Source organism: Oryzias latipes, chromosome 1 (assembly GCF_053564925.1).
Source record: "Oryzias latipes strain Hd-rR chromosome 1, Olatipes_Hd-rR_3.1".
Taxonomy (NCBI): Eukaryota; Metazoa; Chordata; class Actinopteri; order Beloniformes; family Adrianichthyidae; genus Oryzias; species Oryzias latipes.
The window spans coordinates 19025940-19096269 of record NC_136237.1 but is presented as its reverse complement, the minus strand read 5'-3'; the positions used below and the strand labels follow the sequence as shown (position 1 = coordinate 19096269).

Below are 70330 nucleotides of genomic sequence, written 5' to 3'. Positions count from 1 at the left end.
GTGGAAACAGGTCTTTAGAGGTTCTGTTGGCCAGTAACAGCCTAACAAGAACAAAAATCTCTGGCTGAATTTTAAAAACCAATAAAGCACCTTCATGTTTAAATCTATAGGACAACATCATTAGGAGCGCTGGGGCAGCAATTTGTCCTGTCCTGCTTTGCTGTCTGTGATTTAACCCTTGAGCTATCTTAGATGACCCCACCCTTACGTTGACATGTTCTCCCTACCATGACAAAGGTGGATAAAGGTGGAAAGATTTCATGTAATCCATGGACACCAGTCAGGTTCACAAATTATTGAAGAAGAAAGGTTCAGCGCACTGTCTATTGGGTCTGGATGACCCCACACCCAATGTTAAAGTGCCTAGGATAGCACAAGGGTTTCACGTGAGCGCACGCCAGTGGACATTGTGGTATCACTGCTTGGATATCACTGCCAGTAAGCAGAAGGTGTCTTCTCAGTGACCTACCTGGCCATTTTAACAGCAACTTTTATCACACACATCCCTTACCCCATCACACCATACACTCAAACACACACACATTACACAAGGAAGAGGGGGTGGGGGGCACTGATCTTCTGTTCCCTACCTCATCCCTAGTGGGGGAACCCAACCATCAGCAATTATGACCAGGGGCCTCATTTATAAAACTTTGCGTAGGATTTGCGTCAGAAGTGGCGTACGGATCAAACATAGGAGGTGCGTACGCACAGAAATATTCGGATTTATAAAACCGTGCGCACGCACATCCTACGCATCTTTCCCTTAATAAATCACAACCAATTCTAAATGCAGCGCAGCTTTTGCGGCTACATGACACGCCCTTAGTTGCCCATAAATAGTCCGTGAAACGCCCACAAATGAATATTCATGGCTTGCTAAATCATGGCAAACACAGAGGGGAAATCAAAAAAACGTAACTTCACTCAATGTGAAGTAGAAGTTATCGTTGGCGAGGTGGAAAAGAGGAGAAAAATGTTGTTTGGAGGGCACAGTGTGGGCATTACTAATGCCAAAAAGGCACGTGAGCGGCAAACGGTGGCAGACGCATAAATGCTGTAGCCTCACAACCTCGGACCGTGGCCGAAATAAAAAAGAAATGAAAGAAATGATCGGACATCAAAGTTGAGGCAAAAAACGTCTAGCGCTGCATCGGCAGAGTGTGTCTGCCACGGGTGGGGGACAGGGGACACCGGAGCTGACCCCTCTTGATGAGAGACTGGCGGCTATTATTGGGGAATCCCTATTAAGTCCCCCTTATCGGCGTCCCCCTCCGCCTCAGTCACCTGACTGAGACGGAGGGGACGCCGACGCGCCAGGGTCAGGGTGACACAGGTAAGAGAAATAATTAAAATGAATGCAGTCAAGTCACATGTATGCAGTCCACACAATTACAGATTATTAATATAGAACAATTTTATTTTAGTTGCTGGGTGTTCCAGCGGGGCCAGTGGTTACGATGCTGCAGCTGAGCAGCCGTCTGGCCCCAGCGTCTCCACGGCACGCGGCTCTCAACCCTCCAGCAGTGGGCGCGTCCTCACCGATGCAGTCCTTGAAATGCAGAGGGAAGTCAGTAGTTCAATCAGAGAGGTGGCCAAGGAGTTGGGCGAAATCAAGACCGCCCTGACTGAAATAAACTGCACGATGAGGGAATTCTTAAATAAATAATTTTTTCCACACCTCTTTTTCTTTACAAGCGACGCATCACTTCCAAACGCTGGCACACAGCAGCAGCATTTGGCTCAAATGCGTGGGGATGGGGTTCAGGGTCGGGGCCAACACAGCAATCGGCGCCAGGGGGTAGAGGCACGTTTTTAAGCTGTGCCACATTGTGTAGCACAGCACATGCCAGCACGATTTGGCACACACTGTCACTTTCACGTGTTTCTTCCATCTGCCGACGGTGTCGCCGTTTCTCATTTCACCCGTTTTTGTGCGTACGCCTGGGTCAGAGCTTGCGTGGAGGACCGCACATTTTCCCGTCAAGTTTGCTTTTTATAAATCTCAACTATTGCGTAGAGAGTGGCGTACGCCTTCTTTTGTGCGTACGCAACGTTTATAAATGAGGCCCCAGGGGCCTCATTTATAAAACTTTGCGTAGGATTTGCGTCAGAAGTGGCGTACGGATCAAACATAGGACGTGCGTACGCACAGAAATATTCGGATTTATAAAACCGTGCGCACGCACATCTTACGCATCTTTCCCTTTATAAATCACAACCGATTCTAAATGCAGCGCAGCTTTTGCGGCTACATGACACGCCCATAGTTGCCCATAAATAGTCCGTGAAACGCCCACAAATTAATATTCATGGCTTGCTAAATCATGGCAAACACAGAGGGGAAATCAAAAAAACGTAACTTCACTCAATGTGAAGTAGAATTTATCGTTGGCGAGGTGGAAAAGAGGAGAAAAGTGTTGTTTGGAGGGCACAGTGTGGGCATTACTAATGCCAAAAAGGCACGTGAGCGGCAAACGGTGGCAGACGCCGAAAATGCTGTAGCCTCACAACCTCGGACGTGGCCGAAATAAAAAAGAAATGAAAGAAATGATCGGACATCAAAGTCGAGGCAAAAAAAACGTCTAGCACTGCATCGGCAGAGTGTGTCCGCCACGTGGGGGGGTGGGGGGGGGACCGGAGCTGACCCCTCTTGATGAGAAACTGGCCGCTATTATTGGGGAATCCCTATTAAGTCCCCCTTATCGGCGTCCTCCTCCGCCTCAGTCACCTGACTGAGACGGATGGGACGCCGACGCGCCAGGGTCAGGGTGACACAGGTAAGAGAAATAATTAAAATGAATGCAGTCAAGTCACATGTATGCAGGCTACACAATTACAGATTATTAATATAGAACAATTTTATTTTAGTTGCTGGGTGTTCCAGCGGGCCCAGTGGCTACGATGCTGCAGCTGAGCAGCCGTCTGGCCCCAGCGTCTCCACGGCACGCGGCTCTCAACCCTCCAGCAGTGGACGCGTCCTCACCGATGCAGTCCTTGAAATGCAGAGGGAAGTCAGTAGTTCAATCAGAGAGGTGGCCAAGGAGTTGGGCGAAATCAAGATCGCCCTGACTGAAATAAACTGCACGATGAGGGAATTCTTAAATAAATAATATTTTCAACACCTCTTTTTCTTTACAAGCGACGCATCACTTCCAAACGCTGGCGCACAGCAGCAGCAAATGGCTCAAATGCGTGGGGATGGGGTTCAGGGTCGGGGCCAACACAGCAATCAGCGCCAGGGGGTAGAGGCACGTTTTTAAGCTGTGCCACATTGTGTAGCACAGCACATGCCAGCACGATTTGGCACACACTGTCACTTTCACGTGTTTCTTCCATCTGCTGACGGTGTCGCCATTTCTCATTTCACCCGTTTTTGTGCGTACGCCTGGGTCAGAGCTTGCGTGGAGGACCGCACATTTTCCCGTCAAGTTTGCTTTTTATAAATCTCAACTATTGCGTAGAGAGTGGCGTACGCCTTCTTTTGTGCATACGCAACGTTTATAAATGAGGCCCCAGGTCCTCTCTCTACGAAGGGAATTGGTTCACTGAGCTCCTTGGCTAAACCATTTAACTCTTGTTTAATACATGTGGGATGTTAAATGTTTAACAGGATTGTAAACATTAAATTTATCCAACTGCAATGAAATCCAAAAAACTCAAAACAACAACAAAGTTGTCATTCAATACACTGACAAGGAAAAAACTCTCAAAGATTATGTCATGATGGTTGTAATGAGTGGGTTGGTCCAGAACTTTATTAGCAAGTTGAAAGCAGCAGAAAAATGAACAGGATACAAATAAAAACATCAGTTGAAGCTCAAATTCATATATGGATGAGAGCAGTTTATTCTCTTAGTGCTCATCAGTGATTCAAACACTGTGAATAGTCAAGATTATTGATGGAATATCCTTGTCATGTAAAAGTAAAAAAAAAAGCATTTACATGCATCACAAAAAGCAAAATTCCTCACTGCCACCACTGAGTGAGTCCACACACTCATCCAGCATCAATGTCCGTCATCTGAGATACTTTGAGGATGTGACGGCAGCTGTGTCAGAGCTCAGAGACAAACTACAGGACATTCTGAGAGAGGAACAGACAAACATCTCACTGACAGCCACTCATGTGGATGTTTGATCCTCTTTTCAGAAAGTCCTGTTTTCAGGCAGTGGGCCTTTGAATTCATGAGATGACAGCAGCTGCAGAAAACAAAGGAACGCTGCTTTGCTGCCATCTACTGGGGAAGAGAATGAACCAGGATTCTAATATTTTTTCTACCAATGGGCCAGAAGGTGAACTAAGGAAACGTGTTTAGAAAATGATTATCATTCCCACGTCTGGGAACAACATTTTGAATACATAACAATTTTTAATAAGTTGAAAGTTCACAATATATCTTGCAGTTTCTTTGTCACAAGCCAAAAATGCTAAATGTAATATAAAGAAAAGAAAATCCAGTGGTGCTGGTTTCATTTGTTTTATCAAAATTCACTTCAGCAACTTCAGCAATCACAAATCTCTCACCAATTGACACTTACACATACAACATCCTAAAAATCCTAAAGTATTAGTACCCTGACATTTGATACAAAACACTTTTTCTTTGTAATCCATGGTCTACGTCGTAACAGAATTGCTTCTAATTTTTTCACAGAGTTAACAGTTGCAGGGTTTCTGTTCCTTCATTTGTAGATGATGTTGCATGGTTTTTTCAGATGTTTATTCATCCCCATCACTGTCAGAAATAACAATCCCTTGTATAGAGCCATTTTAAAAGTATTTACCCCATTGGATGTTTGTCCCTTTTGTTGCTTTCATAAATCCTTCATCTTCTGAACCAGCTTTGTCCCTTTCAGGGTCACAGGGCTGCTGGAGCCTATCCCAGCCACTTATGGTTGCCAGGCCACACAAATCACTCACTTAGGGTTCAATTTAGAGTAACCAATTAACCTATAAAGCATGTTTTTGGACGGTGGGAGGAAGTCTGAGTCCCTGGAGAAAACCCATGCACACAGAAAGGTCCCCCCATGGTGTTCTGTTAAAGTACCTGGTGGGGCCTTCTTGCTGTGAGGCAAGAACACTTGACCTACCACCCTGTAACTCGATTCATAAATCACTCGTGGTCAATAAAATTTGTCTTTCCTCGTACAAAAAATTACTGGAAAAAAAACTTCAATGTCAGTGTAAAAACAGGATTCTACAAAGTAATGTCAATTAAACAAAAATATAAAATAAAATATAATTGTTTGCATAATTATTCACCCCCCTTCAAGTCAGTATTTTGTAAAAGCACCTTTGGCTACAATCACAGCACTGAGTCTGTGTGGTTAAGTCTCAACCGGGCAGCAGTTGCTACATACACAGTCTCTCCCGTCTCAGCTGCTTAAAAGTAGTCGAAGGGGGACTTAGTTGCTTCTCTCACAAATCTCCTGCTAGCACCGTTACTCAGTTTATGAGTGTGGCCTGATCAGATTCACACATGTGCCTTATTCCTTTCCACTTACTGATGATTAATTTCACTGAACTCCGAGGGATGTTCAACGCAGTGGAATTCTCTTTTGTATCCATCCCCTGACTTGTTCCTTTCATCAACCCTTTCTCTGAGTTTCTTGAATGTTCTTCATGGTGAAATGGTAGCCAGGAATGCCGCTCCACCAGTGTCCGGACCTTATAAAACACCATAGACTGGTGTTGGTATGGTTGCCCTCTTGTGTTGTTTTTTGGTTTTGTTTTTGACAGGTTAGCCGTGGTCTCTGCCTGATTGATCACAGCTGCCTGCAATTATCCTGCTTCCTATTTAAATTCTGTTCTTTCTGTGTTTTGTGTTGGAGTGTCCTCTATGCTGGATCATTTGTTTGGACTCTCAAGTAAATCCTTAAAACTTGATGAACATGTTTGAGTCTTCCTGCTCCTGGGTTTATCTTCTCTGACCAACTGGACCAGGTGTTTTAAACTTTGACACTTGGGACACACCCACACCACTCAGGCAATCTTCATTTCACTAATTGTGAGACTATTGGCACTAATTTGATGGACTTCTATTGAATTAGAACATGTAATTTAAAATTGGGTGAACAATTATGCAAATAATTATATTTCACATTTTATTTTTGTTTAATTGACATTACTTTGTAGAATTCTGTTTTTACATTGACATTGAAGATTTTTTTTCTAGTAAATTTTTGTGTGATGAAAGACCATTTTTACTGATCATGAGTGATTTATGAAAGCAACAAAAGGGACAAACATCCAAGGGGGTGAATACTTTTGCAAGGCACTGGACCCCTTGAAGATTCACACAGTGTTGGCACTTATTACACAAGTGGTTCTAGAACAGTTGTCTACATCACATTTGCCTTGCTTGGATCTGCAGTGATTCAAACCAGTTTGAGGAGCAGGAGTGTTAGTCATCCAGATCACTTCTAATTCTCCATCCTCAAAGTGCCATCCACTACAAATGGATGAGAGAGCACACATGATAGATTTCAGACAATTTCTCATTACTGCTGCTTTCCTCATTGCTGCTTGGTCATTTGTGTTGGTGTAATCATACGTATGTTGGAGGGAATGATAGTTCTGGCAGAGCAGAAGATGTTTGGCAGAATGTTGCATGGCTTTCGTCATTTAACGCGTCCTGCAGATGATTGGCCATACACGTGGCAAGCATATTTGCTAAGAATTTTAAAGATGAACTGATCCAGCTTAAAACTTTTACCCAAATTTGCAAATGCAGTGCGATTTTTCTCATTTTCACAAGCAACAGTGAAAAACTTTTTTTCATCCTTGCAATGAAAAGCACTTGTAGTCACAACCTGAAAATGTATGAAGCCCAATAAGGGCTAAACATAGACTGATACTAAGAGCTGGGGTCACCTTGGATAAATCTATGATCCTTATTCTGTTGGCAACTCTTGTGTGAAGTACAACCTACAGGGTAGATCTTTCTCCAGACTTAAAGCAATGACTGCCACATCAGTATCAGGGTAGGAGAGTCATATACTGTAAGCCTCTTCAGCCATAATTGCTACATTATTAAAAGTCCTTGTGTCCTCAGGGGTTTGCCAATCAGCTTTCTCTCCTGTCTGCTTTCAGTGTCACTTTCTGCTGTTGTTTCTGTGCCTGATGGTTGAGGTAGCCTGTGCATGAGCTTATCTGCTGTAAGTGTCTCCACAAAATCCCTCGCTCAGGGAGCGAAACACTAGCTGAGGGAAATCAAGGGTAATAAATGTAATTGACCTCCCAATGACAACAAAGTCTATTCTATTCTATTCTATTCTATTCTATTATTGTGTATTAGTGATTTAGCTGAAGCAAGGACATTTTGGTTATTTCACTACCTGTAGTTTGCAGCATCACCATTCTCATTCTTTTTCACGAAACTGATGGAGTTTCTTTTCAGCTGATTCATCCTCAGCACCAGCTCAGTGGCCTTATGGAGGAGTGTCGGTCCTGGGTCGTAAGTTTAAATCCAGGTCGAGTCATACCAAAGACTCTAAAAAATGCCTCCCTGCTTGACACTCAGCATTAAGGGGTTGGATACTTAAACCACCAAATAGTTTCCAGAGTGTGGCCGTGTCTGCAGCTCACTGCTCCCCCAGGGGATGGGTGAAATGCGGGGAACAAATTTCACACACCTAGGTGTGTGACAGATAATGGGATTTGGACTTTGATTTACAGCTATTCTTTGGCTGATAAACTGCTCACAGAAGATCTTGACATCAAAGACTGATTCATTTCTGGAACTCGGATATAACCCATGACCAGAGGCGGTCCTAGTTAGTTTGACGCCCTGACCGAAACGCTGGACGGCTTCCCACCCCCCATCCTCCCATCCCCCCGCCCACACCAACACCTCCCCCCTTCCAGCCCTGCCCCAACAACTCAAAGGCTGCATACATAAGAACAAAATAACAAAAAACAAAATACATTGTGTATTTTACTTAATTAATCTTAAAAGTATGATATACATTTTATATTTATATTATATATACTGTTAAAATTGAATTCACAATTGAGATATAGTATGTAAGTTAGTTCACACTTAACACGCATCAGTTTGTGTTTTCTTTTTGAAGGCTGGATGGTTCTGGTTACATTTGCCACTTTTTTTTTTCTTAAGCTGAATACAACCCTGACACAAGTTATGAATGAATGAATTCCAGTCACGTACCTTGGGTTCATGAATGAACATCAATGGAAAATAAAGGACATATTTTTCTGCTTTATGTGCTTAAGTGTCACATAAAACTTAAAAAAAAAGACAACTAATTGTGTACATTGCATCTGAATCATTAAATGTATATGATTACAGCACAAGAGCTAAAAATGAAATCTACCAATAAGTCAATTAACAAGACTGGTCTAATTAAACTTTCATTAGCCATGTGGCAAAATGAGCCACTTTGACTCCTTAAACAGTAAATTCGGTCTTATTTGGTGTCTAGCAAGTGTTAATTTTGGACAGTGCCTGCATTCCTTTTTCCTTGGAGTGTTTTTTCTTTCTCCTCTCTTCTCTTCTTTTCTTTCTAAACTGGGCACCTGATGTTTCCTTTGATCTTTTTCCATTTTCCACAACCCTGAATAGACTTTTCGGTCTGTCAAACATCTGAAATTTATATGTTTTAAAAAGAAATCCCTTACAGATACATTTTCAATTTGATAACAACAAAAATCCATAACTTCAAGGATTATGGTGTGTATGTGTATTTAGGATGAGTGTTTACCTCAAGTCTTTTGTTAAATCTTGAACCGTTCACAGACCAGGCAGCAATAAAAAAGCTGTTCACTGTCAGAGAATCCTTTTTTAGTTCATTAAAAAACGTACTTGTGTTTGTTCGGAACTAAATGAGTTGACAACATTTCAGTGGAGTGAAAAGAGTTTGGTTTTCTTTTATTATTCTTTACTTTTAGATCACATGTAAACGTGTCATTGCAATGTATTGTCTAAATGCATTGAGCCATTTTAAAGATGTAAAAAAGAGAAGTCAAGCTTGCTGTAGATCTGCAATGATGGGAAGGATCGACCCATGTTTCTACAGGAAAAAACATTAACTTTAGCTTTTATTTTAGGCTCATGTCCACCAATGTGAGTATAAAACTCAGGTGACTGCTGGACAGGTGCTTCAAGATAAGTCAGGAAGCTGTCACTCAGGTCTAAACAGTCCCTTTCCTTAAAGTCAGCTTGCTCCTGTCTTCCTGTGTAGAAAAGGAAAACTTCTGTCTGTTTTACAGTCATATCCTCGGGGCCCTGAAATACAGAAATGGGAGCAACATGGGAGTTGGGCAGAACTTAGCCCCCGTTTTCCTGAGACATCCAACATCTCCTCCACACACCTCAGGCTCATATGCATGTAGCACCACAGCCTTCACCTTCTCATAGTCCAGACTTGCAGTGGTTGGCAAGGATGCCAGTGCGTCCTGTGCCCTCCCAGTAAGGACTCTCTGCAGCAAAAGTGGCCAAACGGTTTTAGGCTACTGCAACACCTCAGCAGCATGCCCAAACAAAGCAACTGAACACGCTAATATGTAGGGGCTTAACCAATAAACAAGAGAGGGAGATAAAAAATTGAGAAAGGAAGTAGTAAACAACAAGAAACCAAGAAAAATCATGTCTAAAGATGTGCAAACAAATTCACACAAATGAGCAAAAAGGCTCAAACAAAGTGTCAGTACGAGGCCCAAAGAAAAACACCCCCAAACAATGTACTGACACAAAAATGCTCATACCAGCAACCAAAAACCCCAAGACAGGAGACAAGGGCAACTCAAGCTGCATAAAGACAGACATCCAAATAAGTACCAGCATTGCCAAAATCACATATGAGCCCCTAAATATGCTACGACCCCAACAGGCAACCCTGTCTCGAGTCTTGGGGAAACACGAAAAGGGGGGCATAACATATGAAAACTGGAGACCAAAAAGATGAGGAACACAGTTTATTGAAGAAAAAAAGAGAGAGAAATTTTGTGCTGTAAAGCAAAAAGAAACAATTTGCATAATCAAACAAACCATTAAATAATGGTAAATAAGAAAATAAAATTTGTGTAAAGAGCAGCAGTAGTTGAGTTGGGCCCATCAAAAAATTCTAAATTTATTCTGCTAATGCATATCTACTACGAAGAATGGTACAACAATGAAATAATATACCAAACTCGGATCCCTACTAATTTGTGGTGTGTCTTTTCTTTTCAGATCCTAATGTAATATAGCTAGGAGAAAGCTCCACTTCTCTCACCACAAGTGTAATTAATGGTGGTTAAGCACAATTCATAAAAAAGAAAATGCAGAAAATGTTTACTATACCTATTTGTCCGTAAGTCCAACACCACTTACTCATTTTTTTATATTTTTCTCTACCATAAATATTGATCATTTCATTCTAAATAGATTCAAATAAACAATGCACAAGCCTCAATAATGAACCTTAGTCTGAAGATCTCTGTGACAGCAATTATTTATTAAATGCATATTATGACCAGCATAAGCTTTGTGAAAGGATTCCAGATTTTCATTGGCAGGAATATAAAATAACTACTTTAAGCATTAAGCTTAGACTGAGCTGTGCCTGTGCTAATGCAGCAGAATAAGTACCATTCGTCAATCTGAGGCCAGCCCCTTGTTACAGAGCCTTGTCATGAACAGACAATAAGATGGAAAAACACTGTTTCATTTGTATGTTTTAAAAAAGGGGACACATTTGATTAAAAAAACAGCCAAGAAGCTTTGTTGCAGCAGATTTCATAACACAGAAATATATTGCCTTTGATCGGGTAGATACGAAGCAGCTCAGACGATCTTCAAGTCCTTCATAGCCGACTCCAGAGTCTGAAAAGATTATGATGAGTGTATGAAGTCAGATATTTAAAAACCAAACTAAATGCTGGTGTTTATGCTTGTGGTACCTTGACATCCCAGATGCTCATTCCTCCATCCATGCCGGTGGTGCAGAACTTGGTGCACTGGCTTCTTCCTCCTTCCAGCAAAGAGATTTGACTGAAAACAAATCATTGGATAGAAGTCAAAATCAGTGGATTAACAAGCCAAAGAATCCCGAAATGTGTGTTAAGAAAATATTTAAGTAATTACACCCCCCCCCCCCAAATTTCATGTTATATCAAAAAATAAACTTCCTAAATGTATCAGATAATTGGTCTAAATGTATAATTTCTTGTCTTGTTTTTGTGATCAGTTAAAGCAAATTAAAAAAAATATTTATGAAATTTAAAAGCCAGCAACTTGAAAAACATTTCCAACTTTTCTCCTGCAACAACCTTTGTAAAAGCATCATTTTGTCAGTATTCTTTGAAACGTTGACCATTTCATTTTTTGCCCACACTCCAAAGCACTAGCTTGACCTGATGCTGTTCTTGTGCAGCGTGTTGAGGTCCTTGTCGGTGCCCTGAGTCTCTGAAGCTCGGCGATCCAGATTCTGGAAACGCTCTCTGGCGCTGATTCCCTTCTGGGCAGCTTGCTTTGGAACATCCAGCTTACCGCCAAATGTCAGGCTGACTTTGGCGCCATCGTACACAAACAGCATTGGGTAACAGTCGTGACCCTGAAGACACAGAGGGATGTTGGTGATACTAAGAGACAACGCCGGGGCAATTGTGTTTTTTCTCTCTCAATTAGAGCTGATAGCTTGTACAAACAAAAAATAAGAAAAAAATGAATGAATATTTCCACTTTGTATATTTTACACAGTGCAAAAGAAGCTGCTGCCAGATTGACATAATTATGATGTGTAAAATTAAATTATATTTAATTTACATGTAATCATTGCAAGTCACATTTCCATCATTGTTAAATATCCAAGCTTGAAGTTCTGTTTGTGTGCAGCAGCTTTTGTGCCACTCGGTGCCAGAAAATATTTTCAAAATAAAATCACTCAAGTATAAGTAAAAAGTACTTTTTTTATGGTTTTTATGGCTTAAAGAAAAAAGTAAAAGCATAATGTGCTTCGTAAATACTAACTAAATTTATCGGTTGCACATAAATTTTGTCAGAAAAAAACAAACCAACTCAATCACAGGGTGAAATTAGGCCATCAAGTGAAATGTACCACCAGGAATGAAAAATAATCAAATAAAGCCTAATTGATTCTTCATGACGGGCTTGAGTGTGGTCAGATAAAGTGATGGATCGGTGCTGAATACTCACAGCTGCTATTAAGCTGTTCTCAGTGATGAAGGTCACACACAGCAGAGGAAGCGTCTCTGAGCTCAGGCTGCTCACCCTGTAGTGGTCACAACAGAAGGTCATACACCTGCACGACCTACACTGTCATGTGCACAGGTTTGCCCGCCTCTCTTACGTTCCAGTCTTGCCTCCCTCTGCGACAGATACCGTGGAATCATGGGAAACCCAGGCCAGACGGTTGCCGGAGTGTGAGAAACACACACTATGCACCCAACCGCCTCCTCCTCCTCCTGAAGTCTGGACCTGAGCTCCTGAACCTCCTGACTCAAACAAGACCTCCCCAAAAGGCATCTTGCTGCCCCAGGGGGTGGGGCTCGGCTTCTCCTCCACCTCCTTTATATAGGCAGAGAAAACCCTGTGGAAGAGCAAAACAAAACTTTCATTACTGATTTATGGAGAATGCAGGTAGATGTCACTGTAAACAAACGCCGAACCTTAAGATTTACATAGAGGAGCCTTTAGATTAACAAAATACCTGCATTTGAAGTCACATGATCCGGCTGCCAGCAGCACATTATTGGGATGCCAGTCCAAACTCAAGATGGTAGAGCGGATTGGCTTCTTGATGTGCTTGCACACCCACCTGAAGGGAGAGATGTTCATTTTATATAATCAGAATATTTGGTTTGGCTGATTAAATGAAGCTGTTTTAAAGTTCTTGAGATGGATCACCAGTCATTTTCCTGCTCAAAATAGCAGATGGAGATGAGCCGCGAGCCGCTGCCGACAGCAAACTTGTTCTCCTTTGGCGACCACTTAACACAGCGAGCAGCACGGTTGATCCTGAGGATGACCAGGGTGGGCTTCCAGACCCCCTCTTTGAGGGTCCACACGTAAGCATTACGGTCTGCTCCGCAGGTGACTATACGGTTACTCTCTGGAGCCCAGTCAATTCCTGCATTGACAATAAATCCTTCAAAACTCTCCATTTCAGACGCATACAACAGTGTAGAGTAAATTTTATTTCTATAGCACCTTTCACAGACAGTAGTCACAAGGTGCTTTACAGGTTAACATATATATATATATATATATATATATATATATATATATATATATATATATATATATATAAAAACATAAAACACAAAAGCACATACCACGTAAAACAATCATCCCAAGCCCAAATAAAAACAGCTTCAGTTCAAATGCTTTGCAAATATAAAAAGTTTTCAATTGAGTTTTAAAAGAATTCAAAAGTAAAGTGTAAAGTCTCACTCTGAATATCTTTTGATCTATTGTAAAAGTGTTTCCAGTGGTCTTTCTAATAATGATGATGCTGTTTTTAGCCAAAAATAAAAAATACTGTCGTTTGCTGGAATTTGGAATTTGCCTCTGATTTGTGGGCGGGACCGTTGGCACTATCTCACTTCCCAACATCCACAAGTGGGAGTTCTCTGTTTACATGCTGTCCCGCTAGCTTACAGCCCCTCACACCCCCAACCTCACATTATCAGTACAACAAAAATGAGCCAGAGGCAAACTCAGACAAGGAAAACAAAGAAGTTCATGGATCTATTTGTCTGGGAGCATCAGAATGGAGCGGAGCAGGGAGCTCACCCAGTGTATTTTCTATGTCACAAATACGCTCTTTTTTAAACAACAGTTTTTTCCTCTGCACCTGATTCACAACAATTTGAATAAAGAAATACTCAGAAATGCAATGTTAAGCTTCATGTTCTTTATAAGTGCCCTTCATCATGACATACATGCCACAATAGCATGTTAAAGCACCAAAAACACCAGTGGGTCTTTAACATTTGGGTTATGGAAGTTACTATAGCCTACTGGAGGTGGGCAAATATTGCATGCTGCACAAGAAGCACTAAACTTATTGACTTAAAACGAAGACAATATGTGATTAAATTAACATCTCCATGATTTAAAACTACAAAAATAAAGGAAAGTCACAAAAGTGAATGTTTTTTACCTGTCACCTGTCCATTATGCTCCTTCAGCTCGTGGACTTTGGTCCACTTAGCCCCATCTTTCTTGTAGATGTGGACCTCATGGTTGTTGGGGCACAGTGCGATCTCTGGAGCACAGAAACGGTTAAATTCATGAAAGATGTTCCACAAGAAGTTTTTTTTTTTTCCCAACAGCGGAAGAACAAAGTGCAAAGTAACAGGGTGGAAACTGTCTGAGAGGGTGGTCAGCTGACGGTGCACAAAAGCTTGAAACAATGAAATGTATCTTGTATCAGCATGGAGGGGGGGCTGGGAGACGTGTGGTAGATTTAAATAGAATGCCTTCAAGAACAACCACCTCCTTTTTGCCACATGCTAACCCCTAAGACTGCACGTCTTTTCAGATGAGTCATGAGGAGTGTGATGTGTAGGAGCAGCATTGTGGCTGCTGTGGTGTGCATTTTCTGTGAGCTTTGCAAGTTGAATGAAACTAATGCGTCTGTGTGTGTCTTCATCACAGATGTCTGTCACATCCGCTTTACCCAGAAAGCACAGCGCTGATCATGAAAGCCAAATAAGGCATCAGTTCCCCCTAACTGACAGAGAACAAGGGCCTTCAGACAAGCCCGTCCTCCCACCGGCCTCAGTGTGAAACAAAACAGGAAATACCTTCTCCCACCTGGGGGAAAAATTACGACACTGTTTGTTGTCTGGCAGACTTCCACCTAAGATATGCATGGACTTTAGACTAAACAACATAAGCACAGTGTTTCTTGTGACTGATGAACTTACGGGTTCGATCTTTGTTCCAGGCGTGGCAGCTAATTGGTTCCAGTAAAAAGCTGTGGTACGACATGGCCAATCAAAAGTCAGAACCAGAACAGGAAGTAGGTAGAGGAACCAGGAGCCGATGATCTGAGAAATTAACAGTCAGGTCTAGGAAAACGGAAGTGACAATATTTATTGATAGCAAAAGCGAAAAAATATTAAAAATGTTTAAGAATTCAGAACTATCTTTTTGCTTTTTTTCAAAAACTGGTGACCCAGAATGTGTGATTGTGTGGTCAGAAATTTGTGTGGCGGAGGTTATCTGGCACAGTGTGTGTTAATCAAACACAGATTTTGAGAGGTGTGTCGAGAAATTTGCAGGTCAAGAGGTACAAAGATCTCCGCAACAACCTATGCTCAAAGGTTTACAATACGCAAGAGCAGAAAAATGTTCAAATGAAACAACTTACAAACTGTTTTCACACAATTTTAGTGTTATATGTTTTGAATTTGTCATTTTCATGTCCTACTAAAATATTGTTTTCTTTAGAAAATGCACCACCTAAAGTGAGTATGTGTGACATGTTCAAACACATTCAGTAAGATGGGAAAAAAACAAAAAACTTGCTCCTTACTTACCCAGAGGGCAGGACTGAGGTGCATTAATGTCAGAGGTAGCAATAGAACAGAGGCAGAGGAACACTGTGGACCAAAGCAGGATGTTCAGCTCGCGGACTCTGGCCAGTCAACACGAACGCAGTCGGCAGAGTGAGCTCAGGAAGAAGAGGAGCTCAGCTGAAGAGAGAGGAGAAGCTGGCGGGGGAAGTAGTGGAGGAGGGTACACTGAAACTCACACATACAGGAAGTTTGCAGGGTTTTGAACTAAAAAAAAAAAAACATGGGTGTAACATGCAAAAGAATGTGGGAAAAAATGTCTAACTTCCTCTTTTTAAATATAGTTTTACACAAAAATAAAGTGGAAAGTTGAAGGGAAATGGAAAAATAGAAGAAAAGGGAGGAGTGTGGGCACAATGCAGTGTTACACAAAAAGGAGGAGGCTGACACTGAGAGGGGGGGCAAAGAAACTTGAAAAGAAAGAAGAAGAAGAAAAAAAAGGGGGCGGGACATGTGGGCAAACTTCTGCATGCAGAAAGAGGAACTTACAAAGACGGAAGGAAAAGTGAGGGGGTGTTTGGGGGGTGGGTCTAAATGGTGGAGGAGAGCATAAATTATAGCTTCTGTATTTTTTCCCTAAAGTAAACCCATTCAGATGTCTCCAACTGTTCATATTTTTGTTATTATTCTTTAAAGAATCAGGATTGTTAAGTCTTCCACCCCTTTTTTTTTTTGGTTTTTGATAAATGCATGTCTCAATAAATTCTCTTAGGGAAGATAAAAAGGAGGGGATTAAAAAAAGATGAAAAGATCCGTCATTTTAAAATACCCAAGCCCCCCTCAGTTGCTTCTACAGCACACCAAAGTTACCAAAGCAGAGAGGTCAAATGTCACTTCACATAATGCCAGGCTACAGGATCCCATTTTCTTTCATGCTTTATTACACTAAACATTTGCACCAATATGTTGTCAAATTGAAATTTTTACACCCCCCTTTTTAAATGTACTGATAGCTGCCATAGCAACGTAATTTAACACAGTGAGTCATGACCTACATAGGAAGTAAGTACAGAGATGTACTAACAAGCCAGTTGTGCTGATTCGTGCACAGCTCCAGGGGGAGATGTGGAGCAAGGTTTAAGGGGGCAGGGCAGCACGACGAGGCAGTAAGCTGTCACTTACTGCTCCGTCCACTGTTACATCCCTCTTCGGGTAGACAGGAGAAAATAGGTAAAAGAGAAAAAATAACAACCGGATGGGGTTAAAGTTGGCCACACAGCTGTTTCATCGGGTGACACGAACAAAATTAAAGAAAATGATCTGTCAGCTCCATGGACCCGATGGTTAACATTATTGTTCTATGATCGTGGCCTTTGACTACAGGAGTTGGGCTTTAATGAATACAGAATGAAGATTTGCAGGATGTTCTTTTAATTCAAAGGATCTGTGCCAGAAAAGTCATAACAATTTTTTAAAAAAGCATTAAGGCATTAATAGAGTGTCCACAGACAGTTTTTGTGGTACTACTGAGTCAGCCAAATGTCTAACAGCTAGACTGAAGGATTCTGCGACTTATACAAGCCATTAGTTATGATTTGGAAGAAGAGTTCAGTTTTGTCTTTGTTTATTGACAGTACTGACTTTTGCTAAGTTTGTTTTGTAGCGTAAAAATAGTGTTCTTTCTCTTTTTTGTTTGCAACCTAATAAATGCATCTCCAGTCCAGTTGGTGGTCAATATGGACCTCCACCTGTGCAAGCAAAATAAACAAGTGGGGTGTACAAGGAGCCCCCTTTAGATGCTTTCACATCATTCCACACATTTTTCCATCGGTTGCTAAAATTATCTGAGAGGTTTTTGCAGATGGCACGGCTCTGAGTTGCAATGAAAGACCTAAAAATAGTCATATATTGCACCTCACTCCAGATTCCTATGGAGTTTTCCTCCAACAGTCCACACAAAGTTGTTTTTCTCTGCAGCGACTTACATCATGAAGCAAATCCTTTATCTTCTTTGTGGGATGGCCGTGGTGCAGAGGTAGAGCGGTCAGCCTCTGATCAGAGTATTGCACGTTCAGTTCCCACCTTGCTCATGTGTGGAAGTGTCCTTGGGCAACTGAAACCTGCGCTGCCCCTGGTGGCTATAAGTTAGGCAGCGTGTTGGGCAGCAGTGCCCATCAGTTTATGAATGTGTGTGATTGGGACTGTGAATGTTAATTGCTTTGAGCCTTCAAGGAAGATAGAAAAGTGATATAGAACTATGGTATATGTCATTTAGCATTTAGTGATTATCCAGCTTCCGCTGAATCCACACAGCAGGTGGTTTGTTTCATGGAACTGAGTTAGAAAACCTAATAAACACAGAAACATCTAGTTAGAAAATCAACAGTTCCTTGATGAGAATTCAAGAATCACAGAACTGGTTCAGAAAAAGGGCTAATTTAACTTTATTGAGATTAAAAGTCAGTAAAAAATCCACAAGCCTCGAACACAGCCTTTCACTTTTGCTTTCCCCTTGAGCTTTGAGGCTCAGAGTGCTTTTAGTCTTTTTAACCTCATTTACAGACCCTAATGACACAAACAGAGACCTGCCTCTGTTAGGCACTTTAATATTCCAGATACAAATGACCTCCTGCCACTTACATATTTCCCAATTATTTTTAGGAGAAGAATACACTATAAAAAGTTCCTCTTCAGAAACTATTTTTGTCTTCAGCTTTAAGAATTCAGGAAAGTAAGCTCTGGGATTTCCATCATGAACTGTTTAGGTTTAGTCTCCAACAGTGAGCTACTACATGAGAACAGATCTTGTTAGGGCTCTCCCGTTTCAGTTAAAGTAGTGTCAGGACTTACTTTTAACTACTGCTGATTTACTGTCATTTCAGAGAAAAAAACAAAACCTTTTTTTCTTTGTTAAAAAAAATCCACTATTATTGGTTAAAAAAAATCCATCTAAATGTTTTAATCATTAGAAAATCTATTCCATCTCTATTAATTCTACTGGTTTTGCATATTTTTGTTGTACTGAGACCTAAATAAGATGTTCTTCTTACCATGCATTTTAAGTTAATGTACCATGAGTAAAACCTCACAATGGGAAAACAATTAAAATGTTTCCTATTTTATAACAGTTTTTTTCCATTTTAACCAAAAAGTCAGTGTGTTTGATAAATGTATAATAAGCTTTTTATAACTGACTGTTCCACAACTGAGAGGAAACAGAAATTTCTACACATTGTGGAGCCCATTACTCCAGGTTGTGTGGACAAAAAAAAAAAAAAGATTCCACGTTGAAAGACATCCCAGAATGCTGGGAATCTCTGCCAACCTATCAAGTTGAATGTGTGGTCACTTCAGACTCCGAGGTTTCCTGTAGTATCTTTAAGATGCTAAGAAAAAAGAGATTAGTCTGCTTGAAGGGGCTTTGAGAAGAGGGTAGAGCATAGATGACACAGCAGTTAAGATTTGTAAAGTGTTGCCATAAATAATAATAGAAAAGCCTTGCATGATAAGGTTTCTTTTTTTTTTTGCAGCCAAAGTGAAAATGAATCAAATCTGCCGTCAATCCAAGGCTCCACTTTTGGTAATACCCAAACATCCACAAATATACCTCATCCAAGCTTTTAGGGATGGGGATGAAAGTATGATGAACTGATAGTTTTAACATTTATCACACACTCTTAATTTATAGAAGTAAAAAAAATGAGCGATTTTTTGTAATAAAAAAAATGTACAAAAATCCCCAAAAGCCTTCAGAATTTAACATAAAAAAAAACAATGAGTAACTTTTGTTTTTTTGCTTTGGACACATTCTCATTTAAGAGCAAGTAACGGGAAAAATAATCTTCCATTATTCTCTGGTATTTAATATAGATGAGGTATATTTTAGAATAGGCTCTGCTCATATTGAGAGGGGAACCATGTCAATTAAAGAACACAGAAAAATCTGTAGACGTGAGTCATCTAGTGTAAATGTTTTTAATCTTTATTTGATGTCTACCTCATGATCAGTTACATAGAAATCCTCCATCTTGTGTGGTTTTAGTGTAGTAGCTACAGAGCCGTGGCTCTGCGGCCGTTCAGAAAGCTGCCCCCCCCCCCCCACTATCAGAATCTGTCCAGGTTTTAAACCGACAACCGGCAGCGAAGACTCAGAACAACAGGAAAGCCCAACAGTCGCTGAAGTCCGCCACATCCTCAACACCGACATTCTGAGATCAGAGGGTTGATCTGAGGTGAGATACAGTCTGCTTTTTGGATAAAACGCACCTTTTAGTGTTCAACTTTAGGTACAGGAGGTTAGAGAACATAAAAACATCAAAGTCACATCACGTTTATTTTGTCAGAAGACCCTCCCACTTAAACTCTTTGCTAACCTTCATTTAAAAACAAACAAAACAAAAAGAAAACAGTGAAGTCACACGGCAGCTCGGTGTGTATAGGTGTGTTCTAGTGTGTATAGGTGTGAGCATGTTTAGTACAAACCCACACTGCGTGTGTTATGGCCTGATCAGTGCTTCAGCAGACACTCGTGAGGTTGTCAGTTTGTTACTGGCTGCGTGACGGACAGGGAAGGAGTGGCGAGGGCTGAAGTGAAAGAAAAGAAGAGGAAAGGTAAGAATTTCTGAAGAGGGCCGGTGGGGAGAAGTAAGGACACGGCATCTCTTCATTCCTTCATGATATTTGTTCACATGATGCGGAGACCCTGGATGGAAGCTTCTAGACTCTGAAGAGGAAAAAATAAGTTCTCAATGAGACATTTTTAAGCAAAAGCTGATCAAAATGCCCCCCCCCCCCCCCCCCCCCAGTGAAACTTCTTTTACCTTAAAGTCCCAAATGGTCATTGCTCCATCGATGCCTGTAGTGCAGAACTTGCGACAATCCCTTTTGTCTCCTTCATAGATAGACACTTGGCTGGAGAGGAAAAACAGGCAGACAGAAACGTATAATCATCAGTATAGAAGGTGACATCCACAGTAAACATGAGCAAGTTATGATTAACTGCACCAGTGGGCTCTAATAAAGGATAGTTTGACGGCCCATGTTGAAAATACAAGAATTAGGTGTTTGTGGTTATAGGAGTTTTGACACAACATTCAAAAAATGCTGTCTTGATGGAAGATATATCAAACTAAAAGAACATAAAAAAAAAACATCAAGAATATTACCATTAGATAAACACAGTGCAGACAGTAAAGTGCACTATAGTGGATTCAGATCATTGTTTGTATGAGAAAATGGTTCACTTCCAACCAAATGAAGTTAATTTAATCGCCGTTTTATCGCAATATGACTGTTAGAGTCAGTAAGCAGTGATAGGTCCACTTCAATCAGAGTCACCGTTTCTATGGCAACCACCGTCACCAATTAGTAGCGAGCTTGTTGGAAGTCCACACCCCTACTATTTGAAAGTGGGGGGGGGGGGGTAGTCACGCGGTCAGTTCTTGTATACAGTCAAAAAATGAGATATAGATTTAAAAATACCAGAAGTTCCGACTAAATTTGTAGGTTAAATTAGGTTAATTTTAAAGAAAACTAATAGAAGCAGTTCATCATTCTATCCTAAAGAACAGACTTCACATGGATACTGAGACCTTAAACAACCATTGTCACTAATGCAGAGTTAGAGTAGATATTTACACTTTTTGAACAAAAAAGAAAATGTTTAGTAAAAGAAACCAGCAAAAATCAAGTGGCAGATTCAACACTTCAGCTGCATCATAATATTTAGGAACTTTTTCTGATTTGTATAAGAGACATATTTACATGAACACCAGACTCAGAGTTCAGCAGCAAACAGTGCATTTGACAGAATAACTGTTGGGGGGGGAAGGAAGAAGGGCAGCCACATTTCTAGAATTGTACGTGGATCAAAATGACAACTAAACTGACAAGATTGTGTGAACAGACCCTAAAAGTATTCAACACTAAATCACACAATAGGCCAAAATATTTGCAGATTTAGCTGCCAACACATCCATCTTTAAAGGTCAAAACCTACGTGATGCTGTTCTGGTGCAGTGTGTCCAGGGCTGTGTTGCGGTCTTCAGTGGTGGCTCTCTTGTCCATGTTCCTGAAGCGTTCCATAGCGGAGATGTTCCTCTGGATGCTCTGCTTGGGGAGGTCCAGCTTTGAGACAAACGAGAGCGTCCCCATGTCGTCACAGCGGAACAGCATTGGGCAGCAGTCGTGACCCTGAAACGGCAAACGGAACAGAGGGGAGGATTTCAGAAATGACAAAAATCCCGCATTTGAAAACATTGAAGGACGAGGCGTTTAGACTTACTGCAGCCACTAAACTGTTCTCTGACACAAAAATGACACTGAGGAGAGGAAGGAACTCCGTCTTGAGCTGTAAGGGACTGAATACACAAACCAATGTCATTTTTCTGATCAATGACGACAGAAGTATTTGAATTTGCACATATTGTTTTGCCATACAGCCATAATCTGATTGCAGAGATGCATGTCGTATGCATCCATTTTAAATCCTCAATCGATAGTTCCTCCGTACCTGCATGTTCACCAGCTTTGTCTCACAGTCAAGCAGAAAGGACAAATTATTGTTGATATCTTAACCTCTCATCAAAATCCTATGGTTTAATAAACTAACAGATGATTTGAGTTTTTCAGCTGGGCCTGGGACACAATGAATGGACTTGCTGTATTTTGAAATAACTGATGTTAGACGTATATAAATAAGCATATTGTTCACAAACTATCCCAACCGTTTTTTTAAACCATCAGCATGCAATTGATCTTTATAGTTTTATTCCAGCACACTCACCCACCCACCCAGAAGACTCCATCCACAGACATTAGTATCAAGCTAATCGGGTTTTGGATGGACGATTTGATTAGGAGACATTAACAGTGTCCATTATCATAGTGGAGGACGTTCACAGCACGGATCCAAACGCTGCAGAACAGATGTGATCCATGACCTTAAGTTTAATACTCTACTAGATCAGGAAAGCCTTGAACTCTAATTGAACTAATTTCCGTGTCCTAATAGCAGAAAACCTTAAACGAAAAAACAAACAACTGACCTGTTACCCGTACACAAAAGGAAAATTAAGTTAAATTAAAAGGTTAAACTCCCAACCCCCACAAACATTTTTGCTAATTTTAACTTTATTTTTGCCTTTATAGGCTTTATAAAGGAAAAATGACACTTTGACTTACATTTGGAATTAAGATTTCCAGGAACTGGCAACTTTTTCAAATGCTATTTCTCTCCTTTGAAGATAAACTATTTTTTACATTTTTAAATCTTTCAGGCAAACTCTAGTTTATTTGTTTTTATTTGGAGGTGATTTTTACTCAAGTCTTTTCATGCGTTTTAATGCTTATATTATCACACACCCTTGCATCTGCAGACTATTTGACTAACATCGGAAAAATATAATAAAAAAATTAATAAAAAGGCAAGATCACCCAGCCTTAAAGTTAGTCATCACTTTTCTTATGCCTAATGGGATCATATCACTGAAATTTTACTAACAAATTATATCTTCTGGATAATACAATTTAGATCATGTTCATTTGTCAATAAAGCCGCTTTTGATTTATGTTTTGTGCAGCAGAAATAAATGACATTGCAGAATTAACAACTGCTTCTAAGAATTATTAGAAGCAGTTGTGTTTGTAGACAGACATATCTAACAATAGACAATCTTCTTGCGTGCGTGTGCGCAGCTGAACAAACCTGGCAGTCTTAGAACTGTCTACCACAGTGACGGTGCTGTCATGGCTGACCCAAGCCAGACGATTACCAGAAGAGGAGAAAGAAACTGAGTGGACCCAACCCCCTCCACCTGGAGCACAAAGGGCAAACAAAAAAAATATATATATAAGCAATGTGATTCAGTTCAAAAATGTCTGCAAAGTCTATTAACACAGACCTGCTCCTCCAAATTCTGCTAGCACAGCTCCAAACGGCATCTTGCTGCCCCAGGGTGTGGGACCTGGTTTCTCTTCCACCTCTTTTATGTAGGCTGAGAAAACCCTGGAGGCCCAAGTAGAAGGGGTAGGTGGAGTGATGATTAAAAAGGAAAAGAAAAAACTAAAAATTCAAAATATAGGGAGCAGTCCAGTTAGTTAGGAGCCAGAATGACCCAATGAGATTCTACCTGCATTTAAAGTCACATGAACCAGCAGCCAGTAAGACATTGTTGGGATGCCAGTCCAGACTGAGGATGGTGGAGCGGATGGGCTTTTTGATGTGTTTGCTCACCCACCTGAAAACATGAAAAGGACCATTTCTGTAGCATTAAGGCAGTTACACTTTGTACAGAAAAACTGAAGCAAATTTCAAAAAATAAATTAGCCATTAAAAACCCACTCCAGTGAGAATCATGTTTTTAACATGTTCTTGTGGCATTTTTCTGATAATGAACAACGTTTATCAAGAAAAGTAAGTTTAAAGTAGCATTTCTGAGTAGTTCTTAATTCAAATTGTTGTGAATCAGGAACAGATGAAAAAAATGCTGTTTGAAAAAGATCACATTTGTGACCGAGAAAATACACTAGAAAGGCCACAAGCTCCCTGCTCTGCCCCATTCTGCATTTTGGTTGCACCGGTAATATTCGGTTGGGGTTGTGAGGGGCTGTAAGCTAGCGGGAGAGAATGTAAAAACAGAGAACTCTCAGCAGGGAGGAGGAGGGGGGGGGAGGGTAGTAGCTCCATGCCAACTCAGGGGAATTTCTAATGAACTACTGCCACTCTGCAGAAATGGTCCTTAAAAACGACACAGGATTTTGGATAAAAATGGTATAATCAAAATTAAAAAGATTGGAGTGGGTCATTAAAAAGAAAAGGCAACTGAAGTGGAATTAATAATATGAAGTGGAAACTTTTATAATAAAGATTTGCAAAAATAAACACGTTTACAGCATTTTATGACAGATACAGTACACCTACCAGTCGTTCTCAGACTCAAAGTAGCAGACAGAAATGAGCCGAGCACCACTGCCAACTGCAAACTTGTTCTCCAGCGGAGACCACTTCACAAAAGTGGCTGCTCGGTTGATCCTGAGGATGACCAACGTGGGCTTCCATACTCCTTCCTTTTGGGACCATACGTAAGCGTTACGATCTGCTCCACAAGTTACTATACGGTCGCTTTTGGGAGCCCAGTCAATACCTGCAACACAACATCATTTAAAGTTACGTGATGCGGGATGGGATGGTGAAAATGTTAGTAACTGAAAACTGGATAACATATCCAAGTTAAAAAATAACTGAGCACAGATTGATTTCTATAATTAAGTGGGTAAACTCCATACTGGTATCTTATTGGTGGTTCCTTTTTGGTAACAAACTGAAAGAAGTAATTAGGATTCTATAACATTCACAAGCTTTTTGCAGACTCCAGATCCAGTCAGATCAATCAGTATAAAGTGGAATGGCTGTTGTGCTTTAACTTGAACTAATAAATTCAACCTCAATTCAAACATGTTAGCTAAAGAGCAGCTAAATTAACCAAATACTTTTACAGGCAAACTTAAAAAAAGAAAAGAAAACTGTCGCACATTCATAAAGAAAGACCTTAGCAGCCTGCATGAATACCTGTAATGTGTCCATTGTGCTCCTTCAGCTCGTGGGTTTTCACCCACTGGTTGCCACTTTTCTTGTAGATATGAACTTCATGGTTATTTGGACTGATGGCAATTTCTGAAAACAAAAAATGAAAGCATGCAGACAGGTTCTCGAGATGGATAAAAGATATACAAATAAGCAGGATAAGTGTTCCGCATGTGTCAAAAACTGAGATAAGGGACACATAGTTTGCAATCAAGCCTTTCCTGGAACACTTTTTTAAAAAGTTAAAGTCAGATTTGACACAAACAGGCACAAGTATAATGTTATTTGTTGCCAGGGCTGTTATACAGTGTTCGAAATGTCCATTCTGACTCGGATGTAAAGATAATTTGTCCCTCACGTGTCCTGTCGCGATTCCATGCGTGGCAGGTGATGGGTTCCAGCAAAAACTGATGAAGGGACATCTTGTCTGGGTGTGGTCCTTAGGTGCAGTTCTACAAACCAAAACTTATTTAGCATGTAGCCACGGAAAGCTGTATAGCCAACAATGAGCTAAACTGTTTTCTTTTGAAGGTACAGAAATATCTCAGAACGCAAACAACGAACAAGACATGTCTGATTAGTTGTCAAATGGAGCAATCTACTGAACAGAAGCGTTATGTCATGAAGTTAAACATGAGGATAGCAGCTAGCTTACTTCTGAAACCAACGGCATGCTAATTCTATTATCTTACGGTTAGGCTAAACAGTAACGTAATGTAATACAAACCATTTATTGTTCTCTTAATGTAAATATTTTAGTACTAATGCTTTTGCCAAAAAAAAAAGTTGACCCGGTTAGCTAACTAAACTAGGCATAGCTTCCATGGGAGGGTGAGAGTCAACTTACACGCTACGGCTGTCAAAACAATTACTCTATCAATGTTCCCTACAAATTAGCAGGGGAAAAATACATCGATTGATAAAATTATGCCACACGGACGTTGTGAAGACGTGATATTTTCGTAAAGTGGTCACTTTCACGGCAGGGCCTACATTGTCACTTTCAGCCTCGAGTATTTCCTCGTAGAAAATCCTTTTCTACATTCATTACATTCCGCTAGCCCGCATGCTAACTTACCTCGTAAGCCTCTTTCTCTCAGTGCACCGTCGTTAGCAGTCAAGTCAATTCAAGCTAGCAAAGAAATGTTATATATATGGAATGGAACCGAATTCGTGGACTCTGGTCAGTCAACACGAATTCGTCCAGGAATGATGGGGAGATGTCAAGACGGCCACGGGGATACGACCGAGAACATCCGGTAGCTAACTAGGCAGCGAAACCTGTGGATACCTGGCTATCAACTAGCTTAGCATCATGACATTCAAGTGAATAAACCAGTTCAGCCAGTTTCTGGTTCACGTTAATGTGTCATCAACTGCTGCCCGCACGGAAGAGCTCCCCTAGCGGCTAAAGGGCGGAACAGTGGAACACCATTGTAGTAATTTGCAACATGAATGATTAGGTTTTTCTTATTCCTGTATCCTTCTTTTTTGTTTATATAAAAGGCCGGGTAAAACGTTAAATATTTTATGTAAAATTCTTGAAAAATTATATCGAAATAGTCGTGAATTTTAACCTTTATTTTGTTGATTTCCAGGTTCTTGCTTCAGTGGAGTTGTGGGTAGCAGGTTTTTAACCAATCAGCGGAAAGTTGAATTAATTGCACCTGGTGACACTGCAAGGACATTGCTGTTGGATGCACGCATACAAACAGAAGTGTTTTACTTTTTTTATGTTTGAGCAAATCTGTTAAATGGAGTCAGTGAAAAGAATTGAGGATCCTTTTACAGCACCTCCTCCATATTTATTATCAGGTAAAAAGGAAAATCTGCATTCTGGTATTTGAAAAAAACTGATTCTCTGCTTTGAGATTGTCAGACTTTCTTTGTTGAATGCAAATTTACTTCAGTGCAAACACAATATTTTTTCCCTCAGATAAAAAAGAGACAAAGAGAAATGTGGGGGTGTACCACATTAACTCAACCTACAACACTTCACCACTTCATCCATCTCCACTTCATGGTATGCATACTATTATTGAACAAAAGTGCCACATGTCATTTGTTGATTGTAGACTTGCTTGTACTTCTATGGTTGCTGTGGTTGTGGTTAACTTTCTACATTTTTTGTAAGGTGTTAGTTTAGTGTTCTTTCTGACAGACTAACTGCATTTTTGCTTTCTTGAGACTCAAGCTTTACTCGCAAAAAGAGCCAGAACAGGAAATTTATTATTGTAACTTCCTTTTTTTCCACATTTATGTGATAGGAGCCACTCCAATCATCTTTTGAGATATTTTTTAAGCGTTTCCTGTGGTCTTATTATTATGTTTTTTTATTTTTTTGCTATAAATTCTTTTAGCTAAGATTAAGAAAACAACTGGGTTGTTTTCGAGGACAATGTTTCTCCAGAGCGGCAGGAGTTCATTAGAAATTCACCTCTGAGAGGTGGACTGTTAGCACAGAGCAATCCCACCCCCCCATCCCCTCGCCATTGCTGAGAGCTCTCTGTTTACATGCTCTCCCGCTAGTTTACAGCCCCTACCACCAATCTAACTTTGCAATAAAAATGGTGAGCAATATTGGAGCTATCCAGCCACACAATTTTGAGCCAGATGCCAGCTTGGACAAGGAAAACAAAGATGCACATGGATCTAGTCAGAATGGAGCAGAGCAGGGAGCCTGTGACCCACCTGAGCATATTTTCTACGTCACAAATAAGCATTTTTTTTTCAAACTGAATTTTACAATCTGCTCCTAATTCACAACAATTTGAATAAAGGAATACTCAGAAATGCAATTGTGAGCTTAGTTTTTCATATACATGTCCTTCGTCGTCAGAAAAATGCCACAAGAACTTGTTAAAAACACAAAAAACACAATTTGCATTGGAGTTTGTCTTTAACAGTTGTATTATTATTATTGCCACACTTGGATTCACCTAATCTCTTTTTGGAATCTCTTTAGTGCCTGCCACCACTTCATTGCCTCTAAGGGTCAAGTCTGCGAGACGTGAAATTGAGTTGTTTCGCTCTCCGGCACTGATGACATGTGATTCCTGCCAGATTCCGGTCACAACACAAGTCAGCTTCAAAGTTGGGACCTATGCCTGGATTATGTGTCTTGTGTTTGTGTTATGTGGGTGAGAAAACGCTTTCAAACAACTTTGGTTTCAATCTAACTAATGTCCAAAAGACATCTTCAATTTAATAATTTCTCAAAATTCTGTCTTGCAGGTTGATGCTTGGCTGCTGCTTGATCCCATTTTTTGTAAACCACTTCAAGGATGCCTACCACACATGTCCTCACTGTCAGCGGGTTCTTCACGTACACAGGAGGGCATGCTTCAAATGAAGACATGCTTTTAAGCTTAAAATCACACTTCCACATCTTTAAAAATGGGTTTTGTATTTTAGGGTGTATCATACGTTTAGTCTATTTTTTTGCTTTAGGTTTAATCACATTTGATTAAATAAATAGGTTTTATCAATCCATTTGTAAAGTGTCCTGATTTTTAACAAATGTACTTATGGGAGAACTGTAGAACTACAGAGCATTTTGTATGTTGGAGAGCCATTATTACTGAAAACAAAGCTCAAAACATGGCGGGTTTCCATAGATTTCAACTACTGTTAAAACCCTGGAATCATTGTGGATTAAATCCTACTTTTGCCTTGTGCTGCGTGTCGTAAACGTGCCCTCACTGATTAGACTGGAAGATTACAAGAGTAGGTTTATTTAGAGCTTTGAGCCTCTGGGTAATCAGCGCGGAGACGTTGCAAAGGCTTTTATTGACGTCTTCTGAGACCATACACGCTTTTTGAGGCCTGCCAAACCACACCCTCCCTGTTGGGTATAAGACATCAGCCTGTCTGCCGTTTCATGGGAAACAAGCTCCGGGTAAGGTCATGAGCAGTGTACTTACTTCCTGCTGACTGCTGCATGGCTGAGAAAACCTTAAAGTATCATGGCTGCTTAATGAAATCTGCCTCCTTTGTACTTTCCTCCTATTTCTTCCAGCATTTTCTGCGCAAAAGAGAAATCCTCTTTTATTTGCTTATCTGTGTTGCCAAAATGCCATTCATACCACCGGTATCAATTGCACGCTCTGTATCAGGACTGACCGGAAAGGAGAGAACTGTCAACACTGCAGCAACAAACCCTGCAGCAAAAGCTACAGATTCAAGAGAAGGCAAAGGTGGATCAGTCAAGGAGCGTCTGACTTTAAACTTGAAGCATCTAGGGAGAAAGAATCAGCCCAAGAGTCCCCTTCCAACTGTAAAAGGAGTATCAGCGGTTGAACTGAATTCAAAGAAAAGGGATCGCTTTTTCTCTTCATCCCAAACTGTCAGCTCCCCTACATCCACTTCAGGAGAGTGTCTTCCAAAGAAACAGCAGCACAAACCTGCGAGCCACAGCTCTGACAAGAGTGAACCAATGCTGAAGGCAAGAACCAGAGATCAAGAGGGGGTCCGTTTTACATTGACCCTCACCCCTGAAGCTGTGCTGTTGCTGCAGCGGAGGAACAGTGAAAAGCAACAGCGACCAGCTGCCAGATACGCTGGAGGTGGAGGCAGTGTCTCCGGAAACGCCACGGATGCCAGACGCAGGAAGCTGCAGTCGACACCTCCGGGAAATGACTCAATAAATGGCAGAGTGAGTGCAAAAAAAACAGTCGACACCGACTTGGTGGATATAAGTTCAATTGTAAAAGTTTCCCTCCTGAACGAGAAACACAAATATGATGACGTGGAGTACGAAGAAGAAGACAACTATGGTGCGGATGAACATGTGGTGATGAAATGTACAGAGTGGCTCCGGGGGCTGGAGAACACTACAGTTACAGTTGGGGACAGTCTGAAAAGGAGTTCAAACAGCTTGAAAAATTACCAGGGTGATTTTAAAAATTGAATTTAGTTTTTAGAAAAAAGTAACTGTTGAAAATTGTCCTCTTTGTTCCAATGTTAATTAGTTTGTAGATGTTGTTTTCAATATGTGAAAAGAGGATAGCTGTCTCATTTCTCTGGCAGTTGCTGTAAACTTACTTACAACTCTTAAAATATTTAAAGTCTTGTGCTTTCTTGAAAGATCCATACATTTTTATCCACACATTTGGATAGGGATGCTTTGTGTGGTTTCCTGCCAAGTTCAATCTTGACACCTTTTTGATTGGAGATAAAAAATGCAGATGACAAATTTTGGAGTGTAATGATATTGTTGTGCAAAGATTGGTAGTCTTTATGGAGGGTTTTTGTAACATCTCTGCATGTGTTTGACTGCAGTCAGAAATACTGTAAAATCATTGAAACATAACCGTTAAATCTCAACAGTTGCATAAAGAATTAAAGCTTTCAAAAACTTGCTGTTGTTGGACAATCCTGAACTTTTCTTCTTGAATTGAACGTGCATCCAAAGCATTGCATATGTGCATAGGTTGAAAACAGAAGAAACAAAACAAAAATATTGGACAAAAGCAGAACAGCTAAAGTGGTTATATCTGTAGAGATTTGCATGTCATGAAAGATGAAAGAAGATCAAAATAATTTTGTGCTCAACGTATATTTATTTTACATAACTAATAACTGTTGCATAGAGATCATGGAATCTTCCATATTTAGAGGTTTGAAGCCAGATGATGCCAATGGAAACACTCTCTTGTGCGCAATTTTTCACAAACATTTGGACTGGTGAACATCATTTTACACAGTACCTAAAGTGTAGGGTAGACTATCCCGGGGTGGTTTAATTCTAGGCTTTAAAGGTAATTTGTTCTTTTTGGTAAATAGTGGCCGAAAAACAGGACGCAAATTTGACCCTATGGGTTAAAGTTAAACATTAGTAGATTTGTCAATATCATTATTCAAATATAAAAATAAATGTCTGGCAAGGTAATAAATAAGCGAAAAACGTTTCTGCAATGACTCCATTTTTTTGACAATCCATTTTTTTACTTTATCCCGAGAATGCCAGTGGAATGGGAAATTTGTTCAAACTTTCTTTAAACCATCAGCCAAAGTTAGCTCATTCATTCTAAGCAGCTTTGTAAGGACTCAGACACTGGCTTGCCCCTTGTTAGACGCCCACTTAAGCAAAGTCAGCAGCACTTAGTGAGAGCTTATCGCCTGGTCAAACGTTACAACATGGGTGCTTGGGGAAAGTGCATCAGCCAGTCAGACATGTGCCTTAGACAAATATGAAGACTTTAGAATAAAACACAACTATTTTTTTTCTTGTTGAAGTAAAGTGAAAGAGTGCAGAAGTGATACTGGGCGATGTGAGAAGATGGGCGTCCATCATTTCCAGCGGTTGATTCGTCGCAGCTGCACGTAGGCCAAGATCATGCAGATGATGATGATTCCCAGCAGAGCAACAATGTTCTGCCAGAAACCCCAAACAGAGTAGTCCAGGCCTAAGCTCACCAAATATAACTCTCCTGGGAAGCTGCGTTACAGAGGTGAGACACCTAGTGTCAAAAGGATGATAATGCACTTTGTGTCTTCTGGTGGGAACACACTTACATGGTGTTGTTACTGTAGAACACTTGTCCTTTCATCTCATTGATAAATGCAGCCTGAAAGAGAAAGATAAAAAGCTCGTTAACATCTGATTAATGTACCTAGACTTTTTTTTCTTTTAATAACTTACATTTAATCCATATCTGAAAATGCTGATCCATTTAAGCCAAGAGAGCCAATCCAACATAGCATTGAGATTAACAAGATATCCACCAAAGACCTACAGCAAGAGAGGTACACTTTAGAATGAGATGGAAGTTCTTCGAACACAGCCAGAAAGACGTGTTCCAAAATGATGCTGAATGTTGAGCTTTTCACCATCATGAAGACGAAGGGCAGAGCTATGAGGATGTTGGCCATTGCAAATGTTGACACACTGGCTGAAACGAGGAAGGCAAGGCCAACTCCTGCCAGACTGACCAGAGACATGATCAGCGCGAAGCAGATGAAGTTTTCAAAGGCTGGCTTCAACCCTGAAGAAGAACAACCCTGTCTTTAGTGAATCGTTCATGGTGAGTTTTTTTAATGACAAAGTTAAAAAATAAAAGCCTCCGAACAATACCTGATTAGCTAATACTAAAATGTAGTTACATCTTCTTCCTCTCACAGTGGTAAACTCAGTTAAAATAGTTAAAATAAAAAAAAGCAATCTATCTACTTTCTGAACTTACTGAATCCACCCTGAACAGGTTTCCTGTCTGTTGCAAGGCTGCACAAACACACACACACACTCAGGGACGATTTAGAATCCTCAACTGAAGCATGTTTTTGGACGGTGGGAAGAAGCTGGAGTGCCTGGAGAAAACCCACACATGCACGGGGAGAACATGCAAACTCCACACAGAAAGCTCCCAGCTGGGATTTGAACCATTACGCCACTGTGCAGCCTTGCAAAATGATTCCTGCTCTAGTTCTTTTTTCAACACCCACACAACACTTTGGCACTACAAAACAAACGTGTCTTTGCTTGGATACAGATACATTACCCATCATATAGTAGGCAATTGCTGAAAACACAAGGATTGGAATAATGCGGTTGGGGATGAGATCAGCAAAGATTTTGGACAGGAAGTAAACAGAGGTGCGGTAGTAGCCGCTGGAATTCTCGTGTCTGTAAGACGGAAAATCACAGATATGTAAACATTACTATGGATTGGGCCCACAAAAAACAGAAAATACCTAATTGGAAACATTTCTTACATTTAAGTCGGACAACTGACTTCAGCGCAACTTTTTTTAATTTTAATTTTTTTTAGCTTTATGAGTCAGTTCTTTTTGGCAAGTATGGTTTTACAAATGTACATTTAGAAAACATATGCATATTTGAATATAAATAGCATTTTATTTCAAAAGGTACTCATCTTGAAAAAACTTAAAAGAAAACTAAAACATCAGGCTATCGGTGTAGGGGTGCACATAACACCATTAAAGTCTGACTCACATGAAGATCGCTCTTTCGTTGATGAAAAGTTCAACAGCAGAAAGATTCCCAAACACCATGTTGATAATAAGGAAGAAAAATGCACCACTCCTGTGGTGCAGAAAGAAAGAAAAAGTGGTTGCATTTTCCTTTCATCTCCACCTCTTTTTTTACTTACCCCAATCAAATACTTTATTTCAAATTTGCACAATTCTGTCAGTGACGTGTTTTACTTTAAAAAAAAAAGAATTCATTTAGAGTTTTACCACCTTATACTTGGAAAGGTAAATATATACCATAAAAAAACTTTATTGAGTTTCAAAACCTGTGGGTAACTTTTTATTGGCTGTCATGCTGCAGGTAAGGCTCACCTGTTCTGCAAAGCCTCAGGCAGCGTTAAGGGCATCTGATAGTAAATGAGGCCCACCAGAATGGCAAAAAAAATTTGGAGAGCCAGCTGGGCATAGGAGGTCTGTGGATTCCTGAGGATGTTCCTCACTGTCCTGCCACACACCACTCGCATCTGTCTCGCACGCACAGAAACATCATTACATTTTCTATGGCCTTTATGACAGGGTTTAAGTAGCAGACAGCCAAGTGCAGTCATGGCCAACACGGTCATTAAACTCTGTGACGAAACATCACAAACTCCTCTGTTGTTGTTAGTCATTGAATGTTATTTTCGGTTGTCTAATCTGGTTGGTGTTAATTAAAAGACCATATTTATTTTCCTTTATCCACCCTCTTAAATTTGTGTTTGCTCACCTGATAGAGAAAAGAAGTGGCGTAGCCGGCCTTCTCTTTATCTACGCCGTCATTTTCTATGCTTTTGTTGATGTGTTCCAACTCCTCCTTCATAATTTTGTACAACTGGGACTGCCGATACTTTTCTGATAGTGATTTTTGACTTTTCTCTTTAAAAAAGAAAAGAAAGAAAACATAAAACATTATATCATATTACAGACAGATAAGGGGACACACTCAAGTTAAAAATATCCCTGACATCATGTGTAGGGTCAATCAAGGGTCAATTCTGGGTCCACTCATGGTTTGCTTTGTATTTCCTTTTTCTGAGGTTTCTTTTTAAAACGCAATAACCTATTCAACTGATATGCTGGTGTCTATCAGATTTATTAAACTAACTTTTTAAATTAAAATGAACAACTATGATTAAATCCATTCTTCCAATGCATCATGTTGAAAACTTGTATTTTGATTTTGCCACAAAACAATTACCGGTAGACTGATGAAGTTTATCCACTTCATTCAAACCTCAATTTTTGAGTTTTCACATAGATCACAAAAAAACAAAAAATAAAACAATGGTGGTTGTGTTTTTCTATGACAATGCTGACTTAGTTGCTAATACACATCTAGCAGCCTAAATACAGTAAATTCTTGTTTTTTAAATCTTATCTTAAGCCCCTTTTCTTTCTTTGGCTTTCCTTAAACTTTTCATGACACAATATATACTTTTTAACGTTTAACTGTTTTATTGCTCTTTATTTACTGTTTTCTAGTGTGTTTTGCACTTTGATCAACCTTGCTGTTTTATAGTTGTTACATAAAAAAACTGGGCTGAAAAAAGAACAGATGACATGTGTATGTAAAAGTAGGAATGTGCACACATTTCTGGACTGTGCCTGTTACAAAACAGACAGTGTGATTCAAATAGTAATGCAATGTTGCTGCTTATAACACTTAGACTTCATCCCTGAAGCAAAGGGTTACCTCCAATGTGCAAGGCCGCTGTTGATGTTATTTCCCCATTTGTGATGTCCATGAAGAAGTCAGCGGGGTTGTTGAAAGCTTCAATCTGGTATCCTGTCCAGACAAAAGATCTTTATTTTTTAGTTTTAGATGAACACACCAAGTACAGTGTACAGGGAAAAAATGTTCAAGAATGTAACTTTATTAAAATGATTGTTGTATTTGAACTTTAGAAGAACAAACATCAGAACCAAATTATAGAGTTTTTCAGATATAATTGTCAACCAGAACCTTGAAGACCAAATTGAAAATCACTGAGAAACATACCAAGGTTAGTAAAATAGTCCAAGGCTTGAGCTGCTGCTCCAGCGTACACAACCTCGCCTTTGTGCATGAGTGTCAGGTGGTCAAACTGTTTGAAGATGGAGTACCGTGGCTGATGGATGGAGAAGATCACAGTCTTCCCCCTTCTGGCCAGCCTGGAAAGGTGTTTGAAAATGACAATGGATTTGCAAAATCCGCCACAAATGGTGAGGATGTCCTTTGAGGAGCAGTAGAATATCTGTTGCACTGTACTTGTGCAGTAGACCAATGATGCAGTTTGCAGTGTTGGAATCCAGTCCAGTAGTTGGCTCATCCAGAAACAGCAGTGAAGGAGATGTAATGAGCTCCATCCCGATGCTGCACCTCTTCCTCTCCCCGCCTGACACTCCACGCAGGAACTCAGTTCCAATCTGAATGATGACACAACAAAGAAACAAAGGATTTCTTTACATTCCAGAAAACAGGAAATCAAGATGCAATTATTACGCATTTCATTGAGGAATTTTAGCCTTAACAAAGTCTGATATAACTTTTTTATGAAATTTAATGCAGCAGTTACCTTTACCTGGGCTGTGTAAGAATGTTGAAACACTCCTTTGTGAAATAATTATAGTACCTTGGTGTCAGCGCAGTCTGTGAGGCCCAGCTCATTTATGATAATGTTTACTCGGTTGTTTTTATCAGTACTGGAGTGATGCTTTGGGTTGAGACGCAGGTTGGCACTGAACAGAAGGTTCTCTCTCACAGTGAGAGTGCCCATCAGAATGTCATCCTGAAAACACAGAGACAATGGAGAAGTAAGAAAGCTTAACCGTGTATCATTAATGACGTGTTTGTCTGTGCTTACCTGAACTACATAGGCGGAGCTAAGCCTCAATTCAGATGTGACCACTTGGCCATCTACTAAGACCTGTCCTTGCCGCAATCCGGCAGGATCTTTTCTACCTGCAATGACATCCAAGAGTCTGGGAGAAGAGTGAGAATGATTATTAAATTCCTCATAATTTTAAAGTGTGCATAAAGAGTGTCTATTATTATGTTCCTTACGATGTTTTACCACTTCCTGTAGCTCCCATGATGGCATTCATGCCGGGTTTCATGATGCCGCTATGACAAACAAAAAATATTATATTCACGTCTTTGTGTTGACAAAACTAAGTTTTAGAAACAACACTGGACAATGTATGTTAAAATAATTCTTTTCATATTTACTTTATTATTTTTAATGGTATACAAATTTGTTTTAGGTTTTTAAAGTATCATAGAATGGAATACAAGTAGAGCTTTCTATTGATGTCAATGGTTAACCAAATTTCAAAATGAGTAATTATAATCTCTCCTTTACAGTAAAATAAAACAATTTAAAATTATAGCTTTACACTGTGTCTGTCATGTGAGAATAAACCTGCTTGTCCATTGATTACATTCTGGCATTTTCTGGTTTTACTTATGTTTAGGATTTTGTTTTTCATTTCTGTAGGTTCATTCAGTTATTTGGAAGAGAATAAGTTTTTATTCTTTTTAGTAGTAGTCACCCTTATGCTTCCTCTGGACCAAAGGGATTTTTGACTTTGTATCTGACTATTGGCCAAATCCAGCGGCCTTTAGCAGAAAAAGACTGAATGAAAACTGCATTTTCGTCCTGCAAAGAAGCCTCTAGATAGGACCACAGAGCTTGTCCATTAAAGATGCTGGCCTTTGATAAGCAGAGAAGTTAAAAAGTAGATCCACCCGTTTTATTCAATCCCCCATGCGGGTGCTGTAGGTTTATAGGATGTCTCAGCTCATCAAGGGTCGTAGAAAAGAGTGGCTGCATCTTTAAGGGAGCACAGGTGCGTCCTGCAATTCTCTAGAAGCTTGTGCGGCCACCTCAAGGGACATCATGAAGATAGAATGTACGATTGTTGTGGATGTGGTAAGTGTAATTGGAAGTATTTGGAAAGCTAATGTAAGTTCACTTATGATGTGTGGGTGATGCTGTTTTATGATGCCCTTATATTACTCTCTAGTCGTTAGGAAAGTGTGAGTATTGCCCCTTACGGACCCGCACAAATGCACAGACATGTACCTCAGTGCCCGTAGGACACCTGTAGGATGTCCATTCAAACTATATTTAACTGTTAGGTTGCACACTGTGCATGAAGATTGTCACTCTACGGGTTCACCTAGTGGTCCTCAACAATGATATTTCATGCAGCCACCAAGTTTACCCCCACAAGACTGAGTGTATCTGGCTGTAAGGGCAGTTGTATGGCCAAAGAGTTTTCAAACACATAGCAAAGCTGCAGTAGACCAGCTGTGGAACTCCAGATCTGATCAACTTTTCAGTGTTGGTGCATTCCCAAGATGGCAATGGGGAAGGTAATGGTAATGTCTGTTTTCCAAAAGAAATCTTAAGCTGTTGCTACCAGAGGCCAGAAGGCTGCAAGAGTTACTAGCAAAGCTTTAGTGCAATTTCAAAAAGGAAGATCTACTTCATATTAAGACATGCTTATTCATCACTCCACAGGTCGCTCATCAATTGGTCTTCACTCTGAGCCAATAGTTAAAGTGCTTACTGTCCTTACAGCCTATCACAATCAAATTCCTGCCTTTAAAATATTTGAAGTTTGTTCATCCACATTCCAGACATTTCGCTGGCGCTTCTCCTCCCTGTTCTCCTCCTTGCTTTTTGATTTGGCACAGTCTGGCTTTAACTACCATCAGTATCTAGGATTAGTAAATGGTGTGCACAGTTTACTAATACATGCGCATGGTTAATCTGATTTTATCTTTTAAACCACTGGCACCTGGAGGACTCCATGCACGTTAAGATACATTTGGATACAATATGAAAACCAAATGATTTCAAGTAAAAAGTGTGAGAATTTTAATCGAACCCCTCATAACATCCTTGGAACCCTGTCAAATACAATTGAAACAGTGCTGGTCTAAATGCAGTATCTGCCTCAAGTCACGTTCCTCTACATCTTCATAACTCATAAGTCAACAAGAAAGACTCCCGACTTCCTGATGTTTGGGAGGGAGATAAACCTGCCAGTGAACTTTCTTCTGGGGAGGGTTCCAAAAAGCAGAGTTGTAGACTGGATTTCCAAAAACATCATTAGCAACTCAATGTAGCTTTTGATGAGACAGATCAATATTGGTGGCAAACAATCGAATCCAAATCATCCATGGGATAGAGACGACCCTAGATGCTGGAGGTTTGGTTTACTCCATTACACCACTTGAAGGTGAGGAATGTGCATTGAATTGAATACAGCATTACATAATCTAATGAACATGGTTCATTTGACAGTTTTGATTGCTGTTGCAATAGATCAGTATCAAACTACCAAACTGAAAGTTAAATGGCTCAAAACTATTGAACTCTAACCAGCATTAAGGCAATTTTAAAAAGCACTTACTGAACTTCACTTCACTGTTTAAAGTACTGCTGGAGAAATTAACATTCTACTCAAATTCCATTTAAATGTTGTTCACCTTTCACCATATCCCTTCAAGGGTCTCCACAGCAAATTGGCTTTCAATTTGCTGTGGAGGTGGTTTAGCAGAGAAGTTTACGTTGGATGCCCATCCTGACACAAACCTGTATTTTAGCTGGGGGACTGGAGAAGGGAGATTTAGTCTTTGCCTGTGGCAATAAGAAACTCTTTTTTTGGTGTTTGATCACAGCCATGAATAGGCAGTCAATTCTGTTGTTAACTGTTTCAAATATAGATTTTTATAAGGCATGTATAGTCCTTGCTTACTTTAAAAATTAAACAAAACGATAAATAAAGGATTTTGCTTTTCTAATTATGTTTTCTATGCTAAAAAGCTGACTCTCAGCTGTTTTTTTAAACTGCAACCATTACGTAATAAATACAAATTGTTTATGTTTTAGAGTATTTGAGTGAATGCGTTAAACTTGCCCGCTCTCAATATAAAAAAATACTTCTTTTCCCACAGAATCAGACACAAGAACATAGTAAAACGTTGTCAGGTAGCTTAAAACTCCATAATGTCTCTCAAGTCTTACAAGTGTCTCATGTGTCTTACCTCACATCTTTAAGAATGTGTTTTTCAGGACCAGTCTTACGGCAGAATGTCTTCTCCTGGACACTATAATGTAAGTTGCTGAATGTGATGGTCGGCCCCCGTTCATGAGAAGATTCCTCATCAATGGAGGTGACACGGTCCCCCATTGACATTTCCATTCACAACAGTTTTAGAGAGATGGACAAAAAAACCTGAGCTGTGGACAAGATGACAGAGTGGAGACCTGGACGACAGAAGGACGAGTGAGAAAGAGCAGGAGGATTTATTTCTCATTTGGACTTTGGATGTCCTCTGTTACGCACTCAGGCTACAATAGACGGAGCAAGACTGAACTTTCCCCTCTGGTTATGCACTGCAACAGCAATTAAAACTGAAAAGCCATTAAAACCTGGTACATAACAGTTGATAAGAGTTCCGTACAATTACACTTATCTTCCTGCTAACCTGATAGACAGACCTCGTAAAAACAGGGTTGGTTCCGCTGTTGTGACTGACATTGACTCCTAAAAAAGAAAAAAAATTCACTCCTGGCTCTCATGTGAACACATCCAAATGTTGATCTTCCTTGTGGATCAATTATAAGTTTATAAAATATTAAAATAACACTAATTTCTGGAATATCTAACACATAAAAATTTGGTAGTAATATTTAGGGAGCATGGGGAATGAGTGCACTGCCATGTGTATGAGCCAAATCTACTAAAATGAATGAATAGTGATGGTAAAGTCATTTAATGATAACGTTGTTTATGGGCTGCACAGGGCTGTAGTGGTTAGCACTCTCACCTCACAGCAATGAGGCCCTGGTTTAAATCCCAGCTGGGATCTTTCTGTGTGGAGTTTGCATGTTCTCCCAGTGCATGCATGGGTTTTCTCCAGGCACTCTGGCTTCCTCCCACAGTCCAAACATTTGCATCATAGGTCAATTGGTGACTCTAAATAGTCTCTTAAATGTGAATATGTGTGGTTGTGTGTCTCTTTGTATTCCTGTGAAGAACTAGCTAAACGTTCAGGGTGAACCTGGATTTCCCCTGTCATTAGCTGGGATAGGCTCCAGCAACCCTGTGACCCCAGAAGGGATTAAGTAATCTAAGAAAAAGGATGGATGGATGGATGGGCAATTATGATGCTATCAATCCAGCAAGGAGTGCAAGTCTTGCCAAGCATTGCTTCAAGCTGCCAAGATTTACGCCCTCTGCTGGTTAATCAGGGTGTTGCGAAAATGATGGAAAATTGGCAGACAAAGTGTGCTTGAATTTCGTTAAAACATCAGTTTGAGGACTGTGTGTTTCAATCTGAAGTTTGAGATGGAATCTCAAGAAGTATCTGTCTTCCTCGTGTCCTCTTGGAGAACGGTTTGTCCCAGACCATAAAATGCAAATAATCTTGTACAAAGACTGGTGGAATTGTTCCAAAACTCTAACCATGGTTTCCAGCTTCTTCTGTGACACAAAAACATACCATGAGAACATCTTTTCGGTATTCCAGTTGTCAGAAGTTGCTTTTGCAAAAGCAATTCCCACGGACATGGTAGTTGTCCACATATTTCTGGTGCTGAATAAGTTCCTCAAAAAAAGTATGAGTTGACTTTAGCCCTTGACCCCTGAATGTATTTTCAGCTATGAAAGAAAATTACTTCTGATTTTGCTTTTATGTAGTTGCTAAATTAAGATTATTTTAATCCAATTCAATTCAATTTCAATTCAATTTGTATAGCCCAAATTCACAACAACAGTCGTGTCAATGGGCTTTGATTTTTACATTTTATTATTATTATTATTATTATTATTATTATTATTATTATTATTATTATTATTATTATTATTATTATTATTATTATTATTATTTTTAGATTCGATTTTAGAGTTAAATTGGTTTTAACAATAGGCATCAAGGAGCAAGAAGAGTCAGTTTATTTTTCCTCAGCTGTACAGAAGTTCAGGGCTTTACCTAAAATAGTCTGAGGAAGCAGAACTGAACGAAATCCTTGCCAATGAAATCACAGTTTCACTCCTTGAATGCTTGGCGCTTCGAGCAAGTCATCTTCTCAAAGGTGTTGCAGCCTCTTCATGTTTCCAGTTCCAAAACTGTATCTGATTATTTTTGAACATCCTGCGAGCTCTCTCATAGTGGTTATGTAATGGGATGCAATGACTTTGGGGTCACTCTTTGAAGTGTTTGGTTGCATCCAAACAACATGACGTGGAAATCCGCTGATGGACCCATTCATCCTAATTCCAAACGGGGTGAGTTTATCATGTGTCCATATGTCTCGTATAGAAGGGCCCCAGAAAACTGTAAGTTCTTTTAAATCCCACTCCAATCATCTTATGATCTATTTTAAAAGTGTTCCTAGTGGTCCTTCAATTATGATTATGTGGTTTTTAACAAAAAAACAGTGTTGTTTTCTAGGACATAGTTTCTGAAGAGCAGCAGAAGTTTGTCATAAATCGGCTCTGAGTTGTGCTCTCTTCCCATCATGTATCTGTTTACACCCTCTCCCGTTAGCTTAGAGCCCCTCACACCCCTAACCTAATATTATCAGTGCAACAAAAAAGGCAAGCCATATTGGAGCTGAACAGGTTTGAGCCATATATTAGCTCAGAGGAGGAAAACAAAGATGCTCATGGATCCAGTTGGCTACAAGTGGATGCGTTAGAATGGAGCAGAGCAGGGAGCTTGTGGCTCACTGTAATAACTTGTATTTATTTGTTTTATTTTTACAAAAGTATTGAGTGAGAAGGTCAGACAGTTTAGATTAGTTGTGGTTCCATAACTTTAATACCTGACTGGGACTGTATTTTTATGACAACTTGTTAGGCCTTCCATCCCCTTTTAAGACTATTTTCACAAACGCTTCTGGCCTGAAGGAGAAATTAAAGAGTTAACTGTGTCCTAATAATTCTAAACCCAAGATCCCCCTCTAGCGAAATGAATGCTGTGTGGCTACAGTATAGGAAGCTCTTCTCAGAGATCAACTTTGTTTTTCTCTGACCTTTTCTCTTTTTTACATTTGTCCAATCAAGCTTCGAGTTTTATGGAACGACCCGCCCAAAACTGTGTGGTAGCCAATCATCTTTCAGTAAAGTGGGAAAGGGGGAGGTGCTTGATTGAGAAATCCAAAGGTGTTGTCATCTGCGTTCTTTAATTTAGTGTGTTTAACATTGGGTGTGCTGTGGTGGCGTCGACAAACAGACAATGCGCCTCTAAAACGTGTTTTTTCCTCCATTCTCCATATGTTGGAGCTAAGTAACTTATTTGTCGAATATAATCGATAAAGGTAAGGGTTAAGTTGTCCAAAACCCGAACATTTTGTCTGAAATACGAAGGCCGGCTTCGAAGCTTTTAAGCTAACGCCTAACGTTAGCTATGGAGGAGAAGAAGGAGGAGGGAGAGGCTGAAATTCAGGAGCACGGCCCCGAGCACTGGTTCTCCAAATGGGAGCGGCAGTGTTTGGCCGAGGCTGAACAGGATACTCCAAACGAAGAAGAGACGGAACAAAGTCAGCAAAAGCTGTGGCACCTTTTTCAAAACTCTGCCACTGCTGTGGCGCAGCTGTATAAAGGTATGCCGAAGTTCAAGTTAGGCTGCTAAACCGAGCTAACACCAACACAAGCTAAATGCTTGTTAGCTTAGCGGCTAAACCGATACTTTCTTGATAACATACTAGTGATATTCCATTTCATATTATTCAGTATAGTGTTCATGAATTTGATTAGGGTGACATCAATATGTTTGTTTTTGAAAATGTGTCGTATATGTTTGATTTCGTTGTTGTGACCCCGATATGCGGCCAACTAGCTGAAGCTAACGAAGCCGCCTGTTAGCTTTAGCTAGCTGCCGCAAATAGCCGGTCAGTGTCAGAGTTGCGGACAAGGCAAATACTCCCCGAGTCCCGAACTGTCAAGAGTTCTGTCAAGGCTCATCCACAATAGCCGGCTTTGACCAAACACGGTGAAGGATCTCGCCAGTTCTGTTAGATGTTTCATTATACGATCGTTTGATCGCTGTATGACAGCTTGTACTTTAGGTTTATTTTACTGTTAATATTTATTTAGCTAGTCAAAATGGCGATTTTGTTTAAGAGGTTAAACAGCAGCGAGCAGTACCTCGGATTGCTGACGTTTTTGCAGCAACTACATTTTTTTTAAAGTAAAAACAATTTTAATAGTCTACGACATTAATAACTTCCCCCTCCCCCCAAACAATCTTACTGCATATTGATTATTGTCAGTAAAACATGCTAAAGCAGCATTGGGTTTTTATGTCCGATGTTTTAACATTTTTCGTTTCTTTTTTGTTATTGTTGTGATCTTAAGCTCCGGTTTAAGGCAAGATAAACACAAAAGTTCAATTTCATGTATAAAGTGCACCAGCTTTCGCTTTTAAATGTAAGTTTTCAAGTTTCATAGTAATTTACTGTCAAAACTGGCATTTTAACATTTATCTTGGAATGCTGCCTCAAATGGCTCTGCTTGCAGGTTTACCTGTCCTTCCAGACAGCAGTTCTGTCTTATGTACAGAGAACCCAAACTTAGTATTTCTGGATACTTTTGCTGATGAAAAAAAGCTTTTTTCTGATATTGATTTTAATGGAAAAAGCCTTGATTGTCAACATAGTATTATTTTTAAAACTAAAAGTTTTAACCGATTAGGCACAAGAATTACCATAAAATGCAGGGAAAACTTTGAAGTTAATGTTGCTAAACAGTAGTAGCTAGAGTTTAAAAAAAAAACAATAGAAAAATGTCCTTTAAAAGTATTTCTTAAAACACTTATTATATTAATGCAAATGTTTATTTGGAGTCGGAAATTTGTTTTATTTTTGTTTATTTTTCAACCATTGTCTCCCTGTTTACATGTGATTCATAGATCGAGTATGTCAGCAACAAGGCTTCTCTATGTGGGTTCCCTTCCAGAACGCTGCCACAGCCGTCACCAACCTCTACAAAGGCAAGTAACAGTGCACTACACTGGCTTTCCAAGTTATTTGTGTTTTAATGGTGTCTTTCTGTGCATTATGGCTTGTATTCGCACACACTGTTCTACAGTGTGTGGTAGTTTGATACTGATTTCATTTTGTTTTGGTGGCTTTAGTTTATGAGGCGAAGCGGCGTGATTCCTGGTGGTCATTGTGAATGCGTCTTTATACAACCTGTCTGTGAGTTGCAATGAATGAAATAATCTTCCTAGGTTAATAAAGAGACGGATCCCTTTGTGCTTTCAGAGAGTATGGACGCCCACCAGCGGAGCTATGATCTGGGAATCCACTTAGGCCATCAGAGGAGGAATAAAGAGGTGATAGCATGGGTTAAGAAGCGACGAAGAACTATCAGAAGAGAAGACCTTATTAGCTTTCTATGTGGCAAAGCTCCACCTCCACGAACCGCTCGTGCCCCGCCAAGAGTTGCCATGGTGTCTTCTAGCCGATCATCTCCCACAGAGACGGACAATTCTGTTGAGACCGACTTGCAGCCCTTCAGAGAGGCCATAGCCCTGCACGGTTAGACGTGGTTTATGGTACATGAGGTAAGGCTGTCAAGTTGAAGTGGGCTCATACGGTTATCATTTCCCTCCAGGTCTCAGTGGTGCCATGGCAAGCATTTCCGTGCGCTCTGGTCCTCCCGGCTCCCCGACTCACCCCGCTCAGCCACTCGGTCGTCGTAGAAATGGCCTTCATGACGTGGACCTCAACACCTTTATTGCTGAGGAAATGGCACTTCATTTAGATTCCGCTGCCAATCGTAAACGAGTGTCTGCACCTTGTAGCGACGTCATAACAGACTCACCCACGCATAAACGTAACAGGATGCTCTGAACTTTTTCACTATTAACTCCTTGTTGTCCTCTCGTCGATGGCCGATTGGACACTTGATGGGGGGGGGGGGGGGGGGGGGGGACTGTTGCCTTGGCCAGCCACAAAATCCTCTGTCTTAGTTAAACATGTGACTATTACCAGACTGCATAGTTAACTCATTCTTTATTTTCTCACCTTCTACTTCCGCCTCAAATAAAATTAGTCTCATTTGTCAAAAAAAAAATTTTCTCCCCTCAGTTGGTCTGACAAAGAAGCACAGCCTTAACCTGAAATCTTTAAAAGTAGATTTTATTTTTAAATCAATTTCACATTTAAGAACAGCAAGCACCAGACATCTGTTTGCAGTTCTCTCTGCCCCAAGAAAGCTTCTTTTTTTGTGGAGTGTGGGTCAAACTAAACTGAAGTCTTACCTGATGAGGAGACGAAACTCTGCTGTTTGGCTTGATTGAAAAACACTTGTGTGTTTTCTTCTGTGGCTTTTGTGTGTTTGCATATCTGACAACGAACTGCCACTTAATGTGTCTTATAGGTCTCTTGCCCTTGATTGAGGCTGCTACCGTGTAAACTAGTTGATGTGCAACAGGAAGTGCGTGTGTGTGTGTGTGCATGCGTGTGTGATTGTTTCCTCTTTCACTAAAACTCACTCCTACCTTTATTGGCTTTTTGCAGACCAAACCAGGGTTTTATCACAAAGCAGCTCAGTTCTGATTAAAAGAGAAAGGTGGTATGACGTATTTAGCAAAATTTGAATAGTAAATCTTTTTTTTTTTTCTTCTATTTTAAAGCCACACTATTTCATCTTTTGAGTTTTTACAGTTCTCTTAAGTCGGCACAAAGTTGGTAACAATGTTTACATTAGGCCTCAACATAAAAACCTAAATCTCTTTCATCCTCATCACTCTTTATTTAAAAAGGAAAGGAAACAAAACAGCTCCTGGTGTAACAGCTTTAAACAAAGAATGACAGTGGCCAACCAAATGTCTGTGAACTTATAAAGGCCGATGGCTGTGACATGATCTTTAGCCGGGTTAGACTTTATTGGGTGTATTAGTTTAGCAAAACCTGTTTTTGCTCACTTTGCACACTGCTTTGTGATATAATCTTGTGTATTGTAAATAATGTGGGTGCTGTTATGTAGTACATATTGTAAAAAAAAAAAAAGTGTTAATTCATCAGGATGTCCTTGTATAGTAATGATTCTGACAATAAACATAATACAAATAGCGCTGGGAAGAGTTGTGGACCCTCTTTGTCAAAAGAAACCAAAAGCAGAAAGAGGTTGGTGACCTGTAATTTTAGGTGAGCGTCAAAGCATCTTGCAGACAGGAAAAAAAGCTGCTGTTAAGCGACTGGAGCAGCTGTCAGCTTCTTCATTTGAAGAGGAAGAATCTCGTCTTTCCTTGGAATTTCTGAAGCGAACTGTGACACACGAGGTTGTTGATATTCACTAAACAGCAGGGGAGTGTATCCGGTTTTAGTCTGCAAACTGAAATCTGCTCACAAACACAGGGAAAGGCAGAAACAGGAAAATAAAACCTTTCCTATTTGAATTTTTCCCATACAAGATATTTTCTCTTATTAACCAGTGTGTTTGGTTGTTTTGCCATCATTACTTCATGAAACCACTTAAAGACAGCAAATCAAAAATTAGGGAACACACAAAAAAAAAACTGAGGCACCGGTGATGAGTATCCTGATGGATTTGATGCCAGACACTTTTTAAACGTAAAAAAACAAACTGCAGAAAAAGCAGTCTCTTATTGTGTTCTAGCTATTGCGAGGACAAGCTGGTTGTCAGATTGAATGGAACAAAATGAGCATTCATTGTATGACTTACTAAAACAAAAAGGAAGTCAGAAAAAAAGGTACAAGAAGAGCTGCCACCTTTTTTCACCAGCTGCACGTGTAAAAGGGACACCTGGCAACCCCTAATAAAGAGGAGCGTTTGCACTATTTCAGTAAGGAAGATCTACTTCCCTTCCAGGTACCTTGGATTGCTGCTACTTCACTTTTCATGCCACTTGTCATTTTGCCTCCATTCAGAGCCAATTTCCACCTTTCTTCTCTGCCAATCAGAGTCATATTTTTGCCTTTAACTTCATGAATCTTTAATTTTTTTTGATTCCAGATGATTTCTCCAATCCCCCTTCACCCTGCTCTCCACCAGAAGGGGGTGGTCTTGAACCACCATCAGCTCTGGTGTATTCAACTATGGTCCGGGCTCATCTCACTAATGCAAGACTGCAATGTTATCGGTGAGTATAATGACGCTGAGGTCATTATACTTGGTCCTAAAAACCTCAGAGATGCTCTGTCTGCTCAGATAGTCTCCTTGGATGGCATAAGTATAGCCCCTAATTCCACAGTTAGAAACCTTGGGGTTTTATTTGACCAGGATTTATCATTTAAGGCTCATATATCTCAGGCGTGTAGAACTGCCTTTTTTCACCTGCGGAATATTGCTAAGATCAGAAATATACTTTCTAGAGTGATGCTGAAAAACTCATCCATGCATTTGTTACGTCGAGACTGGATTACTGTAACTCTTTGTTAGCAGCGTGTCCTAAGAGTTCCTTAAGTCTCCAGCTTGTTCAGAACGCAGCAGCTAGATTGTTAGCTGGAACTAGCAGAAGAGATCACATCACTCCTGTGTTAGTTTCGCTCCATTGGCTCCCAGTTGATTATAGAATCAAGTTCAAGATCCTCCTGTTAACCTATAAGGCCTTACATGGAATGTAAATATGTCCTATATTAAGGACCTCATAGTCCCTTACCATCCAATAAGAACACTTCGTTCGCAAAATGCAGGACTGCTTGTGGTTCCTAGAATTAGTAAAAGTACAGTTGGAGGTAGAGCGTTTAGCCACCAAGCCCCTGTCTTATGGAATAAACTCCCAGCTCATATAAGAGAGGCCGACTCAGTTTCTACATTCAAAGTTAGACTGAAAACATTCCTCTTTGGACAGGCTTATTGTCAGACTACTTAGTATTCAGAGATTATTTAACTTAATGTTAATTTGTTTGTTTAAATTAAACTTAATAATAACTATTTCTTTTAAAAGGCTGCTAGAAGTTGAAGCTGGGGTAACTATGGTGCACTGGGGTTCTGTCCTCTTTTCTCATCTACTTCTACCCTTCCTCTCTTTTCTATTCTTGATCATTATTCATCATTTAGTTCTCCATGCCTCTGTTTGGTGCAGTGCGATTCATGTATTGTCCCTTTTTCCCTCTCCCCTCCTGGGGAGTGGGAGTGCTTCCAGACTCCAGTTGGCTCATCCGTGCTCCAGTTCCTGACCGTTTACCTCGCCTTTGCTCCTGCTCCTACACCTGGCTGTGGATCCTGCCTCTGGCTCATCTCTGGCTCGTCTCTGCTCTGTACCTGACCGAGTACCTCGTCTCTGCTCCTGCTCTGACACCTGGCTGTGGTTCCTGTCTCCGGCTCGACTCGCGCCTTTGACTGTCCCCACCAACCACGGGTGGATGAAGCTCGTCTGCTGGACTTTTATATATATATATATATGTAGTTGTAGATTTAGATAAGTTAATTCTTCTCTAAGAGTTCTGGTGAATCGCCTGTCCGTCCTGGGGGAGGATCCCTCCTTCATGTGGGCACCCCTGAGGTTTCTTCGTTTTTCCGGAATCCGTTTTTTTGGGAGTTTTTCCTTACCGTGAAGGGGGGTCTAAGGGCAGGGATGCCAGTATAGCTTAGTCAGTTTGTTAGTTCATTTTAGTATTTTCCTATTGAACTCTTTGTATTTGTGATCCTTTTGAGTTCATGTTTCACTTCGAAGCCCATCGAGACGACTGTTGTTGTGATTTTGGGCTATACAAATAAAATTGAATTGAATTGAATTGAATCGGCCCAGAGCCTAACTGCCTAATGAACTCATTTATTTTCTTTCTGTATTAGAATTAAATTATTACTTGTATTCCTAAAATCTCTCTCTATTGAAGTGACACTAGTCCTAGTAACACTAGGCTTGCCTTTTGGCCTGAAAGGAGCCAGTTCTCTTAGATTTCTTTTAGCAGTCTAGTTCAGCTGCTCCATTTGACCACAAAACCTTTGATGGAATAATTTTTTTATTGGAGTGCAGCTGCTTAGTTAACAGAAAGGGGACTGCTTTTACTGATAGTTTGTAAACTTTTTCTATTGCAGTTTGCAAGACAAATAGGATTCTTGTACTCAAAAGTATCAAAACTCTTGATAAGACATTAAATAAAATAAGAAATTTTTGATTGTCCCGGAAAAGTCATAAAATGAGCTTTTGGAGTTTCTAAGTGCGCATCATACGAATAAACTTGAACAATTTCCCACATGAACCCTGAAAAACTGAGCTCTAACATGACAAGCTGTGAAAACGAATCATTTGATAATTGAACCTGACTATTCAAGGAGTGAATTACAGGAAGGAGTGACAGGAAATCAAGTCAACTACAAAATAAAAGCATGACGAAATATCAAATGTCTCAAAGTACATAAATCAGGACCACCAAAATAAGGTCATTAAAAATATATAACCCCATTTAAAGCTGGTCATTTTTCAACGTCATTTAAATTGTGCAGCGAACACATTGTTGCACAGATGGATCATTTGAAATGGTTCTTTCTGAAGTATTAATAAATGAAAAAGCCGACTGCTGCAGGACAGACTGGGACTTCCATAAAAACTGCTAAAAAAATCTTTGAAAAGCCCAACAGTTTTCATCGATAAATCCGTTTTTGAATGCCCGTCTTTCAGTAGTTTTTAAGTGGTGTAAATCTGAAAAATTAAGATGAATGACTTTAATTACTTTTCTGTGAGCCAAAAGTTTGTTTGTGTATCACGTTCAAACCATTATCACCATCATTATTCAAGTTCAAGAACAGAAAGGTAATTTCTCTTTATATCAAAAATCTTTTGAAGCTTCAGAGCCTTTCCAAAAAATTAGAAGCCCATGTTATGCAAACATAAACAAGTAAATACTTGAAATCTATTAAGCAGTGGGGCCTGAATCTGTGTCCTATGAAAGTTACATTTTTTCTATTAGAATTATGGAATTGAAGACACTTTTCCATGAAATTTGATTTTTTTTGGAAAGGAACTTTATTTGAGGACATTTTACTGGATGGTTCTAACCACATGTTTAGATCTTAGAATTGAAAACACACTTTTCCCCTCCGTGAACCGCCACCTTACTGTGGTGAAGGGGTTTGAGGGTTTGAGGGATCCTAAGCTGTGCTGTGCTTTGCAAAGACGTCCTATGTGACAAGCCGGACTAAGAGCGGCTCAGGAAATGTTGCAACAAAGTCATTCTTACATATCTAATCGGATTTTGGGATAAGAATTTTTCAGTTTTTTTTGGTAACATCTTCTTTTTTTTATGTGTCTGTTTTGTTTTGGTAACACTTTGTTCCTTTTCTAATGTCTTTTTCTGTTCTTTGTCTGTGTGTATGTTTTATCTGTGATAACTTTTTTGCATGTATGAGCACACAAAAACACACGTGTGCACACTCATGTAATCGTAGTCCTGATGTCTCCCTTGAGTCACTGTCAAACCAGCACTGACAGGAGTCATCCAGGAGGTGTCAGAGCTTTAAAATGCCAGGGCAAAGATCCAGCAGGTCAAAAGTCTGCGCTTGATCTTTCCTTTTCTGGTCTCATCCAGACAAAGAGCAAATTTTGATCCCCCTTTTGCCACTTTATAGCCACGGCCGGATTAAAAACGGCACATGGAGACAAAAATGTCTGCTCCCTTTTCCTCTACTAACTCTCTGAAGTTTTTTTGTTTTGTTTCATCATGTGTCTGAAAGCTCTAAATGCTGCATTTGATGGGAGAGGAAAAGAGCTGAGCACAAGCTGCTTCACACTTCAAAAGAAGCACAGTGTGTGTGTGTGTGTGTGTGTGTGTGTGTGTGTGTGTGTGTGTGTGTGTGTGTGTCAAGGAGAAAGAGGGGGTGAGAGAAGGAGAGAACTAGACATGGTGAGAAGCAACAAGTGTCTGAACGTTCAAGAAAAAAAAAACCTTGAAGATGGCCATCTGGGCCACACACACACACACAAATGCACCCAAACACACGCTCCTTTGCACACACACACACATTTAATATAGGTGTCCTCTAAGGAAGCTGTCTGGCCTGACTCATCTGATCACTGCAGACACACAATCAAATGTGCTTTTCATCAGCGATTGCATTTCTGTGTGGGCTTGACCGTTAGGGAGTCTTCAATGGTAGACAGCTGGCGATCAGTGATGCACTACTTACCCTTGGTGAGCGTGTGTGGATGTGCATGGAAATACGCAGCAGAAGCACAACAGATAATGGTAATTGCTGCACCAGCTTGCGCTAATTGATTGAGGGCAGCATGCTTATTCATTCACATACACACACACACACACACACACACACACATATTAACACATAAGCACATCCACATAAGTCGAGGCCAATCAGGCAGTCTGAAAATGTGTCCCTAGAGAGATGGAGCAGCCGGAGATCAGAGGTGGTGATGGAAGGGGGTAGGAGGATGGAAGGGATAGGGGTTAAACACTCCCCAAAGACAGATTCTGGTTAGGGCTCTTAGTTTTGTGCACATGAGCAGCAGCAGGTAAGCAATGTGCGGCATGCATGAGAAAACAAGATCAGAGGGGTGTCTGGCGTTTTGAGACTGCTGGATTTTTGTGAATGTTGTTCCTCCTTCTCCCCCTCTCTAACATACTGGGTGTTATATGGGCACACAAACATTTTCAGAGCTCCCTGCGCATCACCACCTCCTTGTCTTCAACAAACTATGAAAATAAAGCCCCCAGATCTGATCACCATGGCAACACGTTGAGCAGCATTTTCCAGCAGAAGGAGGAGGGGTTGTGTTGATAGTGTAGATTAGAAAAAAAAGAAGGTAGTGGTGTTAGTAAGTGTGATAAGGGGGGTCATGATGTAACTAGTCTGAAAATCAACTGGTCAACATACAGGAGGGGATTGCAGTTCATATGATTGGCCACAGGGCGGCAGCAGTGTCCAGCACATGAGGCTGAATCATCACCAAAGCCCAGTGAGTCTCCAATGTGCCAAAACAAAGATGACAGACTGCAGACTTCCAGGTAAAATCCCACCAGGTTTCTGTAGTTTTTCTCGGGGATGTGCCTTAGAGGGAAATCGGTCAGGATGTTCTTCCTCTGTGACCCCTCCTTGACTTGCGAACTGCAGCCACTAGACCAGACGTGAAAGCTTTAGAAGGAGACAGCCCTTCCAGCATTCCCCTTGGAAGCTACCAGTGGTGCGCTGGGCGTGAATTGAAAAAAATAAATGATGGGGCAGAAAAAGGGCAGGAATGATTGTAAGGTCCCCCCTCCTCCCCAAAGCTTATGAGGATTAGATGCTGTGCTGCTGGCCACAGATGGGTTTGTGGTGGATTCTCTATGCTTGCGCATGGTGTGGCATGCAGTTTGTGCATGGTTGGAGTTTTTTTCTCCAAATTATTTTCGAGGTGGGGGGTGTCGAGGAAAAGGAGTGGCAAGTGAATGAAGAGGAGGAGGACAGGTAGGTGAGACTATAGGAGGTGAAGGGGGCTAAATCCTCACTGAGCTCCTAAGAGAGAGCAAGAAGATCCCCACAGAGACTAATGACGTGTGGAAAGGAAAAACGTGGGGAAGAAAAGGGGGGAACGCACAAACGAGTGTGTATGTCTAAGAGACAGACGGATAGGAATGGGGGCCATATTTTGCAAATGAAGCATAAGTCCCTTTGCTCACCACTTTGTACTGATAAAGCCACCGTTACCCGACAAGAGACAAATAGGATGAGTTCGTCTACATTTTCCCTCACTCACGCACTCCCACACTCTTGCCTTCACACACTTTCACACTCCCACTTGACCTCGCTTTAGCGCCACTTCATTTGTCGAATACGCTGTACCTGGAGTGATTTTTAGTTTTTGCACATTCTAAATTTTTCAGCAGGCGTTACCTTGTCTGACTTTTCGAGTCATTAGGTTTGACAGAGCCTGACCTGTGTCCTACCCCTGCAGACGGCTCAGCCCTTCTTGTTCTGCACTCTCGTTACTTCATGGAAAGGTGAGCCAAGCAAAACACTTGAGACATTTTGTTATAACTTTAGAAGTCTCAGCATCACCATTGGTGTGCTATTTTTTTTAAATGTGAAGATTTGCTGGCACTCATCTTACTCGTGTGCTTACTTTTGTTTTGCTCTGAGATTGCCTCAACTACCTGCCTCAGTTCACTGTGGGCTCGATCTGAATTCAAACTCAAACCACATCCCAATGTACAGTACATCTTAGTTTGCAGCACCTGGTTTTTTTAAGCCACTCACCCAACATCTTGTTGAGCACACAGCAGCCATAACACACAACCTCACACAAGTATCAGACTAAAATCAGCAACAGTTTGCAGTCTACATTTCGACAACCTCGACTTTCATTCTGGCTATCACATGGTTGTGTGTTACGGGTTTTATTTCCTTATTTAATTCACTCAGTTTGGAAGTTAACAAATGGCAGCAAATGCAGCACTTGAGGGTTCCTAAAGATGTTTAAGATATACTCCTTATTGACTTTTTATTTATTTTTTAATCTTTCAATATTCCACTTTAAGAACAAAGCATTTTTATAAGTTAATTTTTCAGACCTTCCTAAAAAATGTGAACAAATTGGGAACAATGATTCAGACAGTGGAAAGTTGATTAAGAAAAGTAATTTGCGCAGGGATTTGGCAAAGGTTTACTGCACACGTTCCCTGACGCAGCAGGGCTTTGACTGAACAGTGGCAAACTGGTGACTGTCAGTGAGCCGTCCCCACTGCTGCACAGCCCAAGGGAGAGAGATTTCATTTGTCTTTATCAGTGAATAACTATTCTGTTTGGAAAGGTTTAAAAATCACATTTGTTTTCATTAGAGGTCTTGTTTTTTGGCTCTCATAGGTAAGTTTTCTGGTTTCTCTTTTTCATTTTGGTATTTCCAGACTTATTGTCTGAATTGTTTCACTGTATTTTCAGCACTATAGGACACTCGGATTATAAAGCGCATTGAAAATGAGTGGTCTACTTTCAAAAATATGTCACATTCTTACAATACCTGTAACTGCCAACGTTGTTCGCAACACGTAAAATTGTGGCACTCCATGAATGCTTTCCCTGCCAGCATCTTACACCCTGCAGCTATATATATATATATATATACGTGTGTGTATGTATGTATATATGTATGTGTGTAATTTTATATCATACTATAATATATTACAATATAAAACCCGATTTACAAAGATTTTGACAGAGGGCTGTGTACCTTTATCTCAATATATCCCTTTAACATCAGTAAACATAACCACAATTGATCCATATGCAGTAGAAGGTGCTCCAGAATATAGAAAGTGCATTGAAATTATATATATATTATAGAGATTATTGATAATTTTGTCCTTTTTAAAAAGATTTAAAGGTTTTTGGAGCACCTGATAGTGTGGAAAACACAATAATCTGAATTGTTGTCTATGTTCATCCCCCAGTCCTCACAATTCTCTCTGAATATTTCCTTCTTTTTGCTCTGTATTTGCAGACAGTATGTGGTCTTTCTTGTGGTCCTGCAATGACATTACTGTTGGATTGTATTAAAAACAAATCCAGCCTGCCCCTTAATTCCTGCACAAAAGTCTGGACTCCACCAAAGCCCCTCTGTTCAATAAATAAATGCAAAGACAGCCACACCAGAGGGAAGACATTCTGATCCATCAATTTATTAAAATAAGTCAAAACATTGCTTTCTGTGGTGCTAGTTAAAAACATCCAACATGTGAAACAAAGATGAGATATTACTTCCATTTCTCTGTTTTCGGCAGTGTGATTGATCTGACCCTTGTGCAAAGTTTCTCCTGACATGGTCAGAAAATACCTTTTGTCTTATGGGCAAAAATATATGCAGTTACACACTGAGGGGTGACACTATTATTACTCAACTTAGGCCCCTTTGCTGTAGACTTAATAAGTTGACAAAAAGTCTGTTGACAAAGAGTTTTTTTTCCCCCCTCAATCTTCACCCCCAAAAAATCAAGTAAAGCCTTCCTGGACATAAATGCTGAGTAAGGCTGACCTGCTTGAAATTAGATTGGAAAAATCCAACAATTAGAAAATCCAGTGAGGAGCACAACTCAGAGAGCAAACATGAGTACAAAATCCTTGAAGCAACCTGTGGAAAGTTTGTCCTGTCAGCAGTTCCTTTCAGGGGTCACTACAGTGAATTACCCCACAATTTGCACTTGTGATTTGGCTTCAGTTGGAGGGCAGATGTCCCTCCCGACCCAACCTTGAGCATTTACTTATTCCTGGGAAGGGGACATGGAAACACTGGAAAGTGCCCTCATATAGTTGTAATAACTTCCAAAATTCAGACAACATCTACGGTGGCACGGCCATACCATTTTGTAAACAGTCTAAGAGGCAGAGCTCTATAAAAAAAATTCTTAAAAGAAGTTAGTGATAAATGTAATTTTCTACTTATTTGATTTGATTTAACTTTTTTTTACCACAAAGTCCTCTTGAGATAAACTCTGAAAGGCTCCATCTGTCATGGTGCCTCTGTCAGCTCTCCTCCCTCTGCTCTGCTCTGGAGGATCCCACCTGTTGCCACTCAACTCATCACCTGCAACCTTCTTAAGGAGATCCACAGCCAGTATTTGTTGCCAGTTAGTTGCTTCTCCACGGTGCTTGTCTAGTCACTCATGAACTCGCCTTGTGATTATTTCTCGCCTCGTAACTTTATCCTACGCTTCGTAACTTTATCCTACGCTTCGTAACTTTATCCTACGCCTCGTAACCTTATCCTACGCCTTGTAACCTTATCATACGCCTCGTAACCTTATCCTACGCCTCGTAACTTGATCCTACGCCTCATAACCTTATCCTACGCCTTGTAACCTTATCATACGCCTCGTAACCTTATCCTACGCCTCGTAACCTTATCCTACGCCTCATAACCTTATCCTACGCCTTGTAACCTTATCCTACGCCTCGTAACCTTATCCTACGCCTCGTAACCTTATCCTACGCCTCGTAACCTTATCCTACGCCTCGTAACCTTATCCTACGCCTCATAACCTTATCCTACGCCTTGTAACCTTATCATATGCCTCGTAACCTTATCCTACGCCTTGCAACCTTATCCTATGCCTCGTAACCTTATCCTACGCCTCGTAACCTTATCCTACGCCTCGTAACCTTATCCTACGCCTCGCAACCTTATCCTACGCCTCGTAACCTTATCCTACGCCTCATAACCTTATCCTACGCCTCGTAACCTTATCCTACGCCTCGTAACCTTATCCTACGCCTCGCAACCTTATCCTACGCCTCATAACCTTATCCTACGCCTCATAACCTTATCCTACGCCTCTAACCAGGATTATTCCACCACGAGTGTAACCTGGGAATTCCTCCGGACCTGTCTGTTTGCTCCACGTTTGCCACACCTGCAGTTCATGCTTGCTAAGCCTCCACAGAAGCCCTCCAGCCACGCCACGTCTTCCTACTACTTACCTGTCGTCTACGGCAGAAGATCCTCGTCATCGGCCAACATTCAGCAAGAAAATAAATACAATTACTTACCATACAACCTCCTGTTTTCCTTCCGGGTTCCAGCATCTGGGTCTGTCACGAATCCTCGAAACCATGACGCCATTACAATAAAAACATACAGTTAAAACAACAAATTAGAAATAAAATACTGTTAAGATGAACAGTCTAACAGTAATAAAAGAAATGCATATTCAAAGAATTATTCAGGCTACCAAAAAACAAGTGACTTAATGACAATATACAGGATCCTATGTCTTTCTTTTCTATTTTAAGGTTTTATTTTTAGTGCTCTTAAAGCATTTGGTTTCTCAGTCACAAAGCACTTTAAATTTAATTGAAGATACTGTGGGGAAAAGTCTTGGCTGTCAATGTTAAACATATTTGATCATCAGGCTTTAGCTTGTCATTTGCTTGGCTTCTCTAATACATTTGAGTAAAAGCTTGATGGCAATGGACACATTTTGAGTTTATTTAGGGGAATCAATTATTAAAATGAGGAAAGACAAGTTTCCTTGTGTTTTGATGAAATTACACTTTTAGTAAGAAGTGCTTGGAAGAATGGAGTTTGACCCCGGTGTGCTAATGTTCTGCTTAATCAAAAGGTCACGAATGGTTTAAGTCAGTCGGGATATACTGCTGTCACGCTCATGCACTGGGAAAAAAAATCTACCACTGTTCAGAATTTTTATTTCTGGAAGCTAAGAAGGTTGCCTGCATAGGGTGTTTTTAAAAAGGATTAGACGGTCTTTGCCAGAGATAATTCAAGTTTAAGCAGACGAGGTCTGAAGTGTATGAGAGATTACAGGAATGTCATTGTGTATTTGTTATGAGCTTTTTTAATTGAAGAATATACTTATATTAAAAGTTAGACCTTAGAGTCCCACTTTTGCAGAAGGGTTCAACAACCACATTTGAATATTGCTGAGCAACATTAGCTCTCAATCACAGCAGAGCTGCTACATTTGGACAATTTCCTTTCGTTACATTTTTTTTAATTTGCCTGCAGTTTCACTCTTTATGCAGTTCACCAAAGATGTGAACGGACCCCCCCAAAGAACCAAGATGCAGAAACAAAACCACATAAGAGTAACTTATATATGTAAGTAAGTGTTGTGGATATTTAGTAGAAAAAAAACAATCCTAAATTTGTGGAGCATTAAGCGAGACACAGGAAAACGTCCTGTGGAGTGAGGTGGGGATGTGGCAGGATAGTGCCCTCTGTTTTTTTTCCAGTCATTTTCTTGGTTCTGTATTAGGCTTGATTTTACTGTCACAGTCTCAGCTGGTTTCATTTGTTGATTACCCTCAGCTGTCTTCATTTGAGTTAATTATCCTCACTTTGATGAAGTGTCGGGTTTTCAGTTGATCATTATCAAGTCATCTGCTTCTGTCACCTTTTTCTCAGAATCAGGATCAGAATGCCCTTTATTGTTACTGTCCCCTTAGAAAAATGTAGCCATTTAAGTATTCTACAAGAAAACTTAATCTATACTCAAAATAAGTTAAATTAAAGCCATCACCATTTCAGTGAAAAAAAATATACAAACATAATATGAATATTTATAGTACGGACCAAAAGTTTGGACACACCTTCTCATTCAAAGTTTGCTTTATTTTCATGACTATGACAATTGTAGATTTACACTGAAGGCATCAAAAGTGTGAATTAATACATGAGGAATTATATACATAACAAAAAAGTGTGTAACAACTGAAAATATGTCATATTTTAGGTTCTTCAAAGTAGCCACCTTTTGATTTAATTACTGCTTTGCACACTCTTGGCATTCACTTGATGTTTCATAGTCATGAAAATAAAGAAAACTCTTTGGATGAGAAGGTGTGTCAAAACTTTTGGTCTATACTGTAGGTCAGGGGTCGGGAACCTTTTTGGCCAAGAGAGCCATAAATGCCACATATTTTGAAATGTAATTTCGAAAGAGCCATACAATAATGTAGTGTCCCTTCCCCACACTGAGGCACGGAGACTTAACCTCTTTTAAGGTTCTTTATTCCGATTACTGCAGACCGCAACAAACGCCGTTCAATTAATTCAGCAACTCCTGAATCTCTCCCGCCGACACGAGAGCGCTTCTCCTAACTTTATATTCCCCTGCTCCCGCTGCAGCCCTCCCATTTCCCTTATTCGGCCCATAGCTGAACCCCATTGGTCCAAACTACCTAACAACAGGCTGAGCGACAGAACTGAGAGCCAATCAGATCTCTGCTTGACGCGTTCAATGAACTCCAGAACTTTTAACGCGGCCCAACAGCCAAGTTAAACTCAGTCCGCGACAATATGTTTAAAACTAATTATACAAGTGAATGTGTGCTTTGATGTAATTTCAACATTTTTAAAGTACAATAAGTCTGTGGATTCTTTTTAATAACATTGTTATTCTGTTGCTAATAAATGATGAGTATTTCTCATGGTAGTTTTGCTGATGGTCTAGTCTGGTTGATACGTGGTGAGTTTCTGCTTCGTTCAGGCGTTGAGACTTTAAACGTCATCGTAGGTCTGAATGTTCTGTAGATGTGACAAAGACTGCTCACATGCAGACGGGGAGCCAAACACACACTCACACGCTGCAGTGAGTGACGGGAAGCGGGTTTTACGTTTTTACAATCCCTGCGCGATTCACCTGCTGCCTGTCCCCACAACACCTCACCCCCACCCTACCCCACAGTAGTTCTGTCAGAAAGTTTGTGAAAGTTACTGAAGGTAGTGGAAACTGTCTGTTGAGGCCTTAAAAACTGTCAAAACTGTGGAAAGCAAAAACAAAAAAAAAAAAACAATTGAACTCAGTTAGAATTTTTATTTACAGTCATGTGATGTCTTCACTAAGAGGTTTCTACCGTCATAGTCATAAATTAGTTTCTGAACTACCTAGTAAAACTTGTTAAGCAGTTTGTCACCCTGTCCTCTTTTCTTTTTGACTATTAAACTGCGAAAAAACAACAACGTATAAAGCTCATGAAACTGACCGTCATGACACATTTCTGTGTCCAAACTTTTCTTTTTAAATTTTTTCACATTTCAAAGTGCAACAAAAATGTACAAAGTATAAACAGCCGTGATGAAAACAGTATGTAGTTAATAGCCCATCAGAAACAGGAAAACAGGAGTTTTAAGTGACTTAGACGTTGCACTGTTGTTCATCTCTGATGAAAAGGAGAAGAAAAACATTCAAGGAGCATCAGTGTCGTCTTTAAATCAGAAGACTTCAGAAAGGTTTGAGATGAGAAAACAGTTTACATCAAAGGAAAGACTTACAAACTAAGCCACACAGCAGACACCAACAGTGAAACAGCAGACTTGGAGTGAAACAACAGACGACTTCGCTGACCACTGCATGTAGTTTCCTTGATTTCCTTGAATCTATTTTCTTTGTGTGGATATGAAATCTTCTTCCACTTTCGGCTTCTCCCATCAGGGGTCGCCACAGCGAACGAGTCGCATGGTAAATTTGGCAATGTTTTACGCCGGATGCCCTTCCTGACACAACCTTCTCAAACCGGGCTTGGAACCGGCAGAGGTAGAGAAGGGAACAGGGAGCAGCCCGGAGTCGAACCCGGGTTTCACGGACGGAAGGCGCCGCAAACCAGCACGAGCTAAACTGGCTCCCACGAGCTAAACTGGCTCCCACGAGCTAACTGGCTCGATGTGTGGATATGAAATCACTTTAGTTATTTCTAACTGAACATGCAAATGCCAGTCTGCCAAAAAATGTGGGTTTGAGTGTTTTTGCAAATAGATGTCTTATTTATTACATGCATTTTGGCATGAAAAGTTATGTTACTTTTTATAATACATTTTTTATTTTATTTCAAACACAAACACAAAATAAGAATAAACACAATAGTCAAAAACAGACAAAGAAAACAAAACAATGTGCTGGAAAAGGAGTGGGTAGTAGAAGAATCTTGAATAGTCCCACCCCTTTTTTACAACACCTTATGTTCTGCATATTTCTATTTACAGTTTATCTTTCTGAAAATATTCAAATTACCTTCTGTATGACATTGATGCAAAAAAAACATTTGCTTATTTGTTTTTATTAATCATTTCTAGTCTTGCTGCACTGAGGCGCACTGGTTAGATCTCTGGTTAGAGCAGTAGTTAGCGCTCTTGCCTCACAGATGGCCCCTGGTTCAAGTCCCTATGGGACTTGAAACAGAATAACCAATGGGGGTCCTTTCTATGTGGAGTTTGCATGTTTTCCAAGTGCATGGGTGGATTTTCTCCAAAAACATAGTTGATTGGATACTCCTTAAGGGTGAATGAGTGTGTGGTCCTGTGACAAACTGGCAACCTGTCCAGAATGTCCCCAGCCTTTGAACATGAGTTGCCAGGATGGGCTCCAGCAGCCCCGTAACCTCAAAAGGGACAAAAGGGGGTTTAGAAGATAAATGAACTTCTAGGAATGTAATAGTGACATCTTGTAGGTTTTTTCTAATGCCTGTAAACTTTTGGTTTTACTTTTGTTTTAACCCTTCATCCAACCCATTCTATAAATCCACACCAAAAATTGATAAGCCATTTGCTTTTTTGTGGTACGAATGCACTGCTTTTGGACATTCAGCTGATTTCTTAACTTGTAACCCTAATCTCTGTCCTGGGACATTTTTTGTGTGTTTCCTGGAAGTAGGCTGTTTCTGGCTTCAAACATAGTGAGTGCTGTTTAAGTTTAACTAGTTTCCATAATTTCAATAAACCCGACTTTAAAAACAGTGCATTCATGTGTGTCCCATAATCCACACCATGAACGATTCAAATAGCTTTTTTTTGTAAGAAAGAGTGGTAACATTGTAACCCTTGTGCTATCCTAGGCACTTTAACGTTGGGAGATGGGTCATCTAGACCCCACTAGACAGTGCGCTGAACCTTTTTTCTTCAATGATTTTTGATCTTCACTGGTGTCGATGGATTACATGAAATCCTCTACACCTTTATCCACCTTTGTCATGGTAGGAATAACATGTCAATATAAGGGTGGGGTCATCTGGACCCCATAGGATAGCACAAGGGTTTTAACAAGACAAGTTCTCCGCAAAGAACAGTTGGAGAAAAGTGGTCATACATGACAACTGAGACAAAGACAACTGTGCCAAAATGTAGCTTAACAGAAACATAAATGAAATAAGATGAATGTACTTTTTTTAGTTAAAAAAAAGACATATATTCTACGATTACTTTCTTTCTGTGGGTTTTCAATGTTTCTTTGGTAAAAAAGCGAATTGAAGAATTTCTTGTTCAAATACATGAGAAAGCGGCAGGTGAGGCACCAGCCGCCCGTGCTTCAACTGCACCCAGACTGCACCTCACACACAGACTGAGCTTCCGCTGACTCATGTGCTTTTCTGTTTGAGTCTTTCTATTGCCATAAAGGACACTTTATTTCTATTAAAGTCGGGTTTTTTTTCTCGCCAACTGTCTGATTCATTGGTTTCGCTTTGTTAGTCATTTAGTCTTTTTTATCTGCTAAAAATGTGTATTAGAAATACACAAGGTGAGGTCTGCAGTACACCTCAAGGCAGAGGCCGTTGGTGATCCCAGATAATTTGACATTGCAGCTAAAGAAAAATCAAATTAGTGGTAGCAAGTCAACTGCAGAAGTCCAAATATGCTTTAATATTGTTTGGCATCATTTTCTAAATGATGATTCTAAATGAGAATTACGTGTCTAAACTCAGGAGTTTGTTTCAGTGACGTTTTCACGTCACTGAAACAAACTCAGTGACGTGAAACGATCTCACGGAGATCACTGCCAGTGACGTTTTCACGTCACTGGCAGTGATCTCCGTTGAGAAAGAGACTTTTAACCGGCGGTTCTCTCTCCGCGCGGTGGGGCGGTTTACATTACACCTGAGCCGGGGGTGTTCGTGTCCCTGGGGGGTGGGTCCTGGTCCTTGCCCCTGAGCGCTGGGCCCCGCCAAATTTTCAACTGTGGCCGAGCCTGGCCGGGCCATATTTACAACACCCCTTGTGGGCCCCCTTTTTTCCCCGGGGTTCCCCCCACCTGGGCGGGGGCGGCAGGCCCCTGCCTTGCTCCTCCCTGGACCAACCGTGGGCCAGGTGGGTGGCTGCCTGGAGTGGGGAGCGGGTCTCCCTTGGGGGGTCTTGGCTCGTACCTGGGGTTGGGGCGGGGGGATGCCCGGAACTCCTGGGTGGTGATGGCGTGCTCGTCTGGGGCTGTGGGCGTCCTTCTCCGGTGGGGCCCTGCGTTGGGCTCTCCCGGCGCGACGGGGGGGCTGCTCTCCTGGTTGGGCTGGGGCGGCGCTCTCTTTCCCTCCGTGCCTCCCTGCTCTCTGGCTCTGGGGGCCTCGCGGCAGTCCTGCTGGCCCTGGCCTGGGTGGCGGTCTTGGTCGCCCGGGGGGCGGTTGTTCCCTGCCTGTTCCCATGTGGCGTTGGGGGGGTTCCGGCTGCCGCTGCGGCGGGGGTCTTGGGGTGGGGATGGCTGGGCACTCTCCCTTCTTCTTTTCACGTTCCACCATCCATTTTAGAAGAATATAAACACTCACCTGAGCACAGGTGTTAGCTCACCTTTGCACTGTTTGCATGGTTTAATGACTGAAATATTTCACACTAGTTGGTTTGAACGCATAAGTATGCGTGTGAACACTATCTGTTTTGTGTACGTGTCGACATGTGGACATTTTTGCAGCTAACAGGTGTGTTGATAACTTTTGAGTGTGTGTATGGACAGGCCCCGCCCTTTTTGAACTACATTTGAACCTTACCGTAACGATAAACAACCAGTAAACTTGTTGCTTTATGCTGCTTGATGGTCTTATCCCCCCTCCCCTCCTATTATCACCCTCCTACCCCCCTCTCTCTCTAACATCCCTCCCTTTTCTTCCCTTCTTTCCTTTTCCGTCCGGTCCAACACCCAAGATTTTCAAACATGGTTGAAATTAATAAAGTTTGGCCTCAATTACAAAAGGGGTTTATTCAGACATACCTCTGGTTTGTCTGAAGATTAATAACCCCTATTGTTAACGTAAAATATGTCCAACACAAGAGGCCCTCAGCTCTCATCTGTCTGCCCAGCTGTTGGACAGGACAAGTTGAAAAAAAAAGAAAAAAAAAAACAAGAAAAAAAAAGAAAGAGACTTTTAAAACTGAAGAAAGAAAAGGAACACTTCTAGAAACAGGTTATCCATGTGTTTCATTAGAGGGAGCAACGCTTAGACTTCATTTTTAAATAAAAGTTCATTCATTCATTCATTCATTCATTCATTCATTCATTCATTCATTCATTCATTCATTCATTCATTCATTCGCGGGGCTACTGATTTTCAGAAAGCATACCTCAAATTAAAGCTTGGCAAACCATTGATCTTGTGGTAAATTTAAATATCTCCTGTCTCTAAATCAATATATGAATTGTGAACGAACTGGGCCTTCTAGTGTTACATGTAACACATTGCTGTGCAGACAAACTTCATAAATGCTAGAAAATTAAAGCACGGAAAACTGTTTATTTTTTATTTTTTATTTTGATTCGATGACTGCTCACTTGTCAAGGACAATCCAGTTAATAAGTTTCTGAAAATATTGCATCTTATGGAGTTTTATAGTAAGATTGTGCGATGATGAATCTGTAGAACATTTTAGAGTGCAGGATATTGTTATGATATGTTTTAATGTGTTTTATATTATAAACAACATAACAAAAAATAAATTTTGCTTTCTTTAGTCTTAATCAAACCAAACAAATAAAGGCAGCTAATTTGTCTTATACCATGGTCCGGTTGAATACTCGATTTTGATTGGCTGCTGGGTATGCATTAAAACCTGATAACGGTGAAAAAATAAGTTCGGTCAGCTAGCTTAAATGTTTTGTATCACCGAGCCGGCTTCTTTAAAACAACCTTTTGCTTCATCATCTGGACAAAAACAAGCTGTAAGAAGTGAACTTTCTCTCTGAACTGATGCTTTCTTCAACCCATTGGTACGATCAGCATATATATATATATCGTAGAAACTTGACTACAGCGGTGGTGCTGCGCGACGCGGACTAAATGTTACGTGATACGGCGCATTTCTGAGAAAAGCGATCCAAATAAAAAAAAAACCCCTAAGAATTAAGGACTAAAACCTGGTTAATATGTATTGGTTTTGTAAGTGACCATGGTATAAGCGGGTTAATGGCCTTCGAAGTGTGCGTTTATTACTTTTTAACGCACTTCGCGTCGGACGGTTCAGGCTTCCACGGCGTGCATTAAAAAGTAATAACCGCATACTTCGTCGGCCATTAACCCTTACATATTTAAGGTAGAAAACATTAACCCTTGTACTACTATCCTGTGACCCCACCCTTACATTGATGTGTTCTCCCTACCATGACAAAGGTGGATAAAGGTGGAGAGGATTTCATGTAATCCATGGACACCAGTGAAGATCACAAATTGTTGAAGAAAAAAGGTTCAGTGCATTGTCTAGTGGGTCTAGATGACCAAACTCCCAATGGTAAAGTGCCTAGGATAGCACAAGGGTTACATAAGAAAAATATACTGTATATCGCTGACTCAAACTAGCATGCAAGCACGCACGTAACCCAGCATCATCACAAAATGTCACAAGAACATGTTAAAAAAAACAACACAATTGGGTCTTTAATCTAATCCAGATTAGACCAGAGTCTTTCTATCTGCTCACATATTAAACAAACCTGCATCCATGTGCCATAACTTGCCTCACTGCATCTTTGGCAGGCATGCCAAGATCTATGGGTTACTTCACATCTGTGAAACATTTATAACTCTGCTTTATTAGGTATAAATGCATGTCAACAAATACTTTATGCAAAAACATTTACTCACCCACTCACATTATTGATATCAAGTGCTCTTATCCCTTCCATAGTCAAAGGTGTACAAGATAAATCCTTATCACTCAAACTGATTCCTTCAACAAACATCAGTGAAGGCTGCTCTTAGGATTTCTGTGAATTCCACCATGGGACTGCTTCAAGGTACCACCTGTAAAACAGGGACAACCATGACATTTCCAAGCAACTAAATATTCCACTGTCAAGTGTCAGAGGAAGCAATTGGAGATGACAGTACCTCCGCCATAAAGTGAGAGGCCATGGTCACTGACAGGGCAGGATCAGGAGATGATGAGGCACAGAGCACAAAGGTCGCCAACTTTCTGCAGAGTGAGTCACCGCAGACCTCCAGACCTTCAGATCAGCTCAAGATCAGTTGCTGGGTTTCCACAGCCAAACAGCTGCATCCAAGCTTACATCCATGCATTGATGCAGTGATGGAAAGTAGTGTTTTACAACTTTGGCTCCCAAGTACCCCTGCACTACATATTCCTTTTTTTCAATGTCAACATACCTTCAAATAACTGAGTCATTGTCAGCTCTATGTAGAGCTAATGATCTGAACAAGGAGTGGTAGGGAAGGGAGGAAATTAAAACATGTAGGGCATGAGACCTTGAGGACCGAGGTTGGGAGATAGTGTGAAGCATGCATCATTGGACCATATTACAGTAGAGAGGAGTTCTATGGAGGGACAAATCACACTCACTCATCTGGTAGTCTGATGGACAAGTCGTTCTTTGACATGGTTTAAGTTATTTTTCTGGATGTTGTTCAGGAGCTGGGCTTGGGCACTTTAAGACCCATTCCAATGAAAATCGTGTTTTTGGTGAGTTTTGGTCAGTTTCATATTGGAGTCAATATTAACATTTTTGATGGTTTCTATGCATTTATGAATGGTGAGCTATTGCCAGAAACATTTAAAGTAAAGTAAAAATGCTCAGAAACAAAGGTATGAAGAGGTCATGTGCTGTTCAAGCGTCATCCAATTTCAAAAACACTGTTTATACAATTACACAAGCGTTGTTTTTTGCATTTATTTGTAAAGCTTGACATTGTTTTAAACTGATCTGTTTCTCCCTATCTCTCTGCCTGCACTCCATCTTTTTAGCCATTTCAGGTAATTTTCTACCTGTGTTGAGGTTAGCTTGACAAATTGGACATACTGGCTGTTTTTTAATTACTCTTTCAAGGGCAGAGCAACTGTTACCTTAAGGCGGTTTTAAATCAAAATGTAATCCTGTTTTTATTGAAAACAACCAAAGAAAAGGGTTCTTTGATTGGCCACAGTGTGGATCTATGGGTGAACCCAACAATGTTTCAAACTTTATTACTTGCCCCATTGCCCAACTTTTAGAACATTTATTGAGAGCTTGAAGTACATTTTGCTAATCGTGCCTTTAAACTGCATTTTCACCAAGCCTCTACCTTCTGTACCTTCATTTGAAGCAAACCAGGATGTTGCTCCAATGACTGATGGAGGCAGGCTGCAGAAGGGAGCAATTCTTATGTTAAAGTCAAAATCTATGCCTAAAATACATTAAAACTCTTTTTCCTTTATTTTTTATAAAGTGCTTATTGTTTTATAATTTAGCCATACATTTCTGAAAGGACAATTAAGAAGAAAATATCTGTTTTGATTTTGTCTAAGATTAGATTTGTGCATATTCAGACGCACATTTTTTGATTGTCAGGTGGGTTTTACAATGGGTGAACCCAGAGGAGCTCGACATTTTAATTTGTTCAAATTGTTGTTTTTGAGTTGGTCCAGAAAAAAAACCCATCAGTGTGTCTGTTCTTCTTCAGGCGTCATTGTTGCATTATGGGTTGTTGGAAGAGGTGATCCGCCCAGGGTACGTACGAAAAAAAGATAATTATTACGATTATTAGAAAATAGCAGATTATGTTATCAAAAAACAACAGTTCCATAAGATGTCATGCTGAAAAAAAACAAAACAAAAAAACAAGCATCATGATAAATGATCTTTATAATTTTATTAAAAAAATGAATTTATCTGATTTTAAGTAGCCAACATAAGTACATATTTTTCTGCATAAATAAACCAATAGCTTTTTTTTTGCTATTAATGATTTTGAATGATGAAATTTAACCGCATCTTCAGAGTCTTGTAATTTAGAAATGTTTAATTTAAAAATAATACCAGAGAGTTTTCACAAGGACTTAACTCTAGAACTTCCAAGAAATTATGCTTAAAGATCTATAATAGCAGCATGCATTAACCATAGGTTTCATCCTAGCTCTATCACAATGTCTGATTGAATGTTTGTTGGTGGGAGTCCACCTTCAATCACACAGTTGGCTAGGTCTCCATTGGAAAACAAAGGCTTTCTTTGTTCTTTCCTGCTGCTTGAATTATGAATTCAGAATATATAAGTGAGTATCACAATGGAAGCATTACTGCACTTGCATTATTTTTATCTCACGTCCCTCCTGACCCTAAAGCTAGTCCACTTCTTTAAGAGAGGCTGAGTGAAAGAGGACAGCCTCTCTGCGAGCCAAAGACTCTGATGAAAACATCTGTAAAGCAACACTTTAATATGAGCGTTCGTGACTTATCTGTAATTCATGTAATAATAAATGCAAGACTCAGCATGAATTAATGCAGGAATAAATGCATGACACGTGAACTCATGAGGGTCCATGCTAATGAAGTCGTATGATGTGTTGACTCTTTGCAGGGCACACAAAAACTCCAAGCTGGAAGTGATTAACTTATATGTAAGTGATATATTAATCAGCTTGTTAGATCAAAGGCCTAAATTCATCAGCTCAGTTCAAATGAAACAACACACCAGAGATTATATTGGGCTGAAGTGATCGTCCATGTGACTTATTCTATTACATCTGGAGACATGGTCAAGAACCTTATGCTACTGGAGTAACCCAAGAGGCAGCTCTGTTTTCTATAAATGTGATTATCCAGTATTGAAGCCAAGACTTTTTGCACTTGCAAGATAATCAAGTGTAAATTACACAAACAAACAAGTAAACAAGAATTAATGACAGACCATTCCAATTCGATTCTGCCACAGACAGATCAATCTGGTTATGTCGTAGGAATAGAAATCAATTAATTAATTAATCAAACCGTAGATATTCTGCTCCTCAAACAACGGTTGCTCAAAAAAATTACCAAAAAAAAAAAGAAATAACCATATTCTTTTTTGGACAAGAAGTCACACCGAAGTTTGACTTGCAAAAGCCAGAAAATGCACAATAAAGAAAAAAAGTCACGTATAAATCACAGTTTTGGAAGAAATGTATTTAACAAAAAACAGGAACAAGAACGGACATTTCCTATTTAAAGGCAAGTCATTATAACAGAACAGATAATAATAGACTGATTACATAGATGCATCACTAATATAACTGTTTTTAGCTTCATGAAACATAGGAGGAATTGAACAAGTGACAGATAAGTGAAACTTATAAACAATAATTCAGTCTCCCTCTGAATCCCCACCCTAAGCCCTAACTACTAAAAAACTTTATATTGGGGGACTTTGTAGCGCCCTGGATTTTAAAAGCGATTCGGACGCCATGCTCACTCCTTTTTTTTTAAACGGTATACTCGACATCATCAACTTCAAGAACTTAAAATCTAATTGATATAAGCGTTTTGCGACGATCATTTATTAATCCACTGAATTCTGAAGATAAAAATCTTGATGGTTTATTTAAAAAATACATTTAAATGCATTTTCTTTGCAAATATTTTTCAGACGCAATTCATTGTGGTCTATATTTGCCAATCTAGTGAGCATTGATGCACACTGGTTTTTCACAGACTTCTGGGAAATTTCTAGGGCCCCTAATTTTGGAATTGTAGTTTCGGACAGCTCTACGAAATGGCGAACGCCCTATATAAGTGCACTATGTAGTGAGTAGTGAAGGAATTCGGAAACAACATAAGATAACCACAGCATTCCAAATATGCTAACAAGTCTAAATAACATTTTCTTATCACTTAAAATCACTATATCCAATGAAATTTTTCATCGTCTGTGTCGCTTTAGAACAACTCTGCCGAGGCTGGCGTTTCTTCTGCGTAGCTATCAGTAGCAAATACTGATGCATACCAACAGTGCCCTCTAGTGGTTGTTAGGGTGAAAATATAGCACACACGAGCCTCTTAACTAAAAGAAAAAAACACATAAAAATCCCACTTGATTATAAGTCGCACCCACTGCCAAAGTACTGGAATGCAAAAACCTCTACCCCAAAAAATGCAGTGCTTCTGAAAACCTATAAATGACCAAAATACCCTACAAAAAAGCTGCCATTTGCTTCAGTTTTCTGCATACATTTGTATATGCAGATGTCTGCAGATGTCTGGTGTTTGCAGAAATTAAATATTTATGGACAATCTGAATCTGCTATTTTCATATAGTGAGTGTCTATACTTTCAGAAAGACACCCATGTGAACCCCGCTGTAACTGAAAAACAAGGGAAAAAAAGCAAGACATGGATAAGTACACCCTGACATTTGTAACATAAATGGTGTTTGTGTTTAGGAGAACCTACCAAGTGAACACAGGAAAACCTGAAAAAAAGCACCCATTGACATTAGATTGAGCAAAAAGAGGAGATCAGAAATCACCATCAGGACTGTGTGACGGCAATTGACTTTACATTTCATCATTTTTCAAATGCTACAGTTTATTGTACATTGTTTAGCCAGATCATCAATTTGTATCAAAGTACTCAGAGGACAGAGTTAAGCCAGTCAACAGCTGGAAATAGATTTTTCAGTCATTTATGGTTTTCACTGATTTGTGCCTTTTTAAAACCACGGAAATTTAGTGAAGGGAAATTCTGATGCAAAAGATGGACATCTAAACTTCTGAGCAGATCCTAGTAGCCTTTAGCAGCATCTGCCAAAGCAGTGGATTTCGGCCCGGAGGCAGCGCCCCCTTAAGTGGGGCACCAAAGACCGCAGGGGGTCTGCAGGGTTTCCATTGCACAGAGGTTGTTAAAATTAGATTTACTCGTGTACAAAACACATTTACAGGATTA

General features: G+C 40.2%; 5 protein-coding genes, 1 long non-coding RNA gene and 1 other non-coding gene across 8 annotated transcripts; 4 read left to right on the top strand and 3 right to left on the bottom strand.

The window, feature by feature from the left end:
- Positions 1-9923: 9923 nt before the first annotated feature.
- On the bottom strand, positions 9924-15946 carry LOC101167426 (actin-related protein 2/3 complex subunit 1B). The gene is made up of 10 exons (XM_004065973.5): positions 15515-15946; positions 14900-15043; positions 14131-14235; positions 12873-13095; positions 12676-12783; positions 12316-12555; positions 12162-12237; positions 11360-11559; positions 10907-10997; positions 9924-10829 (listed from the first exon to the last, which is right to left on the bottom strand). Exons 2-10 carry the CDS (start codon positions 14961-14963, stop codon positions 10791-10793), a joined length of 1146 nt encoding a protein of 381 aa, XP_004066021.1. The 5' UTR covers positions 14964-15043; positions 15515-15946; the 3' UTR covers positions 9924-10790.
- A 3500-nt stretch (positions 15947-19446) lies between these two features.
- On the bottom strand, positions 19447-26711 carry LOC101163876 (actin related protein 2/3 complex, subunit 1A). 2 transcript variants are annotated; one of them, XM_078944307.1, is made up of 11 exons: positions 26651-26711; positions 25432-25525; positions 25059-25163; positions 24411-24633; positions 23620-23727; positions 23392-23495; positions 23196-23304; positions 21774-21849; positions 21489-21682; positions 20311-20401; positions 19447-20213 (listed from the first exon to the last, which is right to left on the bottom strand). In XM_078944307.1, the coding sequence occupies exons 2-11, from the start codon at positions 25493-25495 to the stop codon at positions 20175-20177; spliced, it is 1113 nt and encodes a 370-aa protein (XP_078800433.1). In that variant the 5' UTR covers positions 25496-25525; positions 26651-26711; the 3' UTR covers positions 19447-20174. The 2 variants fall into 2 exon arrangements, with proteins under 2 accessions (XP_078800433.1, XP_023814179.1); XM_023958411.2 differs by lacking the exon at positions 26651-26711 and adding an exon at positions 26152-26641.
- Positions 26712-26732: 21 nt separating this feature from the next.
- On the top strand, positions 26733-28565 carry LOC101167680 (uncharacterized). Its single transcript, XR_013654831.1, has 4 exons — positions 26733-26888; positions 27010-27096; positions 28039-28213; positions 28308-28565. It is a non-coding gene; the product is annotated as an uncharacterized LOC101167680 (transcript).
- A 255-nt stretch (positions 28566-28820) lies between these two features.
- LOC144981253 (uncharacterized) lies at positions 28821-30434 on the top strand. The gene is made up of 2 exons (XM_078944313.1): positions 28821-28971; positions 29092-30434. The coding sequence occupies exons 1-2, from the start codon at positions 28954-28956 to the stop codon at positions 29980-29982; spliced, it is 909 nt and encodes a 302-aa protein (XP_078800439.1). The 5' UTR covers positions 28821-28953; the 3' UTR covers positions 29983-30434.
- A 180-nt stretch (positions 30435-30614) lies between these two features.
- abcg2b (ATP-binding cassette, sub-family G (WHITE), member 2b) lies at positions 30615-39373 on the bottom strand. Its single transcript, XM_011477347.3, has 15 exons — positions 39082-39373; positions 36088-36147; positions 35888-36005; positions 35657-35812; positions 35293-35450; positions 35044-35195; positions 34738-34830; positions 33772-33920; positions 33378-33529; positions 33028-33117; positions 32573-32697; positions 31905-32059; positions 31717-31806; positions 31590-31642; positions 30615-31512 (listed from the first exon to the last, which is right to left on the bottom strand). Exons 1-15 carry the CDS (start codon positions 39237-39239, stop codon positions 31365-31367), a joined length of 1857 nt encoding a protein of 618 aa, XP_011475649.1. The 5' UTR covers positions 39240-39373; the 3' UTR covers positions 30615-31364.
- A 2791-nt stretch (positions 39374-42164) lies between these two features.
- hapstr1b (HUWE1 associated protein modifying stress responses b) lies at positions 42165-46132 on the top strand. Its single transcript, XM_004065975.5, has 4 exons — positions 42165-42646; positions 43954-44034; positions 44309-44584; positions 44661-46132. The coding sequence occupies exons 1-4, from the start codon at positions 42451-42453 to the stop codon at positions 44897-44899; spliced, it is 792 nt and encodes a 263-aa protein (XP_004066023.1). The 5' UTR covers positions 42165-42450; the 3' UTR covers positions 44900-46132.
- A 5631-nt stretch (positions 46133-51763) lies between these two features.
- Positions 51764-54586, top strand: LOC144990953 (uncharacterized). The gene is made up of 3 exons (XR_013654832.1): positions 51764-51979; positions 52870-52951; positions 54448-54586. It is a non-coding gene; the product is annotated as an uncharacterized LOC144990953 (long non-coding RNA).
- The last annotated feature ends 15744 nt before the right edge of the window (positions 54587-70330 follow it).

Excerpts from the sequence above, each read along its gene's own strand:
- LOC101163876 (XM_078944307.1), bottom strand. The coding sequence starts at position 25,495 with ATGTCCCTTCATCAGTTTTTGCTGGAACCCATCACCTGCCACGCATGG. Across the intron at positions 23,728-24,410 it reads TTTGAGTCTGAGAACGACTG|GTGGGTGAGCAAACACATCA; the intron begins GTAGGTGTACTG and ends TCATGTTTTCAG. Across the intron at positions 20,402-21,488 it reads CTGCACCAGAACAGCATCAC|CCAAGTGTCTATCTATGAAG; the intron begins GTAGGTTTTGAC and ends TTTCCTCTCCAG.
- abcg2b (XM_011477347.3), bottom strand. The coding sequence starts at position 39,239 with ATGGAAATGTCAATGGGGGACCGTGTCACCTCCATTGATGAGGAATCT. Across the intron at positions 33,921-34,737 it reads AGCGGCCTTGCACATTGGAG|AGAAAAGTCAAAAATCACTA; the intron begins GTAACCCTTTGC and ends TCTTTTTTAAAG. Across the intron at positions 33,118-33,377 it reads CCTGAGGCTTTGCAGAACAG|GAGTGGTGCATTTTTCTTCC; the intron begins GTGAGCCTTACC and ends TCTGCACCACAG.
- hapstr1b (XM_004065975.5), top strand. The coding sequence starts at position 42,451 with ATGGAGGAGAAGAAGGAGGAGGGAGAGGCTGAAATTCAGGAGCACGGC. Across the intron at positions 44,035-44,308 it reads CGTCACCAACCTCTACAAAG|AGAGTATGGACGCCCACCAG; the intron begins GCAAGTAACAGT and ends TTGTGCTTTCAG. Across the intron at positions 44,585-44,660 it reads AGAGGCCATAGCCCTGCACG|GTCTCAGTGGTGCCATGGCA; the intron begins GTTAGACGTGGT and ends ATTTCCCTCCAG.
- LOC101167426 (XM_004065973.5), bottom strand. The coding sequence starts at position 14,963 with ATGTCGTACCACAGCTTTTTACTGGAACCAATTAGCTGCCACGCCTGG. Across the intron at positions 11,560-12,161 it reads AGAACAGCTTAATAGCAGCT|GGTCACGACTGTTACCCAAT; the intron begins GTGAGTATTCAG and ends CTGTGTCTTCAG. Across the intron at positions 10,830-10,906 it reads TGAGCATCTGGGATGTCAAG|ACTCTGGAGTCGGCTATGAA; the intron begins GTACCACAAGCA and ends TAATCTTTTCAG.